Source organism: Solanum lycopersicum, chromosome 12, assembly GCF_036512215.1.
Source record: "Solanum lycopersicum chromosome 12, SLM_r2.1".
NCBI lineage: Eukaryota > Viridiplantae > Streptophyta > Magnoliopsida > Solanales > Solanaceae > Solanum > Solanum lycopersicum.
This window is the reverse complement of record NC_090811.1, coordinates 56,400,705-56,472,793: the sequence shown is the minus strand read 5'-3', so window position 1 is coordinate 56,472,793 and position 72,089 is coordinate 56,400,705. Positions and strand designations below refer to the sequence as shown.

General features: G+C 35.4%; 1 long non-coding RNA gene and 1 pseudogene across 1 annotated transcript; one reads left to right on the top strand and one right to left on the bottom strand.

Annotated features, from left to right (window-relative positions):
* Positions 1–2,584: 2,584 nt before the first annotated feature.
* On the top strand, positions 2,585–5,344 carry LOC138340638 (uncharacterized). The gene is made up of 2 exons (XR_011213337.1): positions 2,585–4,157; positions 5,196–5,344. It is a non-coding gene; the product is annotated as an uncharacterized lncRNA (long non-coding RNA).
* Positions 5,345–41,900: 36,556 nt separating this feature from the next.
* Positions 41,901–43,648, bottom strand: LOC101258735 (6-phosphogluconate dehydrogenase, decarboxylating 1-like; annotated as a pseudogene).
* Positions 43,649–72,089: the final 28,441 nt, after the last annotated feature.

Here is a 72,089-nt window from a genome sequence, read left to right as displayed (position 1 = left end):
TCTTTTTTCCTTTTTAATAATTCTTTACTTACGATGTTGAAAGAATTGTGAGTTTTCACTTATGTTTTGTTTGATCTAAATTTATATAAAATTTTGTAAGAGATACAAAATATATCCAAAGATATATTATCTTTTCTAATGTTCAAAACAAAATTAGGAGTTGTAACACAAATAAAGTATCACTAATTGGTAAAATATGCACTAAATTTTAATTTTCTTTCAAATGAATGTTCTTTATTCCATTTTACTATTACCATATAAGAAGAACCAGTATCACCAAATATCAAAACTGCATTGGAAAAATATTTAGGGAAAAATTGTTAAAACAATACTATTAACTATATATTTTTTAATAACAAATTTCCTAGCTAATTCATGTTTTTCTTGTAAAAGAACTTATCTATTGTTTACTTTGATAATTGGCCCCAAATAATTATTTATTAATTTTGGCTATTGTACAAAATCATGTTGTAAATCTCTTTTGTTTTGGTACACTAAAAAAAACCTTAAAAGGAAAAAATAAATTTTGATAAATCAAATTACTCTATTCGCCCAAAAGAAAACAACATAATATTATTGTTGGTAACTTTTCTAATTAGAAATTCTTCTCTATTTTAAAAATAAAATTGGATTCAGAGAAAGGGAAAATGGAGGAGTGGATTACCAGGTAGGGTCAAACCCTCACCAATAAATTAAAAATTAAGGTAGTCAACCAACGTAGCTACACTATGAATCTCAAACTAGCAATTCTCTGTATGTTACAATCTTTATTTCTCAAAGAATCTCGAATATTATTTGTAATCTCTCTTCGAATGCGTATTTTATCTTTGTTTCTGTCATGTTTTTATAATTTTCATTAATAGCAATATGAGAGTGAAATAATATGTCCATATAGTTTTATTATAAATTAAAAGCAAAAGGTTATATAACTATTGATATCTTCAATTATTTTATGTTTATGTAGGAAAAATTTTCCATTTTTTTCAAATAAGAAGCAGAAGAAAGAATAAAGTTAAATGAAGATAAAAAGAGATGATAAAGCCTAATGACCAAATGGTGAAGATTAATCAAGATATCATAAAAATTCTTGATGTGGTGAGATCTAACAATCATATTATCTTTTCGAATCTCAGCTTGTCAAAAAGGTCTATACATTGCTAATCTATATATCAATACTTATATTTGTACTTTAATTATAAACTAAAACTTAGACATTTAAAAAGAAACGTTGTTTCTTCTATTTCAAGTGGCGTTCTCTCTTCTTTAATCTATTATTAAAAAACAATATTTTCTTAATTAAAACATGATTTAGTTTGAACGTCATATATTTTATCTTCCAAAGACATGTTTAATTGACTCTACATGGAACATAGACTTTTCAAATATAGACAGATTTCATATTTTTTTGGTAGATTGATATCAATATGGTGTTACATAAAATCTAAAGAAAAGAGTATATGACATGTAATATAGGAAGTTTTTTTTTTCTTTTTAAACTCATAATTTGAGGTCAAATTTACAGTATAAGGATCATAAAACATGGGTTGTATATTGATTATAAGTGGTAATATTTATATTTTTCAAGAAGATTTATATTATACTAAACAAATTAAGAAACATATGGATTTATATATTATTCAGAATATGTTAGAACAAGATAGGTTTTTCGAACTTGGAAAATGTCAATTTCATTAAAGATATCTTATTGATTTTTAGCAATGTTATTGTTGATTACACAAATAAAACGCTTCAATATTTTTGTAGCCTGAATTCAAAGCCATTATGTTTATAAACCCAAATTTTGTCATGCAATTGTGTGTGGGTTAGCAGTCATTTTTATAGAGGAGTACGAGAGTGAGAAATAAGGCTTGCGAATTCAAGAACGATCTGTATAATGACTGCAAAGGGAAACACTAAAGAATGATAAAGAAAAATTAAGAATATTTTGGAAGTAATTAGTGAAGCTTACTAGAAGGTGGTCAGTTTTATTGATATATTGAGGTGTATTAAATTTCTTTTGTTTTGTAGTTCGGGTAATTCATAGTCATTGTCAAGGTACATTGGAGACTATAATTAATCTATTAACCTTATCATGTGCCTTTTTTTCTCAAGATTTTGTGTTTTGAAGAAAAAAACGTCTCATAATTGAATTAACATAATTTAGTTGATGTGAACAATTGTTTTGTATGCAATTTGCATCAACCTCTTGCGCTTTATTTTAGGGAAAAAATTCATACAATTGTTAGTATATTTGTGCATTTTAATATTATTTCATTTTAAAATTGTCTCCTATCCTATCATCCTCGAATGCCCACGCTTCCTAGGAAAACGTTAGTTGAACATTGGGAGTAATTGTTTTTTATTTAGTGAACGAACGTGGTAATTCATGACTATAATTTCTCATAGAAACTCCAATATATCAAACATTATTTTATCTTTTTATGTTTTGTAATGGGATAAAGCACAAGTACGCCCTAGAATATGACAAAAATCTCAGAGATACATCCAAATCTAATGATCCAGATCCGAAAAGATCATTTTTGATAATTTTGAATGGTCATTTAACTAAATTAATTAATGACGGGTAATTTTTTTATTTTTAATAATAATGGGCCTAGTTCAAAATATTTAAATAGGTTATTTGGAATTATTACTTTTAATACATAATCATATATATATATATATATATAAATGAAAATCTTAGGTCAGCCTACGTGGCGCCACCTGTTGACACCCAATTTTTGACCCATGCTGGTATGATTTAATTAGCGAGCTTCATGAGTTTTCCAAATCACTTAAATTAATTAGTTTTATAATTTTTCAAAAATATAACGATATAATGTTTACATAGTTGTGTATATAGCCGGTATATCTTGTGTATATTCGAAACCAACCCAATTCTTAAGCCCATATTCCCTTAAATAAATTGCCTAGTCCACTCTCCTACCTCCCAGGCCCATTTCCCCTATTCCCTTCCCCATTTTAATTAATTCACAGGCCCACTCCCTATTCCAGCCCACACCCAATATACCCAGGCCCACTTCTCCCTCTTTCAATTTTTTAAAACCCAACGGCCCATCCCCTTTTCCTTCAACCCGGCCCCGACCCAAATTACCTTTTCCCCCTTTTCTTCTTCCCCTTCTTCCCCCCTACCGACCCAACAATCCCTATTCCAGAAATACCAAAAATTCCAGCAAAAACCGATCCCTCTCTCGTCTCTCCCTCACGCGTCTCTCACCACGCGACCCCCCTCCCTCTTCTTTTTTCCCTTCTTCTGTTCCCCCCCCCCCCCCCACGCATTTTTCAGAAAAGAAAAAAAAAAGAAACGCAGCACCAGGGAACCCGCGTCCCTCCCACGCTCTCTCCTTCCTCTCTATCTCTCTCTCTCCATCGCGCATGGACAAAAGAATCCGCAACGGAAACCTGCCACTCTGTCCTCGTCGTACAGCAATGCAGCACGCTAGGTGACGCGAGCTCATCCTTGGCGACGTAGGATCGTGCCACATAGTTTGCCATGGACGAGAGTTTGATCTCTACCCTCCACATATGCCCTCAATCCGTTGGAGATTTTGGCATAAAAAAAGGGCATATTCCCTCAGATTCGGGGAGGATTTCAAATTTCGAATTTGAAATGGGTCGAATTCGTTTTACCCGCCTCGAATCTAAGCCCTAGTTTCTTCTATATAAACCCCCACCTCTCTTCAAAACGGGGCTAGCGATTTTAGGTTAAAAAATCTCAAAGAGGAAAAACTTGGGTTTGGAAGATTTTATATTGGAATTTTTGTTAGGAATTCTATTGGAAATTTGCAGGTCAAAATTTTTGGTTAGGGATTCTTAGTTTAGAAGTCGATTACAAAGGGTTTGTGGGAGTGAGATCTTCCTTCTGTTGAACCGCCTTCATCGTAGAACAGAGGAAGGGATACAACTGAGATTTCCCTTCTTCTAGTTGATATCATTTAGCATCAAGACACACAGGGATTTAAGAAAATACTGCAGATACTCTGAAAACGATAGAAACAGACGAAAGAATCGTTAGTGTTCCGAGTATAGGACTAAGCTCTCGCTTGAGATTTCGTTTCTTCGACGGGAACTCAAACCTTCCTGTGAAGTGGTGAAGTCATCTGCTCGCCCGTCCCAGCTTCGCTGCTTACGAGCAGGTAATCTCCTCCCTGCCTTCTACCATCTCTTTGTTATCTTCTGTTTCGAAGTGGTTTTTCTGTTGCTTTAATGCTTTGTGAGTTGCTGTAAATAAATTTGCTGGCCTATCGCTTTGCTCTGGATCAAATATGTTAGAATACGCTAATGTTGAGTATACCTGGTTTGTTCGCATGTGAATATAGAAGATTGTACTTGGTTTTGTTTGAGTTCAAGCCATATCGTATATTGAAGATTGTTTTGTTACATTCGTTTGTTTGTGCTACTCTCTGTTTCTCTTGTTTCGTCATGGTGTTTTTTTACAATATATGTTTATCGTATTTGTCTTACATTGTTTCGTTTATAAAGACCTATAGCTCGATAATGTGGTGTTGTTCATCACCTTGCTGGTCTTTTGTTTCGTTTATGGCCAAGTATGTTAAGATGCTCGAATGAAATTCATAGTTGGATTTTGAATTCTTTTGTTGTTGTTTTCTTCTATCCCCTCACTGTTAAGTTTCATTGTAAAAGTTTCTTGCATTAATTCATTGTTAGGTTCATTTCTCAAATTATAGTAGCATCCATGTATATCCTAAGAGATTCATGAAACTAGCTGGAGCTTAAGGTTTTTTTTGTTGTCCATGGTTAAACATACATTTTCCTTCATGTTTAGTTATGAAATATGCTTTAGCGGTATTTGTTTGGTTTGCAACCTCTCTGTGCTGTATGCGCCAAATTATGTGTGTCCTTTGTCATAGCTTGGTTGCATGTTATAAAAATAAAATATATATGTGAATCTGCATGATTATCAAAGATACATTTGCCTTTAGCTTCCATGTCGCTGTTTTAATCGACTTTAAGGGAAATTGTCGGTTATTTCTCTGTGCTAAGTATGTCTTGTTATTTTATTCTCTTTATTTATGTTAGTCGGATTATGTATTAATTCCGTTGATATATTTTGTTGCATGTGAAATACGTTCGAGGTCAATGTGGACTTCCGCATCCCCTCTCTTTGCATTTTTGAGAAAGCCATAAACGCTTAATTTCCTCTATCAAGTCAGGCCACAAAATTAGGCGGACAGATTCCCGAAGTGGAGCTAGTTTAAAGAAGTGAAGGAATTAGAAGAAGAAAGATTGGAAGATTTTTTTTTATTATTTAATTTATTTTGTTTTTTGTTTTTGTAATGGGCATAAGACCTCTTGTTGTTTTTTTTCTTTCTATATTTTTATTTTGTACGCTTAGACTAGGACAGGTGAATGGGTCAAAACCCAAAAACAGGTGGGTCCAAGATTCGGTCAAGGCGAACAGAACCCGAATCCGGACCCAAAATCTCTCTCTCTCTCTCTCCCTCTCTCTTTATTATTTGCTTACGTATTTGTGTTACTCGAATGCCGTTAGCTGAAGGTTAGAAACTCCAAACTCAATTGAACGCCTTCTGCTTTACTATACTAAAAAAACTAAAAACTTGAAACTTTAAAACGAAAGATGTTTAAATTTGAAGTTTGTTTAGAATTAAGGTTTAAAAGAGTTTAATAAGAGTCTTAAAGCGATGAAATTGTAAAAAAACGTAAAATTGTCTAGATAATACTTTAACAAGTTCAACTTCAAAATTGCAAAAGTTAAATTAAATAGTCAAATAAGTTAATCGCCGGAAAACCGTAAGTTAGCGGAGTGTCTTAGGAGCCTTACACCTTCCTAAGACACTAATAAGAATCCCGAACCCCCTAAAATATCTTCAAAACAAATTTTCCTGTTTAAGTTGTTTTGGAAATAAGTTTTCCTGATTTTTCTTAAAATTACGTGGCGAGTTCGAAAAAGTCGAAAATCCTTTAAAATAAAACAAACTCTTTCGAATATTAAGTTTTTGATAAAACAGAAATGGCGACTCTGTTAGGGACTATTTGGAGGATTTTAACCTTAAGACTAACTTGTTTGACTAATTGCGATAACTGTTTACTTGCTTAAATACTTTAGTTTTTCGAAGAATTGCATTTCATGGCATAACTTCCGCCAAACGGCAAATAGTCTGCATTAGGAAACGGAAGTTACGCGGCATACATCGACTTCTCTCAGATATACCCAAGAAATCATTTGGGAGTGTCGAACAAATAGTCGGAATGCAGTCATCAGGCGCTGTTCGATAGCTCCACCCCGATGTTTGTCCGACTCGGGTAACCGTCAATTTGAAAACAATTCTAGTAAACCTAGGATAGAGCAAAACTAAATCCAGAAAATAGCGCATATGCCTAAGATGGCCCAATACCCATGTAGTGTGGGGCCCATTAGAAGACCACCTTAAGTCCAAAACAGCCCACGGCCTAAATGGACGTTCACACTTATATGTTTAAATTTGAAGGATATATACGGTGTTCGAAAAATATTTCAAAATGGCGTATACATCTCTCAAATTGCTAGGCCCACCCTTGGCAGAAAAGGGTCACATATCTGTTTAGAACGCGTAATATTTGTTTATAACTGCTTATTTTAATATTTTGTTTTATCTGGAGATATTCTAGCTCACTCTTCTTCAAATACTTTTAGAACCCGTAAACACAAATATCAAGTCACTATCAAAGTGCGTAAAAATACTCTTCGAGTCTTTAGTTTCCTAAAAAAAATCATTTCTCTTTAGTACTACTCTAATATCTGAAAAAGACTCTTGAGACATTTTATCTTTTACGACTCCGACAAGGAAATTAGAGTTACGTCTCAATCAAAAATTAAAGTACGGTAATGAAGGATACTGTCAACATTGTCTCGACTCGAGTCGATATTTTTTACTAAATCCCAAAGTCAAGTAGACAAATTCCTGTCTATTTAGTTATTTCTCTATGTTGGTGAGCCAGTTTATCTCCGGATAAAGCAACTCTTATGTGTTTACTCCTATATGTGATATCTTATATTATTTACCACCTCCAGACACTAACATATTGGTCTTTTGAGTTTTTTTTCATTTATCATGTATTTAAAACTGATTTGTGTTGGTTGATCATCCGCATTTCACAAGGTCTAAGGCCCACCAAAGACTCCTTACCCGATCAAATTTGCAAAAAAAGAGGACAATAATGGGGATAATAATGGTGAGGTTTAAATGAATGATGTTGTCGTGGCTCAACCCGCCGCCGCTGATAAAAATGAACTGATTATGCAATTGATGCAACAGATCGTCGAAATGAGGGTCGAAATGCAAAGAATGCAAGGTGTATCTAATCCAATTTCATCCTTCAACCCTCCAAGAGATGGAAGACCTCTACCCCACTTTCCTCCACCAAGCGCAGAACAGGTTCAAAACCTTCTCTAACCCTACTCAAAATCCTCCAACCATTGACTTAACTACCCCCAATCTCAGTCACGCCACCACATCATGTCAAGCACCATGTCCTCCTCAAAATACCAACCTTCAAATCCTTTATCTCTCTCAAAACCAAAATACGAATGATGCTCAAACCTTCCCCCATCTTCAAAACCAAAATACTGATCCTCAAACTTTCCCCCAAAATTATCAAGCCACTCAAAATACCCAGAATCCCTCCATTGTTCCACTCATACCTCAAAAGACTACTTGCCAAATCCCAACTTCAAATGAACCTTATGCCAACTGTTCCGAGCTTGATCATTGTAAGGAAAAGGAGAGAGAGTGGAGGTCAAAAGAAGAGGTACTCAAGGTGAATATGAAAGAAGAGATCAGGAAAGCCATGAAAGAGTTGCACTATATTTCCGAAGTCGACGAATTGAGATATAAGGATTTATGCATCCATCCAAATCTCGACCTTCCAAAAGGGTTCAAAGTGCCAAAGTTTGTCACCTTTAACGGAACAAGAAATCCCCTAACACATCTGAAAGTTTATTGTGATCAATTCGTGGGAGTTGGCAAAAATGAAGCATTATTGATGCGTCTCTTCGGTTGAAGTCTAAGTGGAGAAGCTCTGGAGTGACTTACATCACATGAGCTGAAACAATGGAAAAGTTAGAATGCACTCGCAAAGGATTTCGCGGAAAGATTTGGGCATAACATAGAAGATGCCCCAGATCGCTACTACTTGAAGAAGATAAAATAGAAGTCTATAGAAAATTATCGAGAGTACGCTTTTCGTTGGATGAAAGAGGCCGCGAGAGTTCAACCTCCAATGTCCGAACGTGAGATCACTAAAATGTTCATTCGTACTCAAGAGCCTGAGTACTATAAAATAATGTTGTGTATGATGGGACAAAAGTTTGTCGAGATTGTCAAAGTAGGAGAAGCTTTGGAAGATGGTTTCAAGACTGGAAGGCTCACCAAACTTACCGCATTGTGGTCTAATGGAAAATCTACCAGAATTACTGATATGGATAAATCAAAAGGAAAAGTGGAGGAGGTAAGTATGATCACGGCTACTCGTATGAGGTCAGCTTCTCAATGGAAATATCAAAACCATAGTGTCAATCAAGAAAAATTCCCTCGCCCTAAATTTAGGAAGCGCCTAAGGTTTTTACACCATTAAGGGAATCTCAAACTCAACTTTATGAAAGGTTAAAAGCAACGGGTATGCTCTATCCTATAGAAGGAAGACTAGCAAATCCTTTGGAAAAATTTTACAGAGCTGACCACAGATGTGCTTATCATTCAGGAGTCGTTTGACATGACAAAGAGAATTGTTCAACTCTGAAGCACAAGATACAAAACATGATCAACAACAACTTGATCAATATTGAGGAAACCACCGTAATGGGTGACATGTTGGATGCTCAAGACTGAGTACAAGACATTTCTCAACTGAGTCATTTGAAGATATTCATCATCAAAGGTCGAGAAGAAGAATGCCCAACATTGGCCAAAATTTTGCATATTATGTTTTGTTACCTTTCTTTGGAAAGTGTATCGCACATTTCTTGTTTGAACTACGTTCGACCTGAATTCTCAAGAATGAGATACGTAGGCGGCCTATGTCGGCCTCGGCCGTTTTATTATCAAAACTTCCTATTTTTGTTAATCCTTAAGGGGAAAACTACGTTTGACCTGATTCCTGCTCCAATGGGATACGTAGGCGCCACAACGGCTCGGTCATACACCCAGTAAGATTTCCATTTCTCTTCCTAATGGAAACTGGGACAGAATTTTTTAAAGGATCTAAAAAATTCATTTGAAGTTAGACTTCTTTAACAAGTCAAAAAAAAGACCAAAATTCTACGGAGATTAGCCTTGGGTGGATCTCAAAAATTACGACAATCTGGTTTACAAATGGATAGAATTTTTGAGATGATCTCAAAAATTCCACAAATGTCATTTGTTACTTATTAAGGTAAATTGGGAAAAATTTTGAGGAGGGACCTCAAAATTCCAGAGTGAGCAACCTCAGAGTTAACAGAGCAAGTTATAAGAGATCTTCTATATTGTAGACCGGGACAAATTTTTGGGGAGGGTCCTCAAAATTCCATCAAATATGCCATACAAAGACGGGCGAGCGTGTAAGACAACAGCAAGAAGGAACATGGAGACAAAACCAACACAAATCAGTCTTTCAAACTAAGAATTTTTCTTTGGATGCAGGAACATTGAAGTCAAAAAATGGCTATATAAAGCTGTCAAGAATGACAAAAGTCGTCACTTACACCCATCGTGGACTCCTCAACAAAACCTAGAAAATCTTCCATCTCATTTTATCTCTATTTCTTTATATTGCCTCAAGTGGTTTATAAACAAGTTTCTTCTTATCTTGCAGGAATATTATCGAGCCGTCCACCACGTTACAGCTGGACTATTATCGAGCCATCCACCTCGTTACAATTAGACTATTATCGAGCCGTCCACCTTGTTAAAGCTGGACTATTATCGAGACATCCACCTCGTTACAGTTGGACTATTATCGAGACATCCACCTCGTTACAGTTGGATTATTATCGAGCTGTCCACCTCGTTACAGCTAGACTATTATCGAGACATCCACCTCGTTACAGTTGGACTATTATCGAGCCGTCCACCTTGTTACAGTTGGATTATTATCGAGCTGTCCACCTCGTTACAGCTAGACTATTATCGAGACATCCACCTCGTTACAGTTGGACTATTATCGAGCCGTCCACCTTGTTACAGCTGGACTATTATCGAGACATCCACCTCGTTACAGTGGAACATTATCGAGCCATCCATCTCTTTGCAGTTGGAACATTATCGAGTCATCCACCTCGTTACAGTTGGAACATTATCGAGCCATCCACCTCGTTACAGTTGGAACATTATCGAGACATCCACCTCGTTACAGTTGGAACATTATCGAGACATCCACCTTGTTACAGTTGGAACATTATCGAGTCATCCACCTCGTTACAGTTGGAACATTATCGTGCCATCCACCTCGTTACAGTTGGAACATTATCGAAATATCCACCTTGTTACAGTGGAACATTATTGAGCCATCCACCTCGTTACAATTGGAACATTATCGAGCCACCCACCTCGTTACAGTTGGAACATTATTGAGCCATCCACCTCGTTACAGTTAAAATATAATCAAGCCATCCAGGCCTCGTTAAAAATCATGCATTTCGAAAAATCATGCATCGCGAAAAATCATGCATTGCGGAAATCATGCATTGCGGAAAATCATGCGTCGCAGAAAAACATGCATCGCAAAAATCATGCATTGTGAAAAATCATGAATCGCGAAAATCATGCATTGCGGAAAAACATGCATCGCGAAAATCATGCATCGCGAAAATCATGCATCGCGAAAAATCATGCATTGTGAAAATTCATGCATCGCGGAAATCATGCATCACGAATTTGAAATTTATGCATCGCGAGAAGACTTTATACCTCGTTGGAATTTATGCTCGACGAGAAGACTTCATGCCTCATCAAATTTATATATCGCGAGAAGACTTTATACCTCGCTTGAATTTATGCACGACGAGAAGATTTCATGCCTCATCAAATTTATATATCGCGAGAAGGATTTATACCTCGCTGGAGTTAATGCATCACTAGAAGAATCCATGCCTCGTTGAAAATCATGCATCGCGAATTTGAAATTTATACATCGCGAGAAGACTTTATACCTCACTGGAATTTATGCTTGACGACAAGACTTCATGCCTCATCAAATTTATATATCGCGAGAAGACTTTATACCTCGCTGAAATTTATGCTCGACGAGAAGACTTCATGCCTCGTCAAATTTATATATTACGAGAAGACTTTATACCTCGCTTGAATTTATGCACGACGAGAAGATTTCATGCCTCGTCAAATTTATATATCGCGAGAAGACTTTTTATCTCGCTTGAGTTTATGCACGACGAGAAGATTTCATGCCTCGTCAAATTTATATATCGCGAGAAGGCTTTATACCTCGCTGGAGTTAATGCATCACGAGAAGAATCCATGCCTCGTTCAAAATCATGCATCGCGAATTTTAAATTTATACATCACAGGAAGACTTTATACCTCGCTGAAATTTAGACATCGCGAGAAGAGTTCATACCTCGCCGAAATTATGCACGACGAGAAGAATTCATGCCTCGTCAAAATTTGCACATCGCGAGAAGATTTCATTCCTCGCTAAAAGTTATGCATCGCGAGAAGATTCATATGTAGCGGGAATTTACGTATCGCGGGAAGATATTCATGCCCCGCAAGAGGACATACATGGATAAAGAAAGGAAAAATGTGTATCCCAAGAACAACATTTATCCATCGGCCTCAACATGCATCTTTTATTTTTGATAAGAAAATAAATATCAAGAAGAGCATCAAAGATAACGACAAAAGAGACATCAATATTGCATCAACATTTATTTATTTATTTTAGCATCAAATGAAGAGTACATCGAAGATTTTATTGCAAAACACAAGACATAAGCTTTATTTGCTGGACGCCAAACCGATCGAGTAGACGTCGATTTGAGGAGAACAATGAAGTGTCGGCATGGTAAAAAGACATTGTCTCCCATCCTAATTGCATTTTTAAGCTGACGAGTTTTATCTCAGTCATTGTCGAGAGCATCCAAAAGGATGAATTCTCCAAAAACCATAGGTGCGGACGACATCAAAAAAGGATGCAGCATAACGTGGAAATTTTTCTTAGCAGCGAATTGGGACACAGTCCAAAGAGGAATGTCAAACTCTTAGGACACGAGCAGAGGAGCGATTTCCACCTCAATCGAACCACCCCTCTCGAGGCATGCGGGTTTTTCTTTAGTCCTGTCAGTTTCAGTCTCGCATCCGAAAGTTTTGATTTTATCGGATGCAAGTTTCCAATATGAGTGGCAACACGCCAAGAGCTTTGGAAATTATGTCCGTGTAAGTTCTTAATTATGGGAGTGAAGCTCGTTACATTCATGGCTAAAGAGGTTACAAGCCTCCTTTTCATACTCGTTAATTTATCACTTGTCCAAAACCAAATGTTATCTAGCATAATAGATTTCCTTTTCCACCGATCGAGTCGAACTACACACAGCCTGATTCCGAAGGTTTAAGGATATGTTGGTGGATTCAATGTTGAAAACTCGGCTGTGTTCCAACATCCGCTCTCGAGTTCTATTCTCGAGCATTTCGATACCTTCATAATTCGGTATCGAAGTGGCTTTTGATTCTTCCAAAATCACGCGGTAAATCAAGCTTATCGAACTACAAATGGCCTGAATTCTCATATAGCCTGAGATATGTAGGAGACCCATTTTCAAGGGTTCGGCCATAATTCCAAAACTCTTTGTCAAATCCTTCTTTAAAAAAAAGAAAGGGGCGAATGGGGTTGGTCAAAATTGGTTCGGTCAATTTCATTTTCCTCGAGTTGCTTGCATCAATCCAAGTAAAATGAGAGATAGTTGTTGACACTTAATTTTTGACCCGCGCCGGTATGATTTAATTAGCGAGCTTCATAAGTTTTCCAAATCACTTAAATTAATTAGTTTTATAATTTTGCGAAAATATAACGATATAATGTTAACATAGTTGTGTATATAGCCGGTATATCTTGTGTATATTCGAAACCAACCCAATTCTGAAGTCCATATTCCCTTAAATAAATTGCCTAGTCCATTCCCTACCTCCCAGGCCCATTTCCCCTATTCCCTTCCCCATTTTAATTAATTCCCAGGCCCACTCCCTATTCCAGCCCACACCAAATATTCCCAGGCCCACTTCTCCCTCTTTTAATTTTTTAAAACCCAACGGCCCATCCCCTTTTCCTTCAACCCGACCCCGACCCAAATTCCCTTTTCCCCCTTTTCTTCTTCCTCTTCTTCCCCCCTACCCGACCCAAAAATCCCAATTTCAGAAACGCCAAAAATTCCAGCAAAAACCGAACCCTCTCTCGTCTCTCCCTCACGCGTCTCTCCACCACGCGACCCCCCTCCCTCTTCCTATTTCCCTTCTCCAGTTCCCCGCCCCCCCCACGCATTTTTCAGAAAAGAAAAAAAAAGAAACGCAGCACCAGGGAACCCGCGTCCCTCCCACGCTCTCTCCTTCCTCGCTCTATCTCTCTCCATCGCGTGTGGATGAAAGAATCCGCAACGGAAACCTACCACCCTGTCCTCGTCGTACAGCAACACAGCACGCTAGGCGATGTGAGCTCATCCTTGGCAACGTAGGATCGAGCCACGTCGTTTGCCAAGGACGAGAGTTTGATCTCGACCCTCCACATATGCCCTCAATCCGTTGGAGATTTTTACATCAAAAAAGGGCATATTCCCTCATATTCGGGGAGGATTTCAAATTTTGAATTTGAAATGGGTCGAATTCGTTTTACCTGCCTCGAATCGAAGCCCTAGTTTCTTCTGTGTAAACCCTCACCTCTTTTCAAAACGGGGCTAGCGATTTTAGGTTGAAAAGTCTCAGAGAGGAAAAACTTGGGTTTGGAAGATTTTAGATTGGAATTTTGGTTGGGAATTCTATTTGAAATTTGGAGGTCGAAAAATTCTATTGGAAGTTTAGAAGTCGATTACAAAGGGTTTGTGGGAGTGAGATCTTCCTTCTGTGGAACTGCCTTCATCGTAGAACAGAGGAAGGGATACAACTGAGATGTTCCTTCTTCTGGTTGATATCATTTTGCATCAAGACACACAGGGATTTAAGAAAATACTGCAGATACTCTGAAAACGATAGAAACAGACGGAAGAATCGTTAGTGTTCCGAGATTAGGTCTAAGCTCTCGCTTGAGATTTCGTTTCTTCGACGGGAACTCGAACCTTCACATGAAGTTGTGAAGCCGTCTGCTCGCTCGTCCCTGCTTCGCTACTTCCGAACAGGTAATCTCCTCCCTACCTTCTACCATCTCTTTGTTATCTTCTGTTTTGAAGTGGTTTTTCCGTTGCTTTAATGCTTTGTGAGTTGTTGTAAATCAATTTGCTGGTCTATCGCTTTGCTCTGGATCAAATATGTTAGAATACGCTAATGTTGAGTATACCTGGTTTGTTCGCATGTGAATATATAAGATTGTACTTGTTAGTTTTGTTTGAGTTCAAGCCATATCGCATATTGAAGATTGTTTCGTTACATTCGTTTGTTTGTGCTACTCTCTGTTTCTTTTGTTTCGTCATGGTGTTTTTTTACAATCTATGTTTATCGTATTGGTCTTACTTTGTTTCGTTTATAAAGACCCATAGCTCGATAGTGTGGTGTTGTTCATCACCTTGCTGGTCTTTTGTTTCGTTTATGGCCAAGTATGTTAAGATGCTCGAATGAAATTCATAGTTGGATTTTGAATTCTTTTGTTGTTGTTTGCTTCTACCCCCTCACTGTTAAGTTGCATTGTAAGAGTTTCTTGCATTAATTTATTGTTGGGTTCATTTCTCAAATTATAGTAGCATCCATGTATATCCTAAGAGATTCATGAGACTAGCTGGAGCTTAAGGTTTTTTTTGGTTGTCCATGGTTACACATACATTTTCCTTCATGTTTAGTTAAGAAATATGTTTTAGGGGTATCTATTTGGTTTGCAACCTCTCTGTGCTGTATGCGCCAAATTATGTGTGTCCTTTGTCATAGGTTGGTTGCATGTTATAAAAATAAAATATATATATGTGAATCTGCATGATTATCAAAGATACCTTTGCCTTTAGCTTCCATGTCGCTGTATTAATCGACTTTAAGGGAAATTGTCGGTTATTTGTCTGTGCTAAGTATGTATTGTTATTTTATTCTCTTTTTTTATGTTAGTCGGATTATGTATTAATTCCATTGATATATTTTGTAGCATGTGAAATACGTTCGAGGTCATTGTGGACCTTCGCATCCCCTCTCTTTGCATTTTCGAGAAAGCCATAAAGGCTTAATTTTCCCTATCAAGTCAGGCCACAAAATTAGGCGGACAGGTTTCCGAAGTGGAGCTAGTTTAAAGAAGTGAAGGAATTAGAAGAAGAAAGATTGGAAGATTTTTTTTTATTATTTAATTTATTTTGTTTTTGTAATGGGCATAAGCCCTCTTGTCGTTTTTTTTTCTTTCTATATTTTATTTTGTACGCTTAGACCAGGATAGGTGAATGGGTCAAAACCCAAAAACAAGTGGGTCCAAGATATGGTCAAGGCGAACAGAACCGGAATCTGGACCCAAAATCTCTCTCTCTCTCTCTCTCCCTCTCTCCCTCTCTCTTTATTATTTGCTTACGTATTTGTGTTACTCGAATGCCGTTAGCTGAAGGTTAGAAACTTCGAACCCCATCGAATTCCTTCTGCTTTATTATACTAAAAAAAACTAAAAAATTGAAACTTTAAAACGAAAGATGTTTAAATTTGAAGTTTGTTTAGAATTGAGGTTTAAAAGAGTTTAATAAGATTCTTAAAGCGATAAAATTGTAAAATACGTAAAATTGTCTAGATAATACTTTAACAAGTTCAACTTCAAAATTGCAAAAGTTAAATAAAATAGTCAAATAAGTTAATCGCCGGAAAACCGTAAGTTAGTGGAGTGTCTTAGGGGCCTTACACCTTCCTAAGACACTAATAAGAATCCCGAACCCCCTAAAATATCTTTCAAACAAATTTTTCTGTTTAAGTTGTTTTGGAAATAAGTTTTCTTGATTTTTCTTAAAAATTAAGTGGCGACTCCGAAAAAGTCGAAAATCCTTTAGAATAAAACAAACTCTTTCGAATAATAATTTTTCGATAAAACACCACCACAAAAAAAAATTCCGTTAAAATTCTTTTATTTTAAAAACTAGCCTTTCCCTTTCATGAAAAGTTGTGACTTCTACGAAGTGTTGTGACTTTTATGAAAATTTGTGTTTTTTATAAAGAGTTAGGACTTTTTTGAAGAGTTGCGACTCTTTTGAAAAGTTGTGATGTTTAATAAAAAAATTGCAACTTTAATTAATAGTTGTAACTTTTATGAAAGATTTTGACATTTCCTAAGAGTTGCCACTTTTCCAAATAGCTTTGACCTTTTCGAAGGGTTGAAACTTTTCCAAAAAGTTGTAACATTTCCGATAAGGCACAATAAATAGTTGTTCATGTTGTCCTTTTTTGTACATAAATAGAGGTTTTTTAACTCATTTAAAACAATGAATATTCTAAACCTCCTTTTCTTCTTCTTCTTCACAACTAAATATTTGTTCATGTTGAGTAACTCGCTGACATCATTGCTTATGTTACAGATCTTTGTATGTAATTTTATAATTATTAATTTATGCTTATGTTATGAAGAATAAATAATAATATAGTATTTTATTTTTAATTATTGATAGGTTTAAAATATTATTTTTTATATAATATGTGGCAATTATGAAAGGTTCTAACTTTTTTAAACACTTGTGACCTTTTCGATACGACACAATAATCATTTATTACACTACCCTTTGTTGTTTATAAATAAGCATTTATTCTATTAATACAAAACCTAGTATATTTTTTACAATCATTAATTTATGCTTATGTTATTAATTTATATTTTTGAGTACATGTTTTAAGCTTTGTTGTTTATATTTATGCTTTTGTTCATTATGTTGAAATATGTTAGTCAAGAAAAAAGTTTTTATGTAATCATTAAACTATTGATTTCATGTAGATTACAATTCTTTAACTTTTAAAATTAATGACTTTAATGTTTTCAATGGCTAAAAGACAATGTGGTGTCCAAGAATGGACTTTTGAGTGTTCAAAGTTATGGTGATTCCACACTACCTTAGAGTTTTAGTTATTCAACTTTATATCTTATCAAGACATTCAATCGATTAGTGACACTTAATAAATAAAGGAATGTAGTGAGACGGTAAGTTTTGACTCAACCTTAATCAAAAGTTTGCTTTCAAATGGTTGATTAGAGTCAATGAATTACTCCTCAAAGTTGGATGAATCCATCATAATGAATATTAAGTAAATAAATATATCCTTATAGATATTAGATTAAAGTCGCAAAAAATAAAATTTTAATCATATTGGTCGAAACATAAACAACAAAATATGTCTTTTGGATATCAAAGTATTGTCATCGACTGCGAATGATTTTGAATAAGGGACTTCCCAAGACATCATTTAATCCAAACTATTTGAGTGAAATACGATTTTTCCGTGAACTCCAAGAGACGTTCTTTTAAATATTAATTAACTTATCAAGTACACAACTAATTATATAAGATGCATAATATTTATATTTTATAAGTAGAGGTCTTTTATAGGAGAACAACTATCGCAATTAATGAATAAAATGTTTGTACCAATTTTTTAAAATACAAATATAGTATAGACAATGAAACAATTATATATATTTTCTAAAGACTTTGGTGATGAGTAACTACAATAAAATGTTAAAGAAATAAAAAAAATACATAAAAATTTATAATCGAATCTTTTTGGTTTTAAGATTAAAAAAATTCAATTCATCTTTGGATTCAACATTTTTAACAATTTATTGTAGGGCTCTACCCACTCAAAACACGTATATTATCAAATGTTCGTAAATACATTATTGACATAGTTCATCACCGCGCGAAGAGCATTCAATTAACCTAGTTAATCTAGAAAAGAAAATAAGAGAAGAAAAAAAATTGTTCGTGCGGCGAACACGAACAGAAGATCGTCGCCACCTTCAAGTAAGTAAACATTATTTTTTTAATGGAGTTTAACTCTACACTCACAATCATTAGTTTCCAATTGTTTATTATAGCATTAAATCCAATTGTCATATGAAATTAATTAGAGTAGTATTGAATTTCTGAATTGATGAACTGTTGCAATGATTCATGAAGTTTTTTGAGTGTAGTGAAGGCAATTAATATTTTTTATAATTATACTAGAATAAGTATAAGGAATTGAAGGTTGACAATTGTGAAGGCATATAGATGTTGCTGTATCGTTCTTGGCAGGTTGAAATTTAGGGGACAAGAAACAATGCTATCATTAATATTATTATTATATTCTTTTTGTTTGTTTTCAATTTTTGGAGGAGGATTTAGGGAATTGAACTATTAGGAGTATATGTATAATTATTTTCAATACATGCTACACTATAGTTTAAACTTTGTTTAGGTCACGAAATTTTTTTAGGGTAATTACTACATTTTGTCAGTGGTTATGGGTTAAGCATAAGACATAAATTGAGTGTCGGAATACAATATAATTGTTTTTAAGATTTTCATGGTGAGTTTAGAATTGTGGTAGTATGTTTTGTCAAGGTACGAATTGGTAAGGTAAGAAATGTCGATCACATTGAGTATTGAGCATTTGAAAGGACCTGTACATGGTTTGAGTCATAAAAAGTGTTATTTTAATTGTCAAAGTACTTAAGGAATCTTTCATTTAAAGTTTTTATTTAAAGGGTAAGATAATAATGTCAAGGGTTGTTGGCCAAACAATAAGACTCGTGAGAGAGAGTCAACAGAAGGAACAAGAATCTGAAAAGTTCAAGATATTTAAAATTCTATGTCATGGAAAGAATTTAAGAAAAGAGAAACGAAGAAAATAAGACCTCTCATATAGAATCTTGGTTTGAAGTTGATGGATGTCTGAATTTTCATATGTAATATCTAATATGACTATTGATGTGAATTTGTTCGGTATAGACGTACCATGAATTTGTTAGTGGTCTTTATGAATATATGGTTTTGATTTGAGAGGGAAAAAAACAGTGAGGTGTGGAAGATTTTGTGTTGTTATGTGGGGCTAGTTTATCCAAATATGATAGGTAACTTATTGATGTTCATTGGTGTGGACCTACAATTTAACATGATTAATGACGATTTGAGGAGATTGAAACAACTTGTTGATGAGACAATCTGATGTGTTACATAAGCACTTGCGATTAAATAGAGGTTATGTGCTCATAGTATATAGATTTATTGAGGTAATTAAGCATTTCTCTAAGCTTTAGTATGATACGTATAAGAGTATGAGTGGTAGTTGAAAGTTGGTATGTTAAATTTTATGGAGTTGATTTCAATAGCTTATTCACGATGAAAATTTACTATTAAAATTAAATTAATGTTATCAGCCTTGGATTAGACCATATCTATCATGAATGCTTACATGGAAAAAGAGAAATTCATAGTTCTGGAATTTTGTAGGCAAGAATGTGTTGTTAATAAGACTTTGTTACTAGTGATAGTTTAAGAATAAGGTGAATAGCCGTAGTGATTTTGATAGTTGTTAGTATTGAGAGTGTGAGGTTTAGTGGAATGATGTGAAGAGTATGTGGGGTTTTCTAAAACAAGTATTTGAACAATTTTAATTGGGAATAAATTGGTGATTGTGGGTAGCTAGAAAGTTAAAGAGATAGAGTCATATGAATGAATGATTGATATGGCATTATGTAAAGAGTAGCTACTATTAATCGATTTTGGTTCTGTATATTCTTATGTGACCATCTACTTTATTTTAGATATGATTTGGACTGAAATTCCCCACCTACACCCACACGTGTTTTTATTTCAATGGGAGAATTCCTAGTTGTGGATCGGGTGTACTAATCCTGTGATTGTCTGTTGGTAGAGCAAAATTCTTCCATGTAGATTTGGTTATTTCAGTTATGATATATTTGGTGTTTTTTAGATAGTTGAAGTATATCACTGGTTCTACATGCACGAATTATCTTATGAGAACTTATAGAAGAGCTTCTGTGAATAGTTACAGTTATCCAACAGTGTTATTAAAGGTTATGCATCCTTGAGTGTATCGTTTGATGGATGGATATTTGAATTTTTTTTTGGGGGGGGGGGGAGGTTGCATAAATTTGATTTCCCATGATGAGTACCCGATGTCTAAAGATCAAATTTTTATTATAACTTAAGTGTAGAGAGGTTGTGTTGTGAGAAGAGAATCATAATAAGACCGGTAACAATTTGTGCATTGAGAGTGTGTGGTAGATGGTTCATGTTCATTTTTGGTTCGTATTCAGTATTGATTTAGAAGTTATTCTTGGTTATGTCAAATAATATTCATCATGATGGTTGTGTTAAGGTCCAATATGTTTTAGTTTTAATTGGATTCATGAGTTAGTTGTGGCTTGATAATCTTTCTTGATTTATAGATTTTCCGAAGTTTGATTCGAAATTTCAATTCTAAGTACTTGATCTTGATGGAATGGTCTTACGGAGGAGTTCACTTGGAGATATGAACACCAACTAGTTGGTCATAACTCAAGCTTTTGATAATGTCAATTATTCTTTCTTTTTCTTCCTTGTGTTCGGGGACGAACATGATTTTTAGTGGTGGATAAATGACCCGGATCCGAAAAGATCACTTTTGATAATTTTAAATGGTCATTTAGCTAAATTAATTAATGACGGGTAATTTATTTATTTTCAATAATAATGGGCCAAGTTGAAATACTTAAATAGGTTATTAGGAATTATAACATTTTATACATAATTAATTTAGAAAAGAAAACAAGAGAAGAAAGAAAAAAAATTGTTCGTGCGGCGAACACGAACAGAGAGGTTGTCACCACTTTCAAGTAAGTAAACATTATTTTTTTAATGGAGTTCAACTCTACACTAACAATCATTAGTTTTCAATTGTTGATTATAGCATTAAATCCAATTGTCATATGAAATTAATTGGAGTAGTATTGATTTTCTTCATTGATGGACTATTGTAATGATTCGTGAAGTTTTTTGAGCGTAGTGAAGGCAATTAATATTTATTATTATTATATTAGAATTATATGTATATGAAATTGAAAGTTGACAATTGTGAAGGCATATAGGTGTTGTTGTATCGTTCTTGGCGGCTTGAAATTTAGGGGACAAGAAACAATGCTACCATTTATATTATTATTATATTCTTTTTGTTGATTTTCAATTTTTTGGGGAGGATTTAGGGAATTGAACTGTTAGGAGTATATGTATAATTATTTTAAATACATGCTACACTACAGTTTCAAGTTTGTTCAGGTCACGAAATTATTTTTGAGGAATTACTACATGTTGTCTGTGGTTATCGGTTAAGCATAGGACCTAAATTGAGAATTAGAATACAATATAATTGTTTTTAAGATAAAATAGTATTGGAATTGTCTCTTTTTTTTTGTATAAAATTAAGTATTGGGTATATTGTATTAAATGAATACCGTTAGAATGGTGATATTGGGGAAGTTGAAGCTTAACCCTAGGAGTGAAATATAAAAACCTATACTAATATGAGTGTTTTAATTTTTGAAATCTTTTTGTTTGTATGTACTTAAAGATTGTATAAATTTGGAAGCTCAACGAAAAGGGAAGGCTCAAGTTTCGGAGTGAATTGTTGATTAATTACGGCAAGTAGATTTCTAAACTCTTGCTAAGTGTATGGAATGCATATATTTCCTTGTGGTATATGTTTGGGAGTAATGAGATTTGGTGATGGATTGACTTGTCCACATTGATTAATTCTAATGATAAAAGGGGGTAATAAAAGACAATTTGATTATTTGTTTGTATGTGGTGTGTTGAGAATGATACGAGTACCAGTGTTAAATGGAAAAGTTTATTACTATAGAATGTGGATTGTAATCCTAGAATGACAAATCATATGAGCATTAACTGATATATTATTGATTTGATTTATTATGTGTGATTGTGTTCTTTATTGAACCCATATAATGGTGATAATTGAGGTGATTATATGTTATAGCGACAATTTATTTATTAAGATGTTGCATCCTCTTCTTTATTAGATATCATATTGTGCACAAGCATTGACATGAGATTGGGTATGAGTAAAGGTCTGACACGTGGAGATTGTCCGTGTTGAGATCGAGTTATGATTATTAGGGCACGTGGAGATCGTTCATGCGATAGAAAAGTTATGATCAAAATTTGGTCACGTGGAAATCGTCCCTGTGGAATTTGTTTGATTTATGATAGTGCATTAAGATTGTCCGCACAGACACGTGGAGATCGTCCGTGTCGGTATATGGACCTCGCAAGTCCCTCATGGGTCATGAACTCTCGATGTATTTCCGAGGAGTATCATGTATATGCGATTGAAAGAAATTGGTATTCTGAGGCATATCACTTCATGGTGTCATTTTGCATTGCATCCCATGACATCCTTCATTCTTGATGATTATGTGTTTTATTGGTAGTTGGAAAATACTTTATATTTGATTATCGCTATTTGACGAACTTAATATTGTGTGTTGCTGAAATTGTGAGTGCCTTTTTTGTGAAATTTGTGATTATTTAATATTGAGTTTGTAGTTGAGGATGTGCAAATTTGTTAAAATGATTTTGATGAACTGGGTGCTAGGAATACTTTGAACTGTTAGGTTGGACTGAATTTTATGCAGTTTGTAGTTGTAGAGGTTCAGTAGGTAGGGGTGTGCATCGGTCGGTTCGGTTAGGTTTTACATATAATCGGTTCAGTTTTTTGGTTTTTTGGTTTTAAAATATGCTAACCCTATAACAAACCAATAAGAAACTTTTTATCGGTTTATCGGTTTTTGATGTTATCGGTTCGGTTTCGGTTAACCCAATAAGAAAATGTCGATCAAATAATATATAATAGTACGTAAGTTATAATTACATGTTACCAACATACCGCCAAAACATAATAGAAAACTTTGAATGTTGATCAAATTACTGACATTCACAAACTTGCAAAAGTTATCGCCTACAATTACAAACTAGAATTAAAGCTAAAATAAAATATTTCAATGAGACAATCTTGAACAGTTGCTTGATCCAGCAGATAATCAACAAACTTCTCACCAATTTCCGAACCAAAAAATCACATAGCCTGAAAAGCTAATATTGAATCTATTTATGTATTAAATTATGTATATTTAATATTGAGGAAGGGTAAATTAGTAAATAACTATCCTCTTATTGGGTTATCGGTTTACCCAATAACCCAATAGGAAAAACTGAAACCGACCCAATAACTCAATAATTATTTTTTCTAAACCCATTAAAAACTCAATAACCCAATAACAATTTATTGGTTCGGTTTGTTGGTCGGTTCGATTTTTGCACACCCCTATCAGTAGGTGTATAAGGAGTACCCGTATTTTATCCCCTTAACTTGTGTTTAGGAGTCTACTTGCTGGGTATCGTGTGGTTTGGTACTCACCCCTTTATACTACAATTTTTTTTGTAGGTTACTAGCCCGGACTTTGTGATATTTTTCCTCTCCTTGTCTGAAGCTTCTTGGAGATTTGTGAGGTAATTGTTTGTCGTCTCAACGGACGTTCTTTCTCCTGAGTTATGACCTTGTTCTATTCGAAAAATAAGTTCATTTGAGACTTATGTTTCTTTTGAATCAATTGTAACACTTTAGAGGCTTGTACACGTGACAACTAGATTTTGGGGGTGTTTTGAAATGATTTTTGAAATTTATGCATTTTATTGTAATGGTTGAGTTTTAGGCTGACTTGTCTTGGTGAATAAGATGAATGTCATCACGTCCATTTTTTTGGTCGTGACACTAAACTTAACTAGGGTCCTATTTTTAATATTTTTGTGCACTTTTTGTGCTGACGTGACACGTTCAACCCCCAATTAAGTTGCTTTTCTACACACTCGACTGCCACGTGTGTAAATATTTATTTAAAAATTTAATTTTACTAAAACCAATATTATTGAAAAATTATTCTTATTTTCTTTTTCTTGTGTTTAAATTAAGTTAATACACTCTTTTTTTATCTTGTACCGAAACTTCAAATTTTTACCTTGATTCATTGTTTTTCTATTGATTTTGTTTTCTTTGTCTTTCGTTTTTATTTTATTTCAAATTTAATTCCAATTGTCTTGTACTAAAAATAACTTAATTTTGAACTGATATAAAAATAAACAAAGAAAACTAAATAAAATATGAAAAAAAAATTAAAACTAAAGGACATTTTTAAAATATTTATTTTTTAAAAAAACATAATCTTCTTAGAAACTTTGAAAGAGAAAAGATAACAAATTAATACATAAAAAGTTAAAGTGAGAAAGAAATTAAAATAAATATTTTATAAAGAATGAAATAGAAACAATTAAATGTATATGAGTTGTATCTATAGATATATCTATATACTACCTTCAAATCATGAACTCTCTAATTTGAATGTTAAATTACTAAATACCCCCAACTTAAAACACTATATTTAGTTTATATGTTATATATTTAATACTAGTAAAATTACTCTCGCTTCACACAAGAATTTAATATCAGAGATTTTATAAAATAATATTTTAAATCTATCAATTAATAAAATTAAACGCTATATTATCTCACATAGATGATTGCATAGTAACAAACATTAATAATGTAAAGGAAAATGAAATTATTACATCTTATCATTTATTCTTAATAACATAAGCATAAATTAATGACTATAAAAAATTACCAAGATTTGTAACATATCGTGCCTTATCAAAAATCTTACAACCACTTGGAAAAGTTGCAACGCTTCGAAAAGGTCACAACCTTTAATAAAAGTCACAACTTTTCTTAAAAGTTGCAACTCTTCATTATAGTCACATCTCTTCATTAAAATCGTTTCTCTTCTTTAAAGTTATAACTCTTCATAAAAGTCACAACGCTTTATTGAAGTCGCAACTCTTTATAAAAATCACAATTTTTCATGAAAGGGAAATTCTAGTTTTTGAAATATATAAATTTAAATTTGTGGTGGCTCCACATAGGCATGTCTAAGGTTTTTTTTATATACATATATAGATGATTATTTTTCATTATCATATAACCCATGAACCTCCAATGAATGAATTATTAATAAAATAATAAATCATTGGTTCTTTAATCAACATTTAAAGGAAAATAAAGAAGAAAATAAGAATATGTATAAAAATGCATTTCATAATATGAAGAAACATTTAAGTTGCATAGATATATTGTAATTTATATCTTAGGAGAAAATTTAAAAACTTGTTAACATATTAAAAAAATTATGCTGGAACATCGAAACAATTATAACTTTTGTTCCATAATGAATTTCTTCAATTGATAAGTGAGAAATTTAATATCTATGTTAAAAATGGACAATATATAAGCTTATGTATCGTAATTTTAAATTATAAAATTTAATATAGAATATAAAAACATAGATTCTTGGAATTGATACAATAATTATTTTCCGCACAATTAATATATGTAATATGTGTATATGTTCATTATAAATGGAGACAATAAATCTAAAGAAACATAAAAGAAAAGTTTAAAATATCTACTCAAAAACAACGATTGATATCATAAGCATAAGATAATGAGTGTTTAAAACATACCTGAATATCTAAAAATAGAATGAAATAGATAGGAAAAAATTGAGTGCACTAAATGCACAATGTCCCCTTAAGAAAACATTTCCTCTCCAATGCTAGAGGTTTAAGAAATTCCTCTAAGAATGAAACAATTTTATTCACCAACTTGTTGATACAAAAACAATGATGTTAGTAAGTCACTCAACATGAGCAAAGTACACAAATATTTAATGTTGCGGAAGTAGAAGAAGAAGATCATATTTTTTGTTGTTTTAAAATTAGAGGAAATCCCACTATTTTTAGACATAAAGGGTAGTGCGAAAAACTATTTATTGTGCCTTATTATAAGGGATACAACTATTTGAAAAAGTTGTCACCCTTCGAAAAGTTTACTATCTTTCATAAAAGTTACAACTTTTCATAAAGTCGCAACTCTTCATTAAAGTCGCAACTCTTGATTAAAGTCGCAACTTTTCATAAAGATCGCTATTCTTCGTTAAAGTTACAACATTTGATAAACGTCATAATTTTTTTATTAAAGTCATAACTTTTGAAAAAATACACATTTTCACATTAATGGAAAGTGACTCTTCCGAAAGGTTCTGATTTTTTATAGAGTTGTGACTTTTTCAATGAGTTATGACATATTAAAAAAAGTTGTGATTTCTTAAGGACTGTGACTTCTCTAAAAAGACCCGATAAGAACCTTTCCATAATATTCTTTCAATTCATCAAATAGAGGGGTTTCCCATGCTTTTAAATTTCAAATTTTTTAAGTTTTATATTCTTCTACTTAATATAAGGAAGGTTGTAAGAGTTGTTCAATAATGTAATTATAATATTTTTTTTTTATTTTCTATTCTTCTTCTTTAAATAAGGAAGAATGTGAGAGTTTTTTAATCATTCAATTACAATTTTTTTTTTGAGTAAAATAGATAGATCAACAAATATTGATTCGACAAGGCAAATGAAATAACTCAACTTCAAATTAAAAGACTATCTTGATAAATTATGTTCACTCATTTTCGTAGCAATAAAATATACTTTTGTAGTAACTTCTTCTTGACAAAAAAAAACAATGATTTCTGTTCTACAAACTACAATTATTAGTTTTCAATTTTCAAAATCTAAAAAGTCTCAAGATGTTGGAGAAAATGTATTTGATAAAAAAACTTATTTGAAGAGTCCAAACTATATTTAGTAATTAATATTGTTTGCTTTCCAATTTATTTAGTGTACTTTTACTTTGATTTAGTTTAATATAGAATGTTATTTTTTCTTTGGGCGAGGCACATCTTTAAGACCACAAAGTGAAATGAATTTTTAATGTATATAACATATGATCCTTAAATTGAATTTTTCTTTATTTTGTAAAATTTCATATCACATTAAAATTAGAATTATCTATATATACATTTTTTTATTTGTCTATACTACCTAACTTAAAACACCAAATGTAGTATATCCTCTATATTTTATATTGTACATTATTAATTTGTGCATATTATAGTATATTACATTAAAGACAAACACATTTTCACAATTGAAGGGTTGCGACATTTTCAAAGAGTTATAACTTTTCAGATGAGTTGTGAACTTTGAGAAGGGTCGTGACTTTTCTATAGGGTTTCCACTTTGAGTTGTAACTTTTACGAAGGGTTGTGACATTTTCGAAGAGTTATGACTTTTCTTATTAGTTGCGACTTTTCTGAATGGTTTTGAATTTTCTAAAGGGTGATGTCTTTTTGATAAGGCACAAACTACCCATTGTTGGCTATAAAAAGAGGGGTTTCCTCAAATTTTTAAACTCCATTTTAAAAAAAATATATTCATTATTATTATTCTTATTAAAAGATCCTATTTCGAATATCTTCTATATATTTATGATTGAACAATATGCACTTACTAGTACTACACATTTTAACTATAAATGATGGGGTTTCCTCACATTTTAAACTTCGTTTGACCTTCAAAATGGGTCGGACCGGCCGTGAGGGCCAACCGGATGCATAGACAAGGTCTTGACGGACGTCCACAAAAAAATTTGGCATTTTTGACGTCGGAATCCAGATAACCCAAAAAATGGTTTGCTATAGCACACGAAAATCGTCGAAATGAGAGATATGCTCGCTTCAGGGCTCGTTTGACCTTCAAAATGGGTCGGACGGGCCGTGAGGGCCAACCGGATGCATAGACAAGGTCTTGACGGACGTCCACAAAAAAATTTGGCATTTTTGACATCGAAATCCGGATCACCCAAAAAATGGTTTGCTATAGCACACGAAAATCGTCAAAATGAGGGGTATGCTCGCTTCGGAGCTCGTTAGACCTTCAAAATTGGTCGGACGGGCCGTGAGGGCCAACCAGATGCATAGACAAGGTCTTGACGGATGTCCACAAAAAATTTTGGCATTTTTGACGTCAGAATCTGGATCACCTAAAAAATGGTTTGCTATAGCACACGAAAATCGTCGAAATGAGGGGTATGCTCGCTTCGGGGCTCGTTTGACCTTCAAAATGGGTCGGACGGGCCGTGAGGGCCAACCGGATGCAGCTGAGTATGCGGCAATAACTGAAGCTAGGAAAGAGATGATATGGGTGGCAGATTATTTTGAGTAATTTGGCAAGAAGTAGAGCGAGAAGATTCTTTACTCAGATAGCAGAGTGCCATACAGTTGGTGAAAAATCCAGTCTATCATCCGAAGACAAAGCACATAAGAAGGCGATACCATTTCACTCGCAGGGCAGTGGAGGATGGTGATATGTGCTTGGAGAAGATAGAGAGTGCAAAGAACCCGACAGACATGTTGACGAAATGTGTTGATGTTGGGAAACTGAGGTTATTTAAAACCTTGGTTGGTCATCTATAGTTATTTCTACAGATGTTGTGGTGCGGTAAAGATGTTGATGATGAAGATATTTTTTTTTTGAGAATGTATTTTTTGAGAATGTATTCTCTATTTTAGGCTTTCCTATTTATTCTCTATTTTAGGCTCTCCTCTTTATTCTCTATTTATTCTCTGTAACCAAAAATACTCTGATTTATTAATATAAATATACCTCACCGTCGTGGAAGTTTACTCACGAGGTGTTACCACGAAATATTGGGTTTTCTCTCTCTCTCTCTCTCTAGATTTCTCATCTCTTTCTCTTGAAAGTTCTTGTGTTATTCATTCATCTACTGTGTGTGCGTGAATTCGATCCTAACATTTATGAGTCATCAAGGTGGTCATACTGATACATATATTTTTAGGTGAGTTATTTGCACAATGGAGTGCATTTATTCCATATCAACCTTATGATCAACATGACTTGATGATTCATCAAGGTGTTAATATTAATACAAGTAATGCACATGGTCATTTCCACAACAAAATTATATAGAGGCAAGTTCATCACTCGTTATCCCATAACTGGTTAATTCATGAAAAATTTACTTAGCTAAAATGCCAAATTTCACCGTGTTTAACCCTCTCGAAACGAGAGATTTCAACCCATGGAATCATGCTATTCATGATTAGTGAAGAAAAAACATTCCATCGAAATACGATTGAAAAGTTCTATGCGCACATTAATATATCGTTGACTTTTCAAGAGCATAGTTTTAGTTTAATAGAAAGTAAAAGATGAAATTACAAAGTATAAATGAACAGAGCTCAACTGTAATAGTAGAGTGTATCATTTCCACTTCCTTTAGAACTATACCAAATGTATCAAGAGATAAATTAAACAATATGATATTGTCGTTAATGCTGAAAATATTATGGTGATTCAACCAGGTTTGAGAACAAATTTTTGACGATCATCATGACTTTTTGTAAGGCATTTTTTCAAGATTTATGATTAATTTTTTTTATCATCACCTTAACTTGATGTAAATAAATTCTTGCCCAACATAAAATTTTAGTACTGAAAAATATATTCATCTTATAGTTGAATCTAGGAGGTAGTATGTACACATATCTTATCCCTATTTTTGGGGGATAAAGAGTATTTTTCCTAATTGATCAACAATCCAAAAGATGGTTTTATTCAGACCTCTTTTGAAGTCGATTTTTCTAGTAAAGAAAATTCCGTGTAATCAAACAAGTGAGTTTGAGGAAAGTAAGAATTAAGATGTTCACAAATATTTGTGTCATACGAATATTATTTCTAATAGACCTACGATTCAAGAAAACTTCATAATATGGTTGTAAGCAAAAAAAATATGATAATAAATAGGAATAGAGAAAACAAATATAGGTTTATGCCTAGATATTCTTCAACTGATTAGATAGTATAGTTTTGGTTTAAAAAATTAAAGGATGATATATATTTATATGAAAAGTCAAGTAGTTTTTGTTGGTGAAATTACAAAATTACAATTTAAAATAAATTTTCAGGTTGAGACATGAATATATATCTTGCTCTTTTTAAGGAGATTTAAGCCCACGACAACACGTTTTTTCACCAGTCTAGCAATAATTTCTTAGCTTGTCTTCTCCGGAAAACATAACTCCCTCCAAGTACAAGTCAAAAAATATGAGACAAGAATTGAATCCAAAGCTTCATAAAAATAACATCTCCGTTCAACTAATAAGAGCTTTTATTTACTTATTTTTGTGTGCTCAGATTTTCTAATACATCAAAAAATGTAAGATCATCATTCATTATAGTGGAGACATTCTGTCTTCCCCTAATAGGAAGATTATGAGTAGTAACTTTGATATACAAATAACCTAGAGGTTACATGAGTTACAAGACATGAAAAGATAAAATAATGAGTAAAATAAAAAATGTTCAATGAGAAGTTATGGACAATATAGCTGACCACGTTCCCTCACTAAATGAATCACAATTACTCCAACATTGTGATAATAAAGTATGACCATTCGTATTTATAGGAGAGATATTCTTCCTTTCAATGAATAAGAAGAATATGGGGTAGTAAATTTGGTAGATAAATTTCATCTAGGTTACATGAGTTAGAAGACTTAAAAGATAGAATATTGAAGAAATAATGTGTTACGACCCAGAGTGACATGATTGACACTCATACTAATCCTCCAATGGGGGAACCATAACTACAACCCAAATTAAAACTTTTTATGTCAACTAAAGCATTTAAAGATATAGATGTAGGCTTAATGACAATAAATATGGAGTCCCCATAAACTTCACGGTTTTAAAAAACAACTAACAAATCTAATGCGAGAGAATAATCCCTACAACCTGAATGTCAATGTACCTAAATAAATAAACGAGGAATCAAAGTTTAAATAAGAAGGGATAAATATTAACTAACTAGAAGAGTCGAAGTCCAAAATGTGGACATAGACGAAAGGAGAACTCATGGAAGCCCAGAAGAGCCGACTCACAGTTGAATTCGAACAACATTAATGATCTTCATGACAAGGTCAACAAATATCTGCCAAAATATACCCTATACTCAACAAAAATAAGAGGAAGTTCAGTATAAGTACAAAACCACACTGTACTGATTGAACCACACGACTATCCCACTAAGTGTAACATAACCAAGTCGATACAACATCATAAACATGCAAAGTATCGAACATATACAATATTATCAATATCTATGAACAACGTACAAATTCAAAATTTCCAACATAGAAAATTATGTCAAGTAGTTTGTCCGGTGTGCTATAGTAAACAAATTTCTGGGTGATCCGGATTCCGACGTCAAAAATGCCAAATTTTTTTGTGGACGTCCGTAAAGACCTTGTCTATGTATGTATGAATGACATGTGACCTTGAATATTTCTAAGAGGGTCTTTTATGTGAAGCCTTCAACCTAGTTGTAAGGTTATGATACCGTTGAAGTTAAAACCCTAATGTTATCCTTTGTGTGTGAATGGTGGACTTAGGGATTGATTGGTTGGAACGACATGAAATCATGCGTAGGAAAATCATTAAGCTATCCTCTTAACCATTATAAGGCAACCCTTGGAGACCTCTTTGGTAAGGTGAATGTGATTGAGTTATGAACTAGATATGGAACCTCTTAGTATACTTCTTTATCAAAATAATCTATGAGAACAAAGGCTATCATTGAGTGAGTATGGATTGGCAAGTAGATCTAGTTATGGATGAGACTTGATTACAAATAAGCCCTTCATATTCCTTAACCTTGTGCCAACATGGGATGTGTCCAACTTCTACCATTGTCAAGTGGAACACCCTCCATCGGAGTAGGTTACAACTCTGGATTCCATGATTTTCCACAATGGTCTATTTTGGTTATTGCCTATTCTCATCATATGGGATAACTATTAGTATTGGAGAAGTTCTATGAAGTTTAGGTGGTGGTATGGGATACTATCTAGACATTGCTCAATAGGGTTTGAAGATGTTAGTGAGTGAGTCCCTAGGTCTTCTCCAAGACATTACTTTAATGTCCTTATGTGATGAATGTCTCTTAAATAAACTAATAAAGATAATGACTTAAGTTGGAAAGCATATAACTTAATAAGTACTTACCTAGAATAATTAAGGGTTGTCTAGTTAAGGTGTGGAGGGGGCATATGAGTGGTCACTTCATGTCTTACCTAGGTAAATCTTAAGAATAGACTCTAGATATGAAATTTGGTTTATACATTAGTCATGATATAAACTTAGGAAGTCTTGTGGACTATTTAGGTAATCTTGGAGAGGGTGTATGGGCGTTCTCTTCTTGATTTACTTAAGTAAGTCTTTTGATAACCTTTGGAAGGAGAATGTCATATGATATGTATGTTATGTTATAAAATGAGATGATTCTATCTTAGGTTTTCTAAAGGATCTCTTAGGTGTGTGTGAAGGGATTGTATGGGCGGTCGCTTCACAACTCACTCAAGTGAACTTTAGAATCACCTTTGGTAGGAGGATCTCATGTTATGTGTTTTGGTTTGTTGTAAGAGTATTTTTCTCAATATAAGTGGTCTTATAGATCATTTAGGTGTTCTTAGAAAGGGTGTATGGGTGGTATATCTTTTTCTTACTTAAGTGAGTCTTAGGATAGCCTTTAGTTAGAGGGTTTTATGTTAAATGAATTCACTATAAAGTTAGGTGTAGTTCACTGTAAAGTGACTTAGTTCACTTGAATGTTCCTTAAAAAGTGATAAAATGTTTATGTGATATCTTATATGTTTCTAATATGTTAAATGTGATTCTTATACTTATGAATGATGTTTTAATAAAAAAGAGCATAATTCCAATAAATATCCGTTTTCATGATTTTATGCATTAAACCATTCTTAATACAAGTGTTTATAATAATTTCATATATCTAAAGGTGTAGGTCGAAGATGAGAAGGATCTTGAAGGAAAGATCTGAATCTAGTTATCGTTCAAGCAAAGCTGAAGTATGTCTTCACTTTACTCGAGGGCATAATCGTCTTTAGATGTATTTTAATTCAAAGTATTGTAATAGACTAAGTATTTCTATATTCGTATTGTATGGGTTGTGTCAAAAATATTCTTGAGTCTAAAAATGCCATATGTTGAGACTTAGTGTTTTCTATGACTTCAACATGAAAGATGTTTTAAGATACTTTGTGTGAATTTTTTTAATTCCACACTACTTTTCATACATGTATGAAATGAATGATGTAAATGAGCTTGTACAAGATCTTCGAGAGGTTAAGTATGTCGTGCCATGACCTAAGGATACCCTAACTCCTAGGGTATATTGATACACATAAATTATACTTTAATAAAGAAGTATAAGCGGTCGTATCAAGTAAAGAATTCAACTATTAGGTTGAGGTTGATCCCACGAGGAAAATTGTTTAGACTTAACTTCAATATACGGTTACTTCTATTTGGTCAAGTCCTTTCCGAAACTAGTAATTAAGGGGGGGGGGGATTTTTTGAAACAAAAGTATTGTAATATTGCGAAATCATGCAAGTAGGAGAGTAAATTATTGGTGTTTATGAAGTTGTGAGAGAAACTAGGGTGTAAGTATTCCCCATAGGTTCATAACGCCATAATATCAGCTATAACAATTCTTCCCTAATGTTTTTCAAGCGAAGTGATAAGTTATGTACCTCTAAATCGTTGGTCCGGAATTCAGAGAATTTCACCCCGTACCTTAGTCAATCTATGTGTGTCTAAGTTACAAGCCCTTACCTTTACTTTATATTAAACATCATATTCGATGTATGGATTCGTTACTACTTCGCACCAATTTAAACTAGCCCATTAGATAGTATCCCACTAAATCTATGTCGATAATTCATTTCCTATTAACTACCCCCTTTGTCAGTCAAGTAGCAATAAGGCGAGCTCTGACGCGTGCACTCATTAAAAAGACTTCTAAACGAAAGAACATCGATGCATGCAATAACCTATTTGAGAATTGTTACTAAGGTAGGTTTATTTTGTTAAACACCCATGATTCCCACAACCCTAGTTGTAGAGTTAGTTACCCTTTCTTAGAAGAAAACAATTCATAGTTGATAAACAATAAATCATGAACTTACTTTAACAAATTTGAAAAAACCCAAGAATTTCAACATGAAATCACAAAATTATCTTGAAAACCATATCCGGAAATTTGAATTAATGTCGAAGTTGCAAAGACAAATCTCCAAGAACAAAATTAAGAAACTAGCAATAGAATCCAACCCCCAAAATGAGGTTTTACACTTTACTTATAAAAACACAGAATCCTAAACTAAAAGTAATTCAAATAAGAAAAGTTTGTCCAAAACACGGCTTCAATCGACGACCTCCACAGATGATCCATCGATCAAACGATGTACTTAGCATCTTTTTTCAGCCTTCACATTACATATTCTCTAATCCAATTGACGGACCAACAGCATGGTCCGTCGATTCACCTATGATCCGTCGATGCTTCTCGTCGTTCCATACTTAACTTTTCTTCAACATCGGGTAGTGGGATATTTGCTAATCAAATTGACATTTTTCCAGGATGATTCATCGACAGACCGTTGATCCTTTCATAGCTCCACCCTTGGTCAGAATTCCCCGAGTTTCTTCCAGATGCCTGAGCCTCCAATCGACGGTCACAACCTACGGGCCGTCAATGGGAGGACGGGCCATCAATGGTCTTCGTGGGTCACTTCTGCACTAATTCTTGACAGCCTTCTACATTTTAGTTTCGGACAACTTTCCTGCAAAATAAAGATAAAAACATATTAAAATTACTACGAAAAGGTTCTAGTCACACACCAATCTTAAGGAAAAAGCATTAAATGTACTGTAAACCACGGTACATCAACACCCTCAAATTAAATTCCTTGTTTGTCCTCAAGTGACGCACTATGAATAAACACAATACTTTGTACACAAATATCCTCTTTCAAGCTTCCGCAATCACATGGCTATCAATTCCAACTTTTTTTGTTGCTTTAGTGCATGTTTCTTCTTTTAGTCTTGATAGCCTTACTCATATGGATCAGACCGTGAAGCAGGCTCACCATGCATTGACACCTCTACTCTTTTCTCTCTTGTCAAGCTACCAATTTTTTGATATTGAATATAATGCTCTTATTTCAAAAGATATCCTTCTTTTTTGCACAATGATTTTAACTTCGATTATAAGGATCATTTTTCAGCACTCACGCTCTAAACTAATTCACACCTAGTTGGTATTTGTCGACATAGGCTTGCCCTTATTTTCACTGCTTAAGTTCACCATATTAGACTCTTAGGATCACGTAGGACTTTCATCGCTTGTAATGTAGGCTCAGGGTCAGGTATAGTGCATACGGGTACATTTAAAGACTTGTTGTCCTCCTTGACATTACGGCTAAGCGTCCTACCTCTTTCATTATCTATTGTGCCCTACTTTTTCTCGTTATGTTTGCCGCATTTTCTCATTTATTTCTGTTTTGTGGAAGTGACTCTTACTTATTTTTGTTCAACACTCTTTTTCTCTTTTTTTTCAATCTTTTAAATTTTTTTTCATTGTTCAATTGAAAATTTTGACTCAGTAACTTCTCTTGTTCACTATTTCTTTTTTTCTACATTACTCTTTTGATACCTATTTTTTGAGTTATCACTCATAATAGCCACCCTCAACTTATGGCATTGCCATGAGTCAAGGTACACATTAACCAAGGTTGGTTCAGGGCCAAGACGAGGTTAGTTTCTACATTTGCCACCCTCAGCTTATGCTTTTGGCGTAAGTTGAGGTGCACATGTCCAAAGAGGGACCAGGGCCAACACATTGTACCCAGGGAAATTAAGTTGGTGAAGAAAAGAAAGGTCTATTATAAGCTCAAACTATTTGCATCAAAAAGGGATAACAATTTCACTTGGATCACTTCACTTTGGGCTAGATGTTTGCTTATTTGAATAAGGGACTGTGATCCTTTCCTAATAATCTAACACAGATTCCTTTTGCAGGACCAACCGGGAAAGTTCTAGCTAGGTACTAATAGGGGATCAATCAAGTCCACTCATAGTCTCTTGACACCTCATTACGCTATCAGATTATCGATCACCTAGTTTGAGTGTTAGAGTGAGGATCATGTTGTTGGTTAATCTATATGTCATGATTAAAAACAACATTCAACATTCATTATATCTATTCATGCAAGCACTTTCTTAGAACGGGATATCATTCATGATTTTCCATCATGCTTTATTTTTCAATTTTATACTTTGTACAAATTACGACATATGCCGGTTCAACAGTGAAGTAATGAGTTTCTTGAGGGAAAAAACACACGCAAGAAAACCACCAGGAGAGAATTGTGAGTTGGGCTACTCATACTTCACCCTAGCACTAACTTTCCATTTATCTCACCGCCAAAAAAAAGATGTAATTGTACCCAATGCATAAGAAATATAAAGATAGGGTGGTAGGTGAATCAAACCTGAGACACATAGGGCCAAAGATCAATAAGCATGTGGGTCCGATTTTGAGGAATCCGCACCCTCAGTAGTGCCAACATCAGTATCCGCACCCTCAGTGGTGCTCCACTCAACATCCTCCACTCTGGAGCTAGACGCCTCAGCAACTAACTCTCGAGCCCTCATCTGGTGGGTTGCTCATCAATCAATGAGGCTCTCCTCACCATCTCAAGATCTGTCCGCTCTTTTTTCCTAGCACGAGCCTCATCTCCCTTAGATTTGCGGCTCGGATGATACTTCTTGTCACACTTACGAGGCTCAGGTGGTAGTGCAATTGGGGCAGTGGAAAGTTCAACAAGCATTATATCCTCCGTTGTCTCAACTAGTGCAGTCTCATGCTCGGGTCCCCTCATATCTAGTATACTGTCAACATCTGCCTATAGACTCGCCATAAATTCCTGAAGAATAGTCAAATCAATAGTGGGTGTTGGGCGTGTTAGCACTCGCAGCTCAAAGGCATCTAGGCGTGGGTGGACAGCCTGAATCTTTCGCTCCATCTGTTGAGCCAATTTCTTCTCAATCTGGTCCTCAGTATTGACAATGGATTTTGGCATCCAAGACTGGATATGATGGAGCAAGGTGGCTATATGGGCCTCTAGCTTCCAGACCCTAGCAATCGGGACCAGTGCTGCAAATGGGGGTGTAGACCTTGAGGAACTAGGTGCCTTACTAGTGATAATCCTCTTGGTCTTGCTCTGCCGTATACGCCAAGTTCACACTCAGCGGATACAAATCAACTCGGGGCCCTTGCCGTGGTGCCGCCACACTGTCCTCATCCCTGATAAGTAGATATCCATAATCCCAGTCGGAGTACAAAGGACATCACAGTGCCAGAGGGGAACTCCATCATCCTTGTATAATAGGAAAATTATACAGGTGAACGGGTAAGTGGTAGAGGACTTAAAAGCCCTCTCATGAATGATGGAGATCAACAACTTCACGATGTAGATCTCCAACTCGGCTACCAGTGCTGCTACAAGGACTGCTCTATCCCAGGTAAGGATATTATTTGATGCCATGGAGGAAAATGTGAGGTTGGCATTCTTGATAAGTCGTCTCGAGTCCAACACCCAGTCTGCTCCCTCACTATCAATGGAGAGTTGTTGGGCAATCCACCTCTTAGTGGACTCTCTCTGATCTCTTCTCTGGTGAAACTGTCTCCTCTTGACCAAGTACTGCCTGTAGTCGAATTGTGGACTGAGGAAAATCGTTGTGGCATTAGGGGACCCACCGTACAGAAAGCAGGGGATGAAAGTAGAAGAAACGTCCACCCGACAACCTCAAACTCAATCATCGGTGAATGGGTTGTGTTTGGCGGGGTTTGACTTCCTTTCTAAAGCACCTCAAAGAGTCGCTACGTATGATTCATAGATATCTCGCACAATCTCCTTGTCGTATGACCCCACACTCCTCGTCATCCACTCGAGCAGGTGGCAGATAAATAAGCTATGCACTTAAGGGATAGTGTGTAGGATACCTTTAAGAACTTTCCACTCGACTGTCACCAACTGAGTCATCAACCCCTTATTATTCAACACCTTTGCATCCGTGTAGACCGGGTACTGGCCATCTACGCATCACTGGTTGGGCTCATAAAAAATTAGTGCAGGGACCTCATGCGGGGTGCCGGATAATACTGAACTCTGGGCCACATTAGACGAGGCATTGCGGGTAGGAACATCTAGGAGGGTGGCTCCCTGTGATCCGAAATCGGAGGAAGTGGCCTCATTCGACTCGTAGAGTGGGACGACTCTGAACCTAAAGCCTCCTTAGATAGAGATGCTCTCGCAATTTCTGATGCAGACCTAGGTAATGTGCCGGTTAGTGTGCGCTTCTCATCAAACTGGGAGGCAAGAAGTGATAGAGTATAAAAGGATTGGCCAATAGTTGTAGGTGGAAATACTATGTGTGCAGACTTTGTTGAGTTACCCATGCATGATTTTGATGTTAGTCTTGGCATGGACTCGTTTCACGGTTGTCATGCTTTTTTGGATTGTCGTAGTAGAGTGGTGACATTTTGTTTCCCTAATAAAGAGGAGCTAGTCTGGGAGGGGTACAACTCCAGTCGTCCTAATCCCATGATTTTTAACCTTAAGGCCAATAAAATGATGTCCAAGGGGTTATTATGTGATATTGAGAGTGTTAATGATTTAGATCATGACATTCCTTCCATAGACTTAGTGCCAGTTGTGAATGAGTTTCTAGACTTATTTCTAATTATTTGCTTGGAGTCCCTCATCCTCGAGAGATTGACATTGATATCGACTTAGAACCCGCTACTAAACCAATTTTAATTCCTCCCTACAAAATGTCTCCAACTGAACTCAAAGACTTTAAGCTGCAATTAAAAGATCTCATTGATAAGGGTTTCATTCAGCCGACCATATCCCCTTGGGGCTCTCCTGTGTTGTTTATGAAAAAGAAGGATGGAACCCTTAGAATGTGTATAGATTAACGGAAACTCAACAAAGTCACTATTAAGAACAAGTATCCACATCCCAGAATAGATTACTTGTTTAATCAAATCGAAAGATCTAGATTTTTGTCCAAATCGACCTTCCTTTAGGGTACCATCAGCTTAGAGTTAGGGGATAGAGATATCCCAAAGACAGTCTTCCGTACCCATTATGGTCACTATGAGTTCTTAGTTATGTCATTTGGTCTCACGAATGCACCTGCTGCATTTATGGATGTTTATGGATCTTATGAATAGAGTTTTCCGTGATTATCTTGATTCTTTCGTCATAATATTCATTGATGTCATTCTCATCTACTCTAAGACCAAGGAAGTGCATGAAAAACATTTGAGACTAATCTTGCAGGTACTTAGACAACATCAGTTGGATGCCAAATTCAGCAAGTGTGAATTTTGGCTGAGATCGGTGACCTTCCTGGGTAATGTTGTGTCAGACCAAGGTATCGAAGTGGACCCCAGGAAGACTGAGGTGTTAAGAACTAGCGAAAAACCCTTACTCCCACAGATATTCGTAACTTCTTGGGATTGACTTGTTACTATCGTAGGTTCGTGCTGGGATTTTCTTCCATTGCTGCCTCATTGAAAGCTCTGACAAATAAGAAGGCCAAGTTTGGATGGATAGAGACTTGTGAGAAGAGTTTCAAGGAGCTCAAAGATAGACTCACTTCAGCCCCGGTGCTTACTTTGCCTAAGTGTCTTGAGAATTACATTGTTTATTGTGATGCACATAGGGTTGGTTTGGGTTGTATTCTTATGCAAAGTGGTAATGTGATAGATTACGCATCCAGACAACTCAAGGTTCATGAAAAGAATTATCCCACTCATGACCTAGAGTTAGATGTTGTGGTGTTCGCACTGAAGTTGTAGAGGCACTATTTGTATAGTGTGCATGTAGATGTGTTCACAGACCACAAAAGTCTGCAATACGTGTTCACACAAAGGGAGTTGAATCTACGTCAGTAGAGATGGTTTGATCTACTGAAGGACTATGACATGAATGTCCACTACTATCCAGGTAAAGCTAATACTGTACCTGATGCTTTGAGACGGATGAGCATGGGAAGCACAACTCACATTGTGGATGAGAATAATGAGTTAGTCAAAGATGTACATAGACAGGCAAGACTGGGTGTGCGGTTGGTTGACTCTACTAGTGGGGGTGTTTCAGTTCATCCTAGTTCTGAATCATCCTTGGTAGTTGAAGTCAAGCAAGGTCAGCATCTCGATCCTGTGTTGATGGAGCTGAAGGACTCAGTGTTGATAAAGATGAATGAGTCTTTCGCTTTGGGAGGTGACGACATACTTTTATATCAAGACAGGCTGTGTGTGCCAAACGTGGATGATTCGCGGACCACGATTACTGTAGAGGCCCATGGTTCCAAATATTCTATATATCCAGGTTCCACCAAGATGTATCATGATCTTAAGAAGATTTATTGGTGGTTTGGCATGAAGAAGAATGTTGCAAAATATGTGGTCAAGTGTCCTAATTGTCAACATGTTAAGGCAGAACATCTTAAGCCTGGCGGTCTTACTAAAATTATTGAGGTTCCAAATTAGAAGTGGGAGGCCATTAATAAGGACTTTGTGGTTGGTCTTTCAAGAACTAGGAGACAGCATGACTCCATATGGGTTATTTTGGACAGGATGACTAAGTCTGCTCACTTTATCCCTCTAATGTCCACTTACAGAGCTGAGGATTACACAAGACTCTACATTGATGAGATTGTGAGATGGCAGGAAATTCCTTTGTCTATCATTTTAGATAGAGGAGCTCAATTTACTTCACATTTCTTGAGATCTTTCCAGAAGAGCTTCAGCACCCAGGTAAAGCTTAGTGCTTCCTTTCATCCTCAGACTGATGGGTAGGCAGAGCGCACCATTCAGCCATTGGAGGATATGTTAAAGGCATGTGTGATTGACTTCAGGGGTAGCTAGGATGACCATCTGCCTTTGATAGAGTTGTCATATAATAATAGTTATCACTCCAGTATTGGGATGGCTTTTTTTAAGGCACTATATTGTAGAAGGTGTAGATCTTTAGTTGGGTGGTTTGAGGTTGGAGATTCATCCATTTTGGGTCCAGAGATCATTCATGAGTCCTTAGAGAAGGTCAGAGTGATTAGGGATAGGTTCACTACTGCTTACAGTCGGCAGAAGTCATATGCAAATAATAGAAAATAGCCCTTAGAGTTTTATGTTGGTGACCAGGTCTATCTGAAGATATCACCTATGAAGGGGGTGATGAGGTTTGGCAGGAAGGGGAAGTTGAGTCCGAGGTATGTTGGGCCATACAAGATCCTACAGCGTGTGGGTGAGGTGGCCTATGAGTTGGCATTGCCTGCGGAACTAGCTTCTATCCATTCTGTCTTTCATGTATCCAAGTTAAAGAAGTGCCTAGGTGATCCAACATCGAGTCTACCTTTGGAAGGTTTGGGGTTGATGAAGACTTGTCCTATGAGAAGGCACCAATTGAAATCTTAGACAAACAGGTCAAGCGGTTTAGAAACAAGGAGGTTGCCACAGTAAAGGTATTATGGAGGAATCATCTTTTTGAGGGTGCTACGTGGGAGTCCGTGGCCGATATGAGATCTTGCTACTATTATTTTTTAAGCTCTTGAGGTTAGACTTCCTACTCTTAAGTCTAAGTTTCCTTATGTCTCCATTTTTGTTGTTATTGCTTGATTGTGCATAGTGATTATGTTATGATCTGACTGGCATTATGCTAGATAGTAGTAGTGTTATTCGGGACCGAATGTTCCTAAGGGGGGGGATAATGTAACAATCCCAAACATGGATAAAATAAGACATGCTTAATATGTCAAGAATGCCTATGATTAGACCAGGGTTCACACGGACTGATGTACATAGAACCAAACCTCGGAACCCTTGACGGACTGCTCAAGAAAGGTATCACTAACCCCGCTAGATTCAAATACTTTGGCTGCTTCAACTCTTTCATCTTTTAACCCACTAAGGAATCTTGAATCCAATGATGCAGCTATTGTGGGTGCAGCAACTGACAATTCAGCGGATTGCTGAACAGTCCATTTACCAGTACCTTTCATCCCAGTTTTATCCAAAACTTTGTCCACCAAATATCCGTCTGCTTTATCATCCTTGACTCCAAATATATCAGCTGTGATTTCAATCAAGAAACTCAAAAGCTCTCCTTTGTTCCACTCTGAGAATACTTGATGTAATTCATCGTTAGAGAGCTTGCCCACGGATCTCAGTACATCATAAGCCTCTGCAATTGACTGCATTTCACCATACTCAATTCCATTATGAACCGTCTTAACAAAATTTCCGGAACCTCCTTAACCAATATATGTAACACAAGGGCCACTGTCGGGAACTTGAGCTGCAACCTTCAGTAAGATGTCCTCGATGTATTTGTAGGCTTCAAAAGAACCTCCAGGCATCATTGAGGGTCCATTGCGAGCACCCTCTTCGCCACCTGATACTCCCATTCCGAGATAAAGAAGACCAAGCTCAGCCATTTCCTTTTCTCTCCTCTCAGTGTTTTCATACCATTCATTGCCACCATCAATGATACAGTCTCCTTTCTCCATGAAAGCTGAAAGAGTTTTGATGGTCTGATCAACTGGTAAACCAGCCTTGACAAGTATGACTATGACACGGGGCTTTTGGATAGAGAGTACAAAGGACTCTGGATCATGAAAGCCATAAAGAGGAAGATTGCCTTCCTTCTTAGCTCGTTCAACAGTCTCGTCAACTTTTGAAGTGGATCTGTTGTAAACAGATGTAGGAAATCCTTTCTCAGCAATATTGAGAGCACGATTTTGTCCCATAACAGCAAGCCCAGCAAGACCAATTCTTGTCGGTGTAGCCATGTTGGTTGTCTGTTATAACAAGATGCAAGAATGTCATTTTCCATTACAATGAAGTGAAAACAGAAATGGTTCAAAGAGAAACAGAATTGAAATAAAGAGAACAAATCTCAGCAATTTTTAAAGCAGATTCTGCAAGAACATCCTGTCATTCTTACATTTGTACTGGATTTATCAAATAAAATGTATATTTCCATTAATCAAAAACACTAAGAATGGTTTAATAATGATTTACTAAAGTGCTGCAGCTGTGATCCAAAAACAAAATTCGAGGAAATGACAATTCGAACTCCTTAAATATGACTTTAAAAGACAGGTTCGCAGATGACAAGAACAATACCAAAGAGAATGAGCAAATAAAGACAGAAGTGATTTATAGATAACTCTCCTACTGTCCATCTCAAATTCACATATCCTGCTTACCTTCAATGCTATTGAACAAGTTTAGACAATTGCTTGAATTACAAAACTCAACTATTGAGCTTAGTGACAAAACTTATTAACCAACACAATTTATGAACTCAGGAAGAAAGCATTCGAGACACAACTTTTGAATACTGAATGAACACATTATTAACAAGAACGGGGAAGCAAAAGTATAAACGAAATTGAATGCAAATGTATTTAACCAAACAATCACAAATAAAGATGAAACCTTTAACAGATTAAACTGACCTCAAAACTTAAAACAATCACATATAAAGATCAAACCTTTAACAGATTAAAATAACCTCAAAACTTAAAACAATCACATATAAAGATCAAATCTTTAACAGATTAAAATGACTCATTACACAGCAGCGAGTTAGCGACCAGCAGTCCAACATCATGCAACAGCGATCGACATCACCTAGCAGCCGAATGGGGATCACCATCGACCGACCGGTAATCACCATGAATGAGGTATTGTATTTGATGGGTTGATTATTTTTGTGTTGTCTTCTTCCATTTTAAGTTACCAAATTTAAAACAAAATATTTTTTCTTCCATTTATTTTTATTTTTTGATATTTGCTTTTGTTACTGTCTTACTAGTTAGATATTAGCGTTAATTCATTGTGATCTTTTCATCGGACAAGAGTTATCTTCTACAATGTAATGAATTTCAATATCTTTCCTTGATACATCGATATCCAACTCGGCTGCAATTGCTATTTTGAGATTAGAAAACGAGATTGAATCTCCAACAACGATTCCGTCGATTTTGTAACTTTCATAGTGTAATTTGTTCACCCAAATTCCGGAATGTCTGATTAAAATTGATATATTCATCATGAATCATCCACAATAACAACAATCAAATTTGTATTGTTCGAAATTTAACTGGATATTCATAAAAAATGTCTTCAAACTAGATGATATAATCTTGAATTTTCAAAATTTGAAATTGTTATCCAATTAGGTGCTGAATTAATGTTTATTAATGAACTGTTACCGTATATTAAGCTGATTTAGATAACAAATTTAAATGTTCCGTTTTTCCTCCTTTTGTTCTTAACAGTTTTAAGTTACTATGTATCACAAGATACTAATGTATCACGCCAAAACAATTTTAAGGAATTATTAATAAATACTAAATTTATCGGAACAGAGTGTAATTATTATATTACACTATGGAAATCCTTAAATTTTTACTTTTTATATATCTAAAATAACCACCCAAACCCACGATCCCCATACTCTATGATATTTAGATAAAGCAAAATAAAAAAATGTATTCAAAAATATTTTACATAAAGCCACCAAAAATTTAGGAAACGGCTATTTGAAAATCGTTTAGAAGAGCTTGATTAGTCTATATATTTTTATTTACATTTATCTTTTCTTCTCTATCCGTTAGTGTGACATCGGAACAGTTGAGATAAAGTTATCATTCTCTTCAATTGTCAAAATAAAAAATACATCTTTTAAGCAGAAGCATTACGAAATAAATTTTGTGCTGGATGGCAATGTGACTTTTCAGTCACTTTTCACTCAATTTTCTATATTATTTTGGCAAGTACAAATTTAAAAAAGATAAATTACTATTGAGTAATTATTTTAGCCAAGAGAAATACATTTTTGAGAAAGAAAAATAAAGAGAGAACAAGCTATACTTCAAATTTCAAAAACACAAAAGTGATTCATTTACTTTGTCAAATTCTTATTTATTTACTATTTTATTTTGTTGAATATAAATGAATGAGAAATGAAGGAAATATTAATTCTGTTAATCAACCATTTTTACATTAACTGCATTATGTGTTCTGTTATAAGGTTTAGTCTATTAAGTAAAAAAGTTTCTACTTTTATTTCAACAAATTTTGCTATCTTTTTTAAATTTTTACTTCACAATTATATTACTCCTAAAATAGAACAGAAGTCCGCTAAAAATAAATTTGAGAAAAACACTCCAAGTAGAATATTTGGATGTAGAAGAAATCAAATTAGAGTTAGAGATTTGTATCTGGAGGGGGTTCCATGGGTTCAACTGAACCCACGCCCCCCTCTTTAGATTATATATAATAGTGTTATATTTTTTTAAAATATTTAAATATAATGTTTTGAACCCACGTTAAAGTAACATATAATAATTCGATGATCATTGGGTGCACCTGTCTATGCAAAAATAAAAATTTAAATCTTTTATCTATCTTATTTTGTTAGTAACATCCCTCCAAGTGATTATCCGTAACACTTTTGGAATTTCAATCACTTTTTCTTTTTTTTCCTTAAACTTTCAAAAATTTCAAGTGTATAACATTGGAAATTCCTTTAAAAAGATAGCATGGTAAAAATTAATGTAACTAAATCAAATGTGTATACTAAAATTCAATGCTTGTAGTATTAAATATGTTGGAACAATAATTTTTATAATTGAACAGTTTAATGTTAACAATATAATCAAACTAATAAAATTTATATCTTAGACGCATTTTTTTTGTAATAGTGCATCCATCATTTCGAAATTCTTAATACGCATTTGATTAAAAATGAGAAGAAAAAGGCAGTTTTGTGATCTACATGTTATATATGTAGCATCCCTTATTATATTTCTTCACAACCTTTCATTCATTTTAAATTGAGATGAACTCAGTGTTGTTAATTATTAAAAACTTGACTGGCAAGAAATAAAATTATAATTTGACTGTATTTAATTGTTTGAATTTGATTTGAGAAGAAAATAATATATTTGGATGCAAAATTAAAGGTTTCAGTCAATAAGTAAAAAATAGACGACAATTTTAATACGTTATATTATTTATTACTACAAAATAAAATAATGAAACTCTCTCCCTGCAATCTCAACTACTTTATTTAAATAAAAATAAATAAAGTAATAGAGAGATTATAAACAATCGGCGTACATTTTAACATAAAAATTTAAGAATTTAAGATGAAGTGAATGAGTTTTTTATGAAACTCAGTCTTTAAAATTATTTCATAAAGGAGACTTTGACGTATTTACAAAAATTTCTTTATGAAAATAAAACTTATTTGAAAAAGTTATAACAAAAATCTACATTATCATTAAAAAATAAATTCATAACATAATTAAGATTATAACGCTTATAAAATAAAAATAAAATCATCATAAGATAAAATAATAATAAAAAGAAAAAAGCTAAAATGTTAAATCATGAAATTAAGTTAACGATAATGTGAGGGTTTTTATGGTAGCTTGTTTTGTTTTCTGAAAAATAAGAATATCCTTCTATAAATATAATAATTAACTTAATTAATTTAGGAAAAACTACATAAATTTCACTAGTTTAGATCTTAATGACACAGAATTTCGATAGTTTTAAATATTATTTTTTCTACCATATTTCATGTTTGAGATACATGAACTTGAATCTGTCAGATACATGTATCTGTCAAACTTTAAAATCGAGATACATATTTTATTTTTTAAAATTAATTATATGTTCAATAATTTTATTTTACTATTCTTTGTAATAATAATTTATATTAATATTATTAATATAAGACAAAAATATGTATATCTTGGTCATTTAGTTTGACTAATTTCATTTTATTACTCTTAAAATAATAAATTCATCAATTTGATGTATCTATTATCAATATATGATGTATCGAACAAACTAAAGACTAGATACACGAGTATCATACAAGTACATTCATATGTATCATAAATGTATCTAGTATCAATTCCATGTATCTATTTATCCAAACTTATATTAGTTTCATGTATCTATTTATATGACCTAATATTAATTTCATGTATCTATTTATTTAATCTAATTTTAGTTTCATGTATCTTCTATATGCATCTAGTATTAATCTGATGTATCAAGTATCAATTTCATACATTATATTCAAGAAAATGTGTCTCAGATACGTAGTAAGCATATACATATAATTATATGTATCTAAATATTGAATGTAATCAGAACACACGAAATTAGGAATAAATCACGAGTGTAAAATATTTATCTTATCATTAATCCAAAAATATTAAAGTTACAAATCGATATACGAAATTAATGACATTGTAAATTTTTATCCATTAAAAATATGAAAAACTAATAGACTCAAATAATGTAAAAATTCGAAAATCAAACTTTAATAGAGCTTCGAATTAGATACATTAACATAGTAAGAACAGAGTTACAATACAATATCTCGAAATAACTGAACAAAATCTTATATTACCTATTTATAAAATGTTGATTATAGAGATTTGATAATGAATTTATTATATGGAAAGATGCTCGAGGAAGAAAGGGGGTAATGACAGATGTGTGTGGAATAAAACATGTATTGAAATGTTGAGGAAGAAGGGGGTAATGTGCGTGAACAATGAATAATGTGGGGGAGTGCGCTGATGATGTGAATAGAGATCAAGTAATATAAATTCTTAAAGTCCAATTAGTTAAGGAGATATAGCTTTAAGTTAATTATTAAAAATTATATTTAATGAGATTATGTATCTAATTTAAATTTTAAAAAATTATGGTATAATTATTAAATAGTGTTATTATATGTAATATTTTTAAATTAGAGGTAATATATATATATATATATATATATATATATATATATATATATATATATATATATATATATATATATATATATATATATATATATAATAGTGAAGAATAGCTACATAGGTATATTTTCCATTAATTTATATATATTTAAACTATCCGTTAACACCCACTACTAAATAAAAACAATGAATTAATAATCATTTTTCAAGTAAAATGATTATTAAAAAGTACAACTTATATATAATATAACTAGTAAAAGTAGGCCGGGCATTGCCCGGGCCCAACATGAGTATAGTGTAAGATTTTATAACTACATATATAAATAAAATTTTTGATGGTGTAAAATTTTTATATTTGAGACTTGTAGTTGTTCTTCATAGTGTCTTGAAATTTTCGCGTCCTGGCACAGTTAATCTTTTGCTTACTTATATATCTTTGTTTGTACCTTATACACCAAAAACCTGCATTTATAAATATTAATGTAACATATGAGTCTTTTGTATATTGATTTTGTTGAGTTCAAATGCATTTCGTGAGGATTCATAGAGGCTTGAAAAAAAAAGAATTCCGGAGGAAGTATTTACTTGGCAAAAGGACTTGCACAGTTTGATAAGAACTCCAATTGCAAGTTGATGTCTGATCTGATGAATCAATTGCCATTATTATTCACAGTTCTGTGAATAATATGGGGCTTCTCTGATGTGTTTTTTAAGAACTCAGGAATCAAGTCAGCAACAACGGCTTCACAAAGCCATTTTGTTCTCTACTATAGTCTGCAATAATTATATTCAGAAAGAATTCATCAATGTTCGAAGAGTTGATGCTGATGCGGATTTTCAAATAAAAATTGTAGCCTCTTTCTGGGAATTTTGGCATGAAAATTCTGGTATATTTATAAGCTTCCTGTGCAATACGTGAGACTTACGTAAACTTGTCCTGGATTATTGATGGTAGAGGTGAAATTTAACTTTCCAATTGGAGAAACAATGTTTTATTCCTCAAGATTCCACTTGAAATGTTTAATTTAAATACTCTCACTAAGAAATTGATTAACGACAAATGAGTGAGAAATTGAAAGAACCCAAAAAAGTTTATGAAGAAGGAGAAACAATGATGAACGCAGATAGTTGAAGAAGGAAAATGTAGAATATTGAAACCTAAGTTGCTCGGATTTTCGAAATCTGTTGAAAATTAGCTAAGAAGTTAAGAACACTCAATAAGTAACAAATTAGTAAACTTTCTGCCATGCTTTAAATAAAACTGGAAATAATTGTAGATGTGCATATTCATACTTACAGATAGGGGAAAATGAATAAAAGAAAGAGCAACACTATAATATAAGTTTGAGGTTTACAATGTCTCACAGGAACTATATGGATACCACTATAAAAGAAAGTAAGCTACACCTAAAAGCAAATAATTCTACAGATTTAAGGATAAGAAATTAGAATGCTTATTGGTCTTAGATAGCCAAATTATTCGAACTTATATTTCTATATAATCTCCATTAAAAATGAGATAATATTATGGATTAGGAAATCACAGGGAAAATCGAAGGTGCCCTAAATCTCCAAGTTAGAATCTTATTACACAACAGTTGCCAAGATAGGATAAAACCCAGAAACAGCAAAAAGTGGTAAGTTAATAAAGTTTACAAATTCAGAGAAGCCCAAAGTCAAGAAGAAGAGGAGTTGAAATAGAGACAAAAACTGAAAATCGAAAAGAACGCCAAAAAGTTATTGCTTATAAACGAACTACAAAAGGATTGCAAAGTCAAATATTGGAAGTACAGTTGTGGAATCAAAATCAAAGCACAAAATATACCATTGTAAAGTATTTTTTTAAATCTGAAATAGGACGCAAGCGTGAACTTCACCAAAGTGCATGGCTGACGACAAGAGAAGAGGAAGAGAGGGCAGAGGTGTAGAGATAGTGGTGTTTGCTGGTTGGCAAAATTAAATTTGCAGTAGGTGTTAAGTGCTACCTTCCATGTACTAAGTACCGAAGTAATTGTATTTGATAGTAAGTCTCTGTTTTAATGAGTCGAAATGAGGTACATAAAGAATAGTCAAATCTTTATAAGCATGGAACAAATAACAATGATCAAAGACATGTAAATTGTCGATGGGATATGTTGTTATTGCATTCCAATTGCTAGAAACTTAATTGTGCCCCAGAACATCCCCACTGAATGATTTACAACAACGACTAAATATATCTGCGCTGATTGAATCTCATTTCAGCGGTTTGTATTAGAGAAAGATGGGAATTTGGTCTTTTGCTCTGAGTATGTCATCCATATACAGACAACCAAGAAATTACACAGGCAGTCCGCACGCAGATAAGACATGTATGTATGAATTGAAATTGATCAACTGAAAGCTAGTGTAATCTGGTCTAATTTGGTTATTTTGTGAAGCTCTGCATTGTCGTTCTTTAAAGTACAACTGTTGGGTATGTAGCAAAAATCGATGGGAAATAGAGGGAAGGAGACGATTTTGAAAAGTTTAGAACTTGCAGAGTTGGAAAATTCAAAATTAATAAAAAAGACAATTGTCCTTCATCGATAATGGAAAGGAAAATAGGATAGTTTAAATACATAAACACTCCTATTAATTGTTAAAAAGGTTCGCTTTAGCTTTGGCAAATGAGTGAGAGATTATTTTTGGGACAAAATTTATTTTATTTATTTAATTAATTAAATGGCCAAATAATATTTCAATTAATTAGTTGATAAGAGAAGTTAACCAAAATATTTTTAACTTTTTAGTTAACCCGACCTGACTCGGATCCGCGCGTGTGACCCATTTTATTTTCTGTTTTATTTAAAATTCCCGCCAGGACTGTTCTGAAAGGTTGCAACTTTCAGGAACAGTCAATACCATTTCAAAGATTGCAAACTTTCATTAATGGTCGTGTCAACTCTAAAAGGGTTCCAACCTTTCAGAAAATATTCTTCTTGCCTATAAATACCACTCAGTCTTCAGAATATTTTCCAATGAATTTTCTGATCTTCCTTTTTCTTCTAAAAATATTTTTTTCGTGCACTTTCCTGTTGTAGATTGATTCGCTGACAGTAGATTTTTTGGTATCTACACTCTACTGATTAAGTTCATTTTACCCTGGGAGGTTATATTCCAAATCAAACTTCGAATACTACAGGAGAATAATTTCCTTAAGGGGACACTGTGAGTTCAGTGGACTTGTTCTTCTTCCAAACCAAAAGATTGTTTCAGTTTCTAGTACGTTTGTTTTAAGTATTTTCTAAAATAAATTTCTGTTCATCTTGCTTACTTATTCGATAAATTTCAGTTACTTAGTGTTTCTGAATAATTTATTACAATCTGTAATTTCTGGTTTTAATAACACAGATTGGTAAACAATCTTAAGGAAATTATTTTTTAAAATCTGTGTTTCTGGTGGAGACAAAAATCTTCGTGATTTTCTACTCCTTTAAGTCTACAATTAAAGTTTATTGATTACTTAGATTGTATCAATTTTTGTTTCAAATTCTTTTTCTGAAATGGCAAACACTGGTGTTACAGTGGCTGTTGCTGCACCAACCCGAACTCTTGAACCACAAGCAAAGAAATCGGGTAAATTCATTGGTGTGAATATCAAAGGATGGTAGCAACGAGTATTTTTCTGGCTTACCACTCTTGGTCTGCAGAAATTTACAAGTGAAGATACTCCAGTTCCTGCTGATGATATGCCACACAGGGAGAAATTCATGATTATTGAAACATGGAAACAGTCAGACTTCCAATGTAAAGGCTATATTTTGAGTGCTTTAGAGGATGACTTATATAATGTCTATAGTGCAATAACAACTTCAAAAGAGTTGTGGGATGAACTTGATAAGAAATATAAGACAGAAGATGCATGCTTGAAAAAGTTTGTGGTCGCAAAGTTTTTAGACTATAAAATGGTAGATAGTAAAACTGTTAGATCACAAGTGCAAGAACTTCAGCTTATTCTCCGTGATCTGATTGCTGAAGATATGATAGTAAATGAAGCTTTTCAAGTGATTGCAATGATCGAGAAATTGCCTTCTTCGTGGAACGATTTCAAGAATTATCTAAAACACAAGCGTAAAGAAATAAAGCTTAAACATCTTGTGATTCGGCTCAAGATTGAGGAAGATAACAAAAACGACGAAAAGAAGTCGCATAAGAATTCAACAATCATTGGAGTTAATATTGTTGAAGAAGCTCCTACCAAAGACAAAAAGAGAAAGAAGTCCAACGGGCAGAAGTCAGAACAGGCCAAGAAGAAATTCAAAGGCAAATGTTACAACTGTGGCAAGGCTGGTATTGGTCTTCTGATTGTTATGCTCCAAGAAAGGACAAAAACAAAGGCAAAGACAAAAGTCAAGCAAGCATCGTGGAAAAGATGGAAGATGAAGATGACTTGTGTGCAATGATATCAGAGTATAACTTAGTTGGAAATCCCAAGGAGTGGTTTCTCGACTCAGGTGCCACTAGACATATTTGCTCTGCGAAAGAAGCCTTTGCAATATACACTCCCGCTTGCTGAGTACAATGAAGATTTATTCATGGGAAACACAACAATAGCAAGGATTGCAGGAACTGGGAAAGTAATGTTGAAAATGATATTCGACAAGGTGTTGACTTTGAACAATGTTCTGCATGTCCCTACTATTAGGAAGAATTTAGTTTCTGGTGCACTACTCGTTAAGAACGGGTTTAAGTGTGTCATAGTTAGTGATAAAGATGTAATGAGTAAGAATGAAATGTTCGTACGAAAGGGCTACCTCAATGAGGGTCTTTTCAAACTAAATGTAATGGTTGTTGACAGTATTAATAAAAATTCTGCTTCTGTTTACTTATTGGAGTTAAGTGATTTATGGCATGCCCGTTTGAGACATGTAAATTACAAAGCCTTGCGAAAATTGATTAATCTAGAAGTATTGCCTGATTTTAAATGCGATAAGTCAAAATGCGAAACTTGTGTGGAAAGTAAGTTTGTTAAAATCCTTACAAGTCTGTTGAAAATAATTCTAAAACTTTAGACTTATTCACACAGATATATGCGATATGAAGTCAACACCATCTCGTGGTGGGAAAAAATATTTTATAACTTTTATTGATGACTGTACTCAATTTTGTCATGTATATTTGCTTAATAGTAAGGATGATGCAATTGATGCATTTGAACAATACAAAAAATGAAGTGGAAAATCAATTGAATCTAAAGATAAAAATGATTTGGAGTGATAGGGGTGGAGAATATGAATCTCCTTTTGCAAAGATATGTTTGGAATATGGTATTATTCATCAAACTACTGCACCTTATACACCACAGTCAAATGGTTTGGCAGAACGGAAGAACAGAACATTAAAGGAAATGATGAATGCCTTAATGATCAATTCTGGTTCACCGCGAAACCTTAGGGGGGAAGCCATCCTTACTACTAATAAAATACTCAATAGAGTACCCCATCGAAAAACACAATCAATTCCATATGAGTTGTGGAAAGAAAGAAAACCCAACTTGAAATATTTCAAAGTGTGGGGGTGTTTAGCCAAGGTAGAGGTTCCTTTACCGAAGAGGGTTAAAATTGGACCCAAAACAATAGATTGTGTCTTTATTGGAGGCTTTAAATAGTAAATCCTGTCAATTTATAGTTCACAAATCTGATTATCGTGAGATTCATGTTAATACGATAATTGAATCAGATAATGCAAAGTACATTTATCCATATAAAACTGAAAGTGAGTCAACAAGTGAAAGATCTAAACGACCACGAGAAAAATCAATAGAAAATATTCTAACTAATGAGGAACCTAGGCGTAGTACTCGGCAACGAAAATCTGGTTCTTTTGGACCATATTTTATAGCACTATTGCTTGGAAATGAGCCTCAAACATTCAAAGCAACTATGTCTTCGTCAGAGTCAACTTATTGGAAAGAAGCAGCCAACAGTGAGATTGAATCAATTTTAAGCAATCACACTTGGGATTTGGCTGATCTTCCTTCAAAAAATAAACTTTTACGATCAAAGAGGATCTTTAAAAGGAAAATGAAACCTGGTGGGACTATTGACAAATAAAAGGCTAGATTGGTTGTCTAAGGATACGGACAAAAGGAAGGTCTGGACTACTTTGACACCTACTCTCCAGTAACAAGGATAACATCGATTATGATGTTAATAGCACTAGTAGCAGTGCATGAACTTAAAATCACCAAATGAATGTAAAGACAACCTTCTTAAATGGAGAATTGGAGGAAGAAATTTACATGGAACAACCTGAAGGGTTTATTGTTCCCAGTAAAGAAAAGAAAGTGTGTAGACTTGTGAAGTCACGTTATGGACTCAAGCAAGCACCCAAACAATGACATGCTAAATTTGACCAAAAAATGTTGGCAAATGGATTCAAGATTAACGAATCTGATACATGTGTTTACATTAAAAATATTATGAATCATGAAGTCATTGTTTGTTTGTATTTTGATGACATGTTAATAATGAGTAAAGAAATTGATGATATAAATTCTACTAAGAGAATGTTGTTCAGTAAGTTCGATATGAAAGACTTAGGAGTTGCTGATTTGATCTTAGGGGTCAGGATTAACAAAACTCCCCAGGGACTAGAATTATCTCAATCTCATTATATTGAAAAAGTATTGGATAAGTTCAAATACTTGAATTTCAATGCTTTCAAAACTCCAATTGATTTAAGCTGTACATTTAAAAAGAATGAAGGTCAAAGTGACTCTCAATTAGAAAATGCCAGAGTGTTGGGAAAATGCCAGAATGTTGGGAAGTCTGATGTATATTATGAATTGCACGCGACCAGATATAGCATGTCCTATTAGTAAACTGAGTCGATACACTAGTAATCCGCATCAAACTCACTGGATGGCTATAAAACGTGTGTTGAGTTATCTAAAATATACAAAACATTATGCTTTGCATTATAATAAATATCCTGTTGTGATTGAAGGATATAGTGATGCAAATTGGATCACCGGGTCAAATGATGTAAAATCCACGAGTGATTATGTATTCACACTTGATGGAGGAGAAGTCTCTTGGAAATCGTCTAAACATACATGTATTGCTCGCTCCACAATTGAATTTGAATTCATTGCTTTGGATAAGGCTGGTGAAGAAACGGAATGGCTCCAAAATTTCCTAGAGGATATACCATTCTGGCCCAAACCTGTTTGACCAATTTGCATATATTGCGATAGTCAAGCAGCAATAGGTAGGGCAGAGAGAATTATGTACGATGGGAAGTCTCATCATATACGACGGAGATATAACACCGTAAGACAACTGTTCTCTAGGGGAATTATCACAATCGACTATGTAAAGTCAAGCGATAATGTGTCAGATCCACTAACGAAAGGCCTAGTGAGAGAGGCAGTTGAAAGATCATCTAAGGGAATGATTTTACGGCTTAGGACAAGTCAGCATGACGGTAACTCTATCTAGCAGACTGGAGATCCCAAGAGCTAGATTGAAGGAGAAAAACAAAGTTTTGGCTGACGGTTCGACATTGTCAATTAACTCAATCCATTCTCATGATGAAGACAATGTTCAGGAAAATGTTAAGACTTTAAGGCTTGTTAATGAGGTAATAAAGCTTAAAGTTTTTTTTAATGATTTGCTAAGTTTGATAGATTTGACCAAATAGTGTATCTACGAGATGACATGGTTAGAAATCATCTATGTGAGTTTGAAGTGGAAGCCGCTTCAAAGAGAATTCTATGTCAAAATCCTATTCTCTATACACTCATGAAACCAGGAGGTGTTCATTGCTGAAATGAACACAATCGTAAGAATCATAAACAGTAAATGGTTAATTTTGTGACATATGGTTGTCTAGGTATACACCAAAGCTCGACGGTTCAAAGATATCACATCTACCGATTGATCGAGTATATCCGAAATATGTTCACTACAGAAAGTCCAAGGAGAAGCCTACTTATCCACATGCAATTAATCCTTGCTTGTAGAGTACACAATTGTCTGTGCATTCCTATGTTATAACCATTCCCCATCAATGTGGGGGATTGTTGGGTATGTCGCAAGAATTGATGGGAAATAGAGGAAAGGAGAGGAATTTGAAAAGTTGAGAACTTGAAGAGTTGGGAACTTCAAAAGTCCTCTTATGCTTTAATGAAAAATGCAATTGTCCCTCATCGGTAATGGAAAGGAAAATAGGAGAGTTTAAATACATAAACACTCCTATTAATTGTTAAAAGGGTTGGAAAGAGGTACCCCTCGCGCCGTCGTCGTCGCGCTCGCTTCGGCTTCGGCTTTGGCAAATTATCGGTCGAGAGATTATTTTTTTGACAAAATTTATTTTAATTATTTATTTAATTAATTAAATGGCCAAATAATATTTTCAATTAATTAGTTGATAACAGAAGTTAGTCGAAATATTTTCAACTTTTTAGTTAACCCGACTCGACTCGGATCCACGCGTGTGACCCGTTTTATTTTACATTTTATTTAAATATCCCGCCAGGAGTGTTCTGAAATGTTGCAACTTTTAGGAATAGTCATCACTATTTGAAAGGTTGCAAACTTTCATTAATGGTCGTGTCAATTCTGAAAGGGTTGCAACCTTCCAGAACATATTCTTCTTGCCAATAAATACCACTCAGTCTTCAGAATATTTTCCAACGAATTTTCTGATCTTCCTTCTTCTTCTTAAACGCATTTTTCTTCGTGTACTTTCCTACTGTGGATTGATTCACTGACAATAGAGTTTTTGGTATCTACATTCTACTGATTAAGATCATTTTACCTGAGAGGTTATATTCCAAATCAAACCTCGAATACTAGAGGGTAATAATTTCCTTAAGGGGACATTGTGAGTTCAGCGGACTTGATCTTCTTCCAAACTGAAAGATTGTTTCAGTTTCTGCTACGTTTGTTTTTAGTATTTTCTGAAATAAATTTCTATTCATTTTGTTTACTGATTCGATAAATTTCAGTTATTTCGTATTACTGAATATTTTATTACACCCAGCAATTTCTTGTTTTAATAACACAGATTGGTAAACAGAAACACCCTCTATCAAAGAAGTTAAAAATAAGTGCACAAGAACTTCGAATTAGCTATGAAATCTTGCAAGCAACTGAGTCATTGTGGCTTTCGGTTGGAAACAACAGTAAAATGACTATAATACCCTAATGAGCAAGAACGCATGTCGACGAAATATAATTCTTTTAGATTTACGTGAGTTTACAATGGGTGTATGTATATATATTTACTTGAGTTTATAATTAAAAAAAAACATAAAAATTATATTATTTGAAAATTTTAAATATAATTGTTACAAATCAGAAAATCAACCTTTATTAAACCCTATATAATATCAACTATAAATGTTGTGTTTTAATTACCCGTTGAACTTTTAAAATTAATATATATATATATATATATATATATATATATATATATATATATATATATATATATATATATATTTATTTATTTATCTATATCTATTTATATATATATACATATATTAATGATTAATCCAGACATTATATTTCCCACTAAATTGCAAATTATAAAAATATGAAACAAAAAAAAATCAATTTCTTTTACCTGTATATTAACTTCCTACTTCTATTTTATCTAAAAAAGATAATACTAAAGATTTAAATCAGTAAAACCTCAACATATAGACCATTCTATTCCATTATGAATTTACATATTCTTATTTAAACATATTATTATTAATTTAGAATTTCGTTATTTTAAAATTTAAATTTTCAACTTTTTAAAAATATGATTAACTATTCCTATATTAAACTGCACACTGAAAATAATGAAAATTAAATGAATCAAAAAATTTCTAACACTCATATAAAAGTTATGTGTGCGGGTAAATTAACTAGTATGGAAAATAAATTACAATATGCTAGTCTTTCATTTATCTTTTTCAAGTCTTGAAACAAAGTACAAAAGGATAGTCTCCTATGTGTGTATATAAGCACATAGATACATTACTTTTCCATATAAAGTCATAATTTATATTCACATTTTACATCAATGATTATTTTCCTTCCCCCAACCCCTCATATAAAATCCTTTTTCTTCTCCCAAAGTACTTTTGGTTTATAAATCTTATTCTATAACATATGGAGGGTCATCATCAATAAAACTTACATGCAATCAACATTAACATAACATACCTTATATATGTTCACAAGTGAATTATATGAGTGATGGTATGTATGCATCTGTAGCATAACCTTGTGAAGGTGTGGATATTAATACAAATAGTGGAGATAAGTTTTTCAGAAAATGGAGTCTTGCACAACCAACTGATTCCTTGATGATTCAAGATGAACATCAATATAAGAGTCATCAAGATCTGCATATTCATACAGGTGGTGGAGATAAGTTGTTTGCAACAATGGAGTGTTACAAAGCCAAGCAATTACTTGATGAATCATAACCAACATCAGCTTATGAATCATCATGGTGTTAAGGCAAATACCGGTGGCAGAGATAGATTTTTTGCACAACAAAGTGTTGTAGAGCCATGTGGTTTCTTGATGGCTCAATATTTATAGCATAACTAACATCAATTATTGAGTCATCAACATGTTAATATGAATACAAGTAGTGCACATGAGTTATTTCCACAACAAAAATGATGTAAATCTAACCAATGCCTTGAATCAACTGATTATCAAGATCAACTTATGAGTCATCAAGGTGGTCATAGTGATATATGTAGTTTAGATGAGTTATTTGCACAATGGAGTGCATTTATTCAGGATCAACCTTATGATCAACATCAATTGATGATTCATTAAGGTTTTAATATTAATACAAGTAATGCAAATGATTTATTTACACAATAGAATGATTTGAGCCAATGGATGCCTTGATCATTCAGGAACAATGTTATGATCAATATGAACTTATAAGTCATCAAGATGTTAAAACTAACTCTAATAGCGGAGATACGTTTTTTCCACAACAATATGTTGTAGAGCCAAGTTGTTTTTAAATGACCCAAGGTAGTGCACATGAGTTATTATCACAACAGAATGATAGAGAGACATTAGATGCCTTCATGACTCAGGTCAGCATCATGATCAACATTAAATTATGAGTCATCAAGGTGTTAATACTGATGCATATAGTGGAGGTGATAGTTTCCTTTAAGAATTTTGCATAAAAGAGTTACATGAATTATTTGATATTTGAGGGAGCTCAACAAGAACTTTCATGTAGACATAATGCGACATGATTTTATGGGAAGACATATCCAGTAAAATGAAACTTATTATGGAAAGACATATCCAACAAGATTTGGGCAGAACTTATGATGAAGCATTTGAAGTATTACTACTTTATAATGATTAACTTCAAGTAGTATTATCATCTTAAGGGACAATTTAGCACATAAGTATAAAGTCGTCATTGTATAATAAAAACAAAGAGTAAATACAAAATTATTTTTGAATATATAATTTCTATATTTTCTTAATTCTTTAACTTTATTGTAAAAGAGATATAACATGATATTATCTTCTTAACTACTACGATTAGTTGTTGTATACCTTTAGGACTCATTATTGTACCAACACTTTAATAAATTCTTCATCAGCTTATGAATAATGTAAAATAGTTCTCTTTCATAGTCTAGTCGTATAAGTTGTTTTATGGTATCAAGGCTCTAAAATCTCACACGAGTATTATCCCAATCCCCCCCTCTAATTCTAGTTTCGGCCTCACGCAAAAATGGCCCTCAATACCACTGTCGTTAATGTAGATACCACAAACGATAAAATTGTCACAGTGCAATTTAACCCAACCTTTCAATTACCCATCAAACTTCCCGACAACCATATCTTTACTACCTAGAAAGTATAGTGTCGTTTCTTATGTACAAGCATAACCTTTTCAGTTATATTGATGGCACAACTGTTTCTCCTTCAATGTCACTTACACGAAACAACGAAACCACTTTGAATCCACCTTATATGAACTGGTTTCAAAAGATCAGATTGTGCAAAATACCTTTAGCATCGGTGGGACTTACACTTGCATCAACTATTGCAACAACCATATTGACACACAAACCTTGGGAATCCGGGAACACTACCTTCGCCAATAAATCACATACAAGAATTATCTATCTCCAAGATCAACTAGCTGATATTACCAAAGATTCAAATCCTAACAGTACATTTAATTGTTGATTTACTTGCAATCGGTGGAGCACCAATCACTGATGTGCAACTTAATGTGAGAATCCTCCAAGGCCTTTGACCCGACTATGACACTATCTTTGCAGCCATCACCTAATGAAGAACTTTATGAAAAACTGCTTGTCTATGAGATCTTTCTTAAGCACGAATAAACTAAATAATTAACACTAAGTAGTTCTCCATTTTCTCAAAGAAATAACCAAGCACCTTTAAGAAATAACATAAATTGAAACAGGCAAGTAATAACTCACAAGGTATCCAACGATGGAGTTTATAGACAGACAGAGATTCATCAAATACCAGCAGTGGATCACTTGTAAAAATCAGTAGCCTCTATCTTAATATTCCTCAAAACGTCTGGAATACGGACTTAACCACTAGCATCTACTCTAACGATGTATATTAGTTTAATCTTTTTTCTAGCAACCGATAAATCTTGTTGGCAGCCAAAATCTACTACTTGGAAGGCCCTTATTTGCATGCTCATGTGCGGGCACAATCTTTTTGGGCATCTTGATAGCTCTTCCACATATTCTTCCACAACTATTACACAAAACAATTAAGAGGTCGCAGACCCAACTATAGAACACGAAAATGGGTCAAATATGTTTTTCCTGCTTTAGGGTTCGTAGTGAACTTTAAAATTTGCCTGACTTCACCTCTGGACGAACCGATGCCATTAATAAAGTCATAACAGATGCTCGTGAAAATGTTTGGCAAAACAAATCCCGAATCTTATATCACCGATAATTCATAAAGTATAACACACGAAAATTGGTGAAATGTGAGTTTTCCTTGTTTAGTGTTTGTTTGAAGTTCAAAATGCATCTGTTTGCCCCCCAAAACAACTTGACACCATTAATAATGTCATAACGGCGTCCATAAAAATTTTTGGAAAATTAACTTCTAGAATCCTATCACCAAAAATGCATCGACTATATCACACGAAAATTGTTAAAATTATGTTTTCCTACTTTTGGGCTTGTTTGAACTTTAAAATGCACCCATTTACCCCTCTAAACTAATCAACGCTATTAAGGGTCATATCCGACATCCATGAGAAATTTTGACAAATAAATTCTGAAATGTTGTGTCACAAAAAATCTAAGGGCTATAGAACACAAAAATCAGTAAAATCCAGTTTTTTGGGTTTAGGGATCGTGTGAACTTAAAAATGCACATCTTTTCCCCTCAAGACTAAATTACACCATTAGTAAGCTTGTATTGGATGTCCCTAAAAAAATTGGCAACAAAATATTGATACGCTCAAACTTATTTCTCAAATGAGAAGTAAAGCGGTCGCGTCAAGTAAATAACCTAACTAGTGAGGTTGGGATCGTTCCCACGACAAAAATAGTCTAGACTTAACTTCAACTTGTTATTACTATTGTTCGGTTGATGACTTCCTTAGAAAGTAAAAATATAAAAAGGGGGGTTCTATCTCTTAATAAGTGAAAATAAACAACGAACTTGAAAGAGACACTTAACAGCTTTTAATTTTGGGTTTTAATCAATTAATCAAAGTAACTAGGGTTTACGTGTTCCCCACAGGTTCATAACTTGATAATTCTAACTATAACAATTCTTTCCTAGTATCTTGCATGCAAAGTGATAAGTTATGTATTTCTAAATCCTTGGTCCGGCATCTAGAAAATCTCACTCCGCACCTTGGTCCGGCTACATGTGTTGCTTTCCTAACCCTTATCTTTACCTCATATTAAGCATCGTATTCGATATTTGACTAAGTTATTACCTCGTACCAATCAATACTAGCCTATTAGATAGTATACACTAAATCTATGTTAATAATTCTTTTCCTATTATCTACCTCCTTGGTCCGGCAAGTAGCATTAAGGCGAGTTCTAACGTTGATCATCCGTTAAAAAGACTTCTAAGCGAAAGAATTATTAATACATGCAAGACACTATTCTAGAATTGTTATTTTAGCTAGGGTTTATCTCATTATTTGCCTATGGTTTCCACAACCCTAGTTATAGAATTTAGTTACTCATGGCCATAAACACAATATTCAAATATATTATATAAGAATTCATGTACTTACTTCAATGAGAAAGAATAAAGTCCGAAAATTTGCTTGATTAATCACCAAAAATCCCTTGTAAGAAACTCCAACAATCAAACACTAATACACAAAGTCTAATAATATGATGTCTAATCTCCTAGAGTCTAACCTCAAAAATGAGGTTTTTTGAACTATTTATAAAAAAATAAGAACCTAATTAAACAAGGATTCTAATTACTGGAAATCTGCCAAAACGTGGCTGGGTCGACGGACCACGCGACGGGCCGTCGTGGTCACAACGGACCGTCGTGGACTCCGTCGTCCCATACTTGGTGCAATTTCTTCTGCTGCTTTCTTCATTCCCCTCGACGACAAGTGTGACGGACCTTCATAGGCACAACGGTCCGTCGAGGTCTTCGTTTCAAAATACTTCAACTCTTGGAATATGGGTAGTGGGATCACTTCTCTGATCTTCACGACGAACCTGCAGGACGGACCGTCATAGCCATGACGGACCGTCACAAGCTTCGTAATCCCACACTTTTTCAGACTTCCCCATCTTCCTTCAGCATCTTCTCTACGCTGCCACCTACGGACCGTCACAGGCACGACAAACCGTCATAAGCTCCGTAGGTGGTCTCTTCTGCATTTTTCGCTCAGAATCTCCGCTTTCAACTTTGGACAGATTTCCTGCAAAACAAAGAGAAACTTATATCAAAATTAGCACAAAAAAGGCTTTCGGACACACTAAACTTAAGGAAAAAGTATTAATTATATCGTGAAACCACGGTATATCAACACCCTCAACTTAAATTTGTTGTTTGTCCTCAAGCGACGCACTATGACTCACTACACAATCTTTGTACAATAGTATTCATGTTTTATCCTTTGCAATCATTTGGATATCAATCCCGATTAATCTCACCAATTCTATGCATGCTTTCACTATTAGGCTTGAATTTTGTGGGATTCGAACATGACACAGACTCACCATGCACTAACACCTATCCTCTTCATTTTCTCACCGCGGTGCTAGCAATTCCGGTATTGCAACAAGTGTCCTTACTTCAAAACAAAATCCTCATTTTTCACACAATGATTTCAGTTTGAGTATAAGGATTACTTTTCAACACTCGCTCTCTAAACAAAGTCACACTTATTCATACCTATTGCCATAAGCTTGCCCTTATTTTCACTGCCTTAAGTTTTCTATACAACCCTTAGGATCACGATAGGACTTTCGTAGCTTGTAACATAGGCTCAGAGAGTCTGGTAGGGTACATTTAGGTATAATTTAGTGACTTTTTGCCCTCCTTGACATATCGGCTAAACCTTCCACATTCTATCACTTTATCTCGCCCAGTTTCTCCCATTCTTTCACCTTGCTATTTTCCCTTCTTTCTTCATTTGTGTAAGTGACTTTTTCCATTTTTTTTCTCTTCCTTTTTTTCTTTATTATATATATTTTTTTTCAACGAGTTCTTGAGTCACTTTACTTTTGTTCTTTCTCTCTCTTTGTTCTTTCAACCCCACTTTCCAGAGCATTCCTCAAAACAGCCACCCTCCCTCATGGCTATGCCATGAGTCAAGGTACACAATACCCAAAGTCGGGTCAGGGCTATAACGAAGGTTGTTGATGCATTATCCACCCTCAACTTATGCTTTTGGCATAAGCTGAGGTGAACATGTCCAAGGAGGGACCAAGGACAACATATTGTTCCCAGAAAAGATCAGTTGGGGTGAAAAAAGAAAGGTCTAATTTTAAGCTCAAATTATTTGGATCAAAGAAGGATAACTTTCATTTGGTTTCTTTTATTTAGGCTAGAAATGGACTATCTTGAATAAGGGCCTATGATCCTTTCCTAAGTGTCTGTTACAGCTTACTTTTAGCAGGACTAACCAGGCAGGTTCTAGCTCAGTACCAGTAGTGGACTATTCAAATTTCCTCACACTCACTTGACATCTCATCACTATACCAGATTATCAGACACCTAGTTCAACTTGAAAATTTAGGGTAATGCAATGGTGTAACTCTATTACATGTTTAGAGCCACACAATTATCAGTTACTACGCCTAGTCATGCAACATTTTCTAGTTTTATCAGGATATCATTTTAGCCATCATGCTTCAGAGTTAAACTATGTACAGAAGATATAACGTGCCGGTTCAACAGAAAAAGTAATCAGTCTTTCGGGGAAAAAGAACACAGGCAAGAAAACTCCAAAAGAGGATAGTGAGTTGGGCTACTCAGACTTCACCCTAACACTCACTTTCCATTTACCCCACCCATAACAAAAAAGCATGCAATTATCCCCAATGCATAAAAAAATCTAAATATTAAAGTGGTAGGTGAAGCAAACCTGTGGCGCAAAGCGCCGTCGATTCAACAAGCTGGTGGGTCCGGTTCCCCGGAACCCACATCCTCTGCAATCTGGACACCCTCAGTGGTGTCCTCAGCAACACCCGCACCATCAATAGTGCCTCCTACTGTCTCTACAATGTGGGAGCTAGATGCCCCAGCCGCTATCTGCGATGCTCTGATTTGGTGTGCCTCCGCCTCAGCAAGTGAGGCTCTCCTCGCAGCCACCATCTCTCGCCGCTCCTTCTTCCTTGCTCGCGCCTCATCCTATGCTCGATCCCTACGCCTCTTGGAACTCTCTCGAGGGGGAGGTATTGGAATTTCAGTAGTAAACAGGTTCGCCAATACTGTGTCCTCAGCAGGCTCGATCGAAGGGGCCTCAGAATCCGGCACCCTCGCCTCTAGTATCGTGTCAATGTCTGCACGAAGACTTTCGACTGCAGCCTGAAGAGCTGACATATCTACCGGAGGGGATGGTCGAGCTAACACTCTCAACTCAAAGGCATCTAGGCGCTGGTTAACCTCAGCAATCTTCCGCTCGGTAAACTGCTGCATCTTCCTCTCTAGACACGCTTCAGACTCAGTGACTCCAGTTTTTGGACCCTTGCAAGCGGGACCAGTAACGGTAGAGGGGCTGTGCAAGAGGATCTCGGGGCTGGGCTACTACCTGGGATAGACTCGATCGGGGTAGTGTCAGTGGACGCCTGTGTAGCTGCGTGGACCTGGGCTACCGTATCAGCAAGATCATCAGCAAGTGGTGGAAGCTCTGGATGGGGCCCTCTACGTGGGGCAAACTCATTGGCCTCGTCTTTGATGAGGCCGATGTCAACGGTGCCCTGCAGGGTCTTCAACAGATCTATGTGCCATATGGGCACACCTGCGGACCTGCAATGGGCAAAGATCATACACGAGAAGGGGTAGGTAGTAGTGACCTTGAATTCCCTCTCGTACATGACTTCCTGGAGAAGCCATGCGAAGTCGACCTCGAATCCGGCTATCGTCGCCGCCATCAACGCTGCTCGATCCCAGGTGACGATGTTATCAGCACCTATGGGGGAAAAGCAGTGACGGACGAGTAGCCACAAGAACTTTGCCATGAACGTGAGGTTTGACTTCTTGATGGCCCCCTTCGGCTCAGTGACCCAATCGGCACCTTCTCCATCTACTGACAGGTGCTGGGCAATCCACCTCTTGGTCGTCTCTCTCAGTGCTGGATCGCGCAAGAACTGTCTATCCTTTACTATATACATGCGGTAGTCAAACTCGGCAGTAATAGGGGTCCTCGTAGCATCTGCACTCTCGCCGTATAGGAACCGGCGGATAGCTGGCAGGAAAATGTCAACCTGCACGCCCCGGACTCGAACCTGCTCTAGTGGGGCCTGTTTAGCGGGAGCAGCCCGCCTATCGATGTATGATCAGAGAGTCGCTACATAGAATGCGTAGAACTCTTGGACCATTTCCTCGCTATATCGTCCCAAAGGACGGGCTGTCCACTCTAAGCGATGCCTGGTGAAGAGGTTGTGGATCTCTGGCATCGATGGGAGACTCCTTGTAAGTACATGCCGCTCCAAGGTGAGTGTCCGAGTCATAACTCCTTCATCAGTCAGGAATTTGGCGTCGGAGTAAACTTGAAACTGGCCTTCGACACACCACCGGTTCGGCTGGTCAGAGGCTAGGGTGGGGACCTGGGCTGGTGTGCCAGATGTAGAGTCTGAACTATCAGCCTCATCAGACGAGGCCGACGCTTCTGCAGTGGTGGGTGGAGGAACCTCAGCAGAGCCTGAAACTTTCTCGGACCATGATACTCCTAAGGAGCCAAACGCTACTTCCTCATTTGTGGCTGACCCAGAGGGTGTGCCGGTCAGTGTGCTCTCCTCATCAGACTGGGAGGCAGTGACTATGCCAGACAGCACCGTCTTTGGTGTGGCTCAGGGGGCACGTGAAGCACGGGAAGGTGCGGAAGTGCTTTGGGGCACATATTCAGGGTCCCGCTCATCATCAGAGCTGATTATCAAGCGTGCAGACGGGGCAACAGATTTTGATCACCCGCGTGCGTAGGTTCGGTCTTGCTTGGGTGCCATAGTAGATAGTACCTGCAAAGGATCAATATTAGTATGAGTAGTGGCAAACAAGACAGGCAAGCCCATACGACATAAAACATTGAAAATAGTGTGTTAGTGATATTGAAACTGTATCACACGACGGGCCAGATGACGGCTCGTCGTGGCTACGATGGACCGTCATGAGGTCCGTCGTGTTGTACTTAGTCTATGTATATATAAAAAACCCTGAAGGAGGGGTCTCTGACCATCATAATGGTCTAGCAGGACGGACCGTCGTGGGTACGATGGTCCGTCGTAAGAGTCCGTCGTAGAACACTTAGAAAATGTTGGGAGACCCTTATCAGAGGGGTCTCTGACCATCATGACGGTCATGCAGGATGGACCGTCGTTGGTACGACGGCCCATCGTAAGTGTCCATCATAGAACACTTAGAAAATTTTGGGAGACCCTAAGTAGAGGGGTCTCTGACCATCATGACGGTCGTGCAGGACGGACCGTTGTGGGTATGACGGTCCGTTGTTGGACACTTAGAAAATTTTGAGAGACCCTTAGAAACAGGGTCTCTGACAACCAGAACGGTTGTGCAGGACGGACCGTCCTGAAGACAACGGTCCGTCACAGGCGTCGTTGGACCAGGGTGCTAGGGCTTTTGGAACGGACCCTACGACGGTCCGTCGTGTGTGCATCGGTCCGTCATCGGGGTCTCGTTCTGAGTAGCACGGATAGAACTGGGAGTACCCTATGCATCCCCGATGAACCCACATGGTCTTGTAGTGTTGTGGACATATATGTGTCTATCCCAACTACCTAGGAAGCTACCAATGCAAAATCACCTATGCCTAGGGTTATCAACATGACAAATTTGAACATTTTGAGCCTAGGTTTAGACATAATCATATAAAAGAAAAAATATACGACTAAGAACTAAGCTAATACTAACTACTAAGCCAAAATGCAAGATAAATGAGTATAAATTTAGAGACACATACCTTGGAAATGGAGAAAAAAACAAATGGAGAATGATTCAGTTGGCAAGGTAGACACCTACAACAGCAGCACCGACTAGTAGATGATAATTATAAGGCTTAGGAAGATTTTGGGGGAAATGATAAGTGGGGGGAAATGTGGAAGTTGAAAAGAGAGGGGAGATGAGAGGAATAAGGAAGTAATGGGGTGAAATATGGAGGGGTGGGGAGTATAAACGGTCAGATTTTGAAAAGGGTCCAGCCGGGTCGGGTCGGTAGAATTCATTAATCATGCAACGGTTCCCCGACGACGGTCCGTCGCAGTTGTGTCGACCCGTCGTAGGTTCCGTTGTGTGTGCCCTAATTTCAAAATGACAGAAAAACGTACCTGGTGTGACGGATGCATACGACGGTCCGTTGCATACACAATGATCCGTCGATGTATCCGTCAGTGGCTGCTGCGGAGTAGTTTTTTGTAGAATTTTCTGGTGATGTGCCTGCAAATTTAAAACCCATTAATAGAAAAATGCTACCATTATTAAAAAGACGATAAGTATTGGGTCGCCTCCCAACAAGCGCCTGATTTAATGTCGCGGCACGACTGGGGCCACTTGATTACTCAGACTTCATCAAGATGGTATGCCTCGATCACTTCATTCGCCGATTCAGCATGCCCGAGATAGATTTTTATGTGCTGTCCATTAACCTTGAACCGCACACCTTCCTTAGGTTCCAACTCAACTACTCCATGAGGGAATAGTTGGGTAACCGTGTAAGGATCGGTCCATTTGGACTTGAGTTTGCCTGGAAACAAGCGCAATCTGGAATTCAATAAAAGCACCAAATCCCCGACCATAAATTCTCGTTTTTCAATTTTGTTGTCATGATACTTCTTCATGTTTTATTTATATAGGGCTGAGCTTTCATAGGCTTTCAAGCGAAATTCATCAAGTTCATTGAACCCATTTAACCGTTGCTCTGCAGCTTCGCTCCAATCCATTTTTAACTTCTTCATAGCCCACATGGCTTTATGCTCTAACTCAACTGGAAAATGACAAGCTTTACCATATACAAGTTGGTATGGAGACATACCTATGGGAGTCTTATATGCTGTCTGGTAGGCCCAAAGAGCATCATCAAGCCTCCTTGACCAATCCGTTCTACTAGCATTCACTGTTTTGGACAATATCTGTTTGATCTCCCGATTCGGTACTTCAACTTGCCCACTAGTTTGAGGGTGGTAAGGAGTGGCCACATTATGGCGAATCCCGTATTTCTCCAATAACCCCTTGAACAATCTGTTGCAGAAGTGGGAGCCCCCATCACTAAAAATGGCCCTTGGGGTGCCAAAACGGGAGAATTATTCTTTTTCAAGAATGCAGTGACACTCTTCCCTTCATTGTTTGCGAGGGCTATGGCTTCGACGCATTTAGATACATAATCAACTGCTACTAGAATGTACTTCATCCCATGAGAACTCACGAAAGGGCCCATAAAGTCAATACCCCACACATCAAATAACTCAATCACAAGAATGGGGTTTAGAGGGAGCTCTTTCTTTCTTGAAATACCACAATCTCGTTGACATTTGTCACATACTTTAGCAAACCCACGAGCATCTTGATGAAGACTTGGACAATAGTAACCACATTGCAATATCTTATGAGCGGTTCGGATACCACTGTGATGTCTGCCAACATGTTAAGAATGGCATGCCTCCAACACACTCAACATTTCACATTCTGGCACACAACGCCGAATAAGCCAGTCGGCACAACTCCTATACAAGTATGGGTCATCCCAAAAGAACTTCTTCACATCATATATGAACTTTTTCCTTTGATGAAAGGACAAGTCTGATGGAACAATATCACTAGCCAGATAGTTCGCAAAATCTGTGAACCATGGAATCAAGTCTTGTGAAGCAGCCAATACATGTTCATCGGGGAAAGTATCATCAATGTCAGTCTTATCCCCTAACTCTCTCATTGCTTCATCCTCTAGACGAGACAAATGATCAGTAACTTGATTTTCAGTCCCTTTTCTATCCAGCACTTCAAAGTCAAATTCTTGCAGCAGTAATACCCAACGAATCAGCCTTGGTTTCGCATCCTTATTCGCAATCAAATATCTCAATGCTGAATGGTCAGTATACACTATAACTCTAGTACCTAGCAAATAGGAGCGAAATTTCTCAAAAGCAAAGACTACTGCAAGGAGTTCTTGCTCAGTCACTGTGTAGTTCTTCTGGGCTTCATTTAGGGATTTACTAGCATAGTAAATTGGGTGAAGGATTTTGTTTCTTCTCTGTCCCAATACTACACCAAGAGCCACCCCACTAGCATTGCACATTACCTCAAATGGACTGTTCCAATCCGGAGAAATAATGATAGGCGCAGACACTAACTTTTCTTTTAGCTCACCGAATGCTTTAAGACATGATTCATCAAAACAAAATTTACATTCTTTCTCCAGCAATTTCCACAATGGGTGTGCAATCTTTGAAAAGTCTTTGATGAATCTCCGGTAAAAACCTGCATGCCCAAGAAAGCTTCTCATACCTTTCATAGAGATCGGCGGGGGAAGTCTCTCTATTACCTCAACTTTAGCTCGATCAACCTCTATGCCCTTTTCTGAAATGCGATGACCCAACACAATACCCTCTTTCACCATGAAATGACACTTTTCCCAGTTTAGTACCAAATTGCAGTCTTCACATCTCTTAAGAACCTCAGATAAATTGGTCAAACACCGCTCGAATGAATCGCCAACCACAGAAAAATCATCCATAAATACTTCTATAGTATCCTCCACCATGTCAGAAAATATTGACATCATACATCTCTGAAAGGTTGTGGGTGCATTGCACAACCCAAACGACATTCTTCTGAATGCAAAAGTCCTATATGGACAAGTGAAAGTGGTTTTGTCTTGATCTTCTGGTGCAATAGAAATCTGATTATACCCCGAATACCCATCAAGAAAATAGTACCACCATTTTCTGGCAAGTCTATCCAACATCTGATCCATGAAGGGCATATGAAAATGGTCTTTTTCAGGCCATGAGTTCAATTTATGGTAATCCATACATACCCTCCATCTAGTAACCGGTCTCATTGGAACAAGTTCATTTTTTTCGTTGGGGACCACAGTCATTTCCCCTTTCTTAGGTACACACTAAACCGGGCATACCCAACTACTATCGGTGATTGGATAGATTACTCCGCAATCCAACCACTTGATGATTTCCTTCTTCACAACCTCTTGCATAGGAGGATTCAAGCGTCTATGGTGCTCAATACTCGGCTTATGATCAGGCATGAGTTGGATTTTATGAGAGAAAATACCAGGAGGGATCCCAATAATGTCCGGAATGGTCCACCCAATAGCTCTTTTGAACCTTTTTAGTACCTTCACCAAACTCTGAACCTGTTGTTCATCCAGGTCTGATGCAATGATTACCGGCAAAGTGTCACCCTATCCTAAGAATTCATACCCGAGATGAGGCGGGAGAGCTTTTAGTTCTAATTTTTAAGCTTCCTCTATAGATGGTTTAGCGGGTGGGGAATCGCGATTCTTAATACCAAGCTCAAATTTCTTCGGTTTAAACCGAACATCACCTCGGTCAAGAGCCGCGACTAATGAATCATACTCTTCAATGAAATCGCTATCAAAGTTCATTATCACTGCCGCTAATGCTTCGACACCTAGACGTTCTTCTATTTGTGTCTCAAATGTTTCACCCATGTTGTAGGATATAGCAGATGCCGATTGGAGCTCACCACTCTGCCTCATGGACCTACAAATATTAAAGGTCACTTCCTCATTATTCAACCGAAATTTCACTTGCCTCTTTTCCATGTCTACTAAGGCTCTTCCCGTAGCTAGGAATGGCCTCCCAAGGATAATAGGCACTTTAAAATCAACCTCACAATCAAGAATAACAAAATCATCCAAAAAGATGAATGACTCCACTTTAACTAGCACGTCATGAAGTATCCCTATGGGCCGTTTTACTGTTCGATTAGCCATTAGTAGCCGCATCGCAGTGGGCTTTGGCTCACCCAAACCCAACTTTTTGTAAATCGAGAGGGGCATGAGATTTATGCTTGCCCCCAGATCACATAATGCTTTCGCAAAATATAATTGCCCGATTGTACAAGGAATAGTGAACGCACCCGGATCTTCTTTCTTTTGGACCAGAGATCTTGTAGCAATAGCACTACAATGCTGCATTCTATCATCATCCTCAAAAGTAACCGAACTTTTCTTTGTGACCAAATCTTTCATAAACTTGGCGTAACCAGGCATTTGTTCTAAAGCTTCTACCAAAGGGACATTGATAGAAAGTTTCTTCAACATTGTTATAAAACGCCAATATTTTACATCCTCGGTCTTTTTCACTAATCTTTGAGGAAATGGGGGTGGTGGCCTAGGCATGTGAGTTACCTTTTTAGGCACTTCAGCATCTTGTGCAATGTTATCCTCTAAATCAACATCAACATTTACCACTTTATCATTATCTTTTGTCACCTTATTCTCATT